Here is a 72,089-nt window from a genome sequence, read left to right on the forward strand (position 1 = left end):
AAGGGGCGGGGGCTGCGCCTAGGGAAATTCTCTAAGTGCAAGCTTCATGGTAGAGAGAGTTAACAGAGGATCTCCTTCCTCAGAAACCTCATCACAACAATGTTTGTGGGGAATCAACACAGATGTGTGAGAGAGGACCAGAGCTTGAGGGGTTTATAATCCATTGAGGAAATAGAGTATGACTTTTAAAAGATAATCTACAGGTCAAGGTAAAACATTATAAGAATCTGATAAATGATATGATAGAAATCTTGCTTCAGGAGACCCAAGGATAGAGGATTCCTGAAGGAAAGGTCTAAGCCACAAGAGGTCCTGTTTGACTTACTTCCACTTAAAGCTAGTGTTTTTTATAGCTGTGGATCATGATGAGGACAATTCTTGTCAAGACCCCTGAGTTCATCAAAACCCCTTCAGAGGCTTGCAAAACAGACAGATTCCAAGTCCCCACCTTCAGAATTTCTCATTTATTAGATCTGCAGTGCAGGAGAAACAACTACTATAACCTTCTTCCTCTTCCTCCTCCTCTCCCTCTTCCTCCTTCTCCTTTACATATTGTATTGACATATAATTAACATATATAATATGTACATGTTTTTGGGATTTAGTTCACGGAGTGTTAAAAATTTCATGCATACAAAACAAGATATAGAATATTTCCATTACTACAGGGAGTTCTCTTGTCCCCCTTTCAAAAAAATTTTATTTCCTCTAACCTCTACTGCCCTTCCCCTCCAATTTCTGATTTCCAGCCACAGTCTCTTCTTGGATTTTATGTAAATTGAGTTATATACTATATACAGTTTTGCATTTCTGGTTTTTGTTCAACATAATATATTTTTTCATATTTATCCATATTGTTGTGTGCTTTAGTAATTCTCTTTTTAGTGCTGTCTAATATCTCACTGTTTGGACAAACCACACATTGTTTTTTTCATTGTAATGGCATTTGGACTGTGATATGATTTGGCTGTGTCCCCAGCCATAGCTCAACTTGAATTGTAATCCTTATATTCCCCATGAGTCGATGGAAGGAAATGTGGGGTTGGAGTCCCCAGATAGAGTCCCTACTGGGATACTGACTAGTGGAGCTGTGAGAAGAGGGCTACCATCCTCCAGACCTCAAATGGGAGATACACTGACAGCTTGCACTGCACACCTGCAAAAGCTTCAGGCACTAAACACCTGTCTGTGAAGAAGCTACCCAAGGCTGTGGGAGCCCACTCCTTGCATCAGCATGTCCCAGATGTGAGACGTAGAGTCAAAGGGAATCATTTTGGAGCTTTAAGGTTTAATAACTGTCCTGCTGGATTTCACACTTCCATGGGGCCTGTAACCCCTTTGTTTCAGCCAATTTCTCCCTTTTGGAATGGGAGCACTTATCCAGTGCCTGTATCCCCATTGTATCTTGGAAGTAAGTAACTTGCTTTTGATTTTACTGGCTCATAGGCAGAAGGGACCTGTCTTGTCTCTGATGAGACTTTGGACTTGGACTTATGCGTTAATGCTGGAATTGTTGCAGGAAGTCAGGGACCCCGAGTGGAGGAACCAGCTGGAGCCGTGGCAAAGGAACATAAACTGTGAAGATTTCATTTTAATATGGACATTTATCAGTTCCCAAATAATACTTTTATAATTTCTTATGCTTGTCTTTACTTTAATCTCTGAACATAAATTATGAATATTTCATTTTAATATGGACGTTTATCAGTTCCCAAATACTACTCTTATAATTTCTTACACCTATGTTACTTTAATGTCTTAATCCTGTTATCTTCTTAAGCTGAGGATGTATGTCACCTCAGGACCACTATGATATTTGTGTTAAATGTACAAATTGATTGTAAAACATGTGTGTTTGCACAATATGAAATCACTACACCTTGAAAAAGAACAGAATAACAGTGATTTTCAGGGAACAATGGAAGACAACCATAAGGTCTGACTGCCTGCGGGGTCAGGCAAAATACAGCCATATTTTTCTTCTTGCAGAGAGCCTATAAATGGACATGCAAGTAGGGAAGATATCACTAAATTCTTTCCCAGCAAGGAATGTTAATAATTAATACCCTGGGGAACGAATGCATTCCTGGGGGGAGGTCTGTAAATGGCCATTCTGGGAGTGTCTGTCTTATGCAGTTGAGATAAGGACTGAAATACACCCTGGTCTGCTGCAGTACCCTCAGGCTTACTAGGATTGGGAAACTCCACCCTCAAATTGGTAACTTTGAGGCCAGACTGGTTCTCTGCTCTTGAACCCTGTTTTCTGTTGTTTAAGATGTTTATCAAGACATACGTGCACCACTGAACATAGACCCTTATCAGTAATTCTGCTTTTGCCCTTTGCCTTGTGATCTTTGCTTTTGCCCTTTGCCTTGTGATCTTTGTTGGACCCTTATCAGGAGTTTGTGATTTTGCCCTTGTCCTGTTTCCTCAGAAGCATGTGATCTTTGTTCTCCTTTTTGCCCTTTGAAGCATGTGATCTTGTGACCTACTACCTGTTCTTGCACCCCCTCCCCTTTTGAAATCCTTAATAGAACTTGCTGGTTTTGTGGCTCAGGTGGGCATCACGGTCCCACCGATATGTGATGTCACCTCTGGAGGCCCAGCTATAAAATTCCTCTTTGTACTCTTTCTCTTTATTTCTCAGCTGACTGACACTTATGGAAAATAGAAAGAACCTATGTTGAAATATTGGGGGTGGGTTCCCCTGATATGGAATGAGTTGAGACTTTGGGGGACTGTTAGGAAGGCATGATTTTGTTTTGAAATATGAGGACATGAGATTTGTGAGAGGCCGGTGTTGGAATGATGTGGTTTGGCAGCACCCCCACCCAAATCTCATCTTAAATTGTAATCCTCATGTGTTGAGGGAGGGACGTCATGGGAAGTGATTGGATGGAGTTTCCCCCATGCTGTTTTCTTTCCTGACGCCATGTAAAGATGGATGTGTTTGCTTCCCCTTCCACCATGATTGTAAGTTTCCTGAGGCCTCCACATCCCTGTGGAACTGTCAGTCAATTAAACCTCTTTCCTTTATAAATTACCCAGTCTCAGGTATGTCTTTGTAGCAGTGTGAAAATGGACTAAAGTAGATTGTTTTCCATTTTTGACTATTGTATATAATTCTGCTATAAATATTCTTATACATTTCTTTTTGTGAACATAAGTTTTTCTTTCTCTTAGGTAAATATCTAGGAGAGAAATTGCTAGCTTGAAACATAGATGTATGTTTAACTTTTTAAGAAACCACCAAACATTTCTCCAAAATGGGTGCATTTTACACTCTCAATAGCAATGCAGGATAATTGCTTTTCCATGTCCTCACAAACTTTGGTGTTGTTAAATTTTTAAAAAAATAATTAAAAATATGGAGCTCCTTTTCATGTATCTATTGATGATTTGTAATGTTTTCTTTAATGATAGGTCTATTCAGATTATTTGAATATTTAAAAAATTTTTTTGCCTTTTTATCATTCACTTGTATGAGTCCTTTGCATTTTTTGAATACACATTTTTGTCAGATATATGTGTTCAGAATATTTTTTCCAGCCTGTAGCTTGTCATTTAAAAAATTATTTGTGTTTTCATTCAAGCAGAAAATTTTAATTTTGATTGTTTAATTTGTTAATATTTTCTTTTATGGTTGGTGCTTGCTTGGTCTGTTTCAATCTTTCCTTCCACAAAATTGCAAAGATATTCTCCTATATTATTTTCTAGAAGCTTTATAGTTCTGGCATTTATGTTTAGGTATCTTATAAATTTGAGTGTGTATGTGTATTTATGTGTGTGTAATGAGGCAGGGAGTTGAGATTCATTTTTGTTTTATACAGATATTTAGTTGTTCTAGTAGCATTTAGACTTGAATTAACCTAACACCTTGGTTTTATGCATTTTTAATAAGAGCTTTATATGATTCTGATGCAGAGCATTCAAGGATTATTTACTATGTACTGCTGTGGAGGAAGGGTGAGTGGGTGTTTATTTTGATTTCCAATCGGAGAAAATTACTAGCAGTTGAGTAATAATATTATCAATAATTACTAGGAAAAACTAAACTTTATTGAGCTTTTGCTGCGTCATCTTAATTATAATAAATACTTTCTATCTAATTTAATATTTATCCAAATCCTATGAATAGATATTATTTTCTGTATATAAGGACACAGAGGCTCAGAGAGCTTAATTCATTGTCCAAAGACTCTCTTTAGCATATATAGAAGCCAAAATCCAAACTTTGGTTTTCTGACACCAGAGACGCTCTCGTAACTACCAGGTTCTCTGCCTTCTTCAGTGGGGTACAGATTTTTTTTTTCACTGCTCACAACTAAATGTAATGATTCTTTAATGCAATTGTTCTCAGACATTTGTCTCAGGTAAACTTTATGCCCTTACAATTATTGAAGACCTCAAAGAGAGTTTCTGTTATTAGGTTGGTGCAAAAGAAGTTGCAGCTTTTACCATTGAACATAATGGCAAAAACTGCAATTACCTTTGTACCAATCTAATATATAGGTAATATCTAGTTTTATTGCATTCAAAATTAAAACAGAACTTTTGAAAAATGTATCAACTTATTTTTTAAAATAACAGTAATGACTCCATTGCATGTTAACATAAATAATATATTTTAATAAAAAATAACTATTTTTCAGAAAAATAGTGAGAATAGGGACATTGTTTTACATTTTTGTAACTCTCTTTATTATCTGGCTTAATATAAGATACCTGTATGCTCATTCTGCTCTTATTCAATCTGTTGGGATATGGTCTTTTTGTTGAAATACAGTATATGAAGAAAATCTGGCCTCACACATATGTATAGTTTTAAAAGAAGGAGTATTTTAATAGCCTTTTCAAATCATTATGGCTATTCTTTGATACTACATCAAACTCAACAACTGGTGGTTTCTTAAATACTACTTAAATATTAGTGTCAACGTGGAATCAGAAACCATAGTTAATACGAATAACTTTGAAAAACTCAGTTTTAGTGAATATTTTACTCATGCATGTCTGTACAACAATATGCATTGCTCCTTTGGAAAATATAGTCTGAGTTATATAGATTGTGGTGGATAAGAAAATGCACTATTTAGATCTTCTCTGCAGGGAATATGATTGACTGACAGCACCTGCGACTGTCCTTCTGGAACCACCATCATGTTTGTACCGAGGTCACACTTCCCATGGCTGCTCCCAGCCAGGGGCTGCACATAAGAGAAGTACTAAGGCAATCCCACCCCACTGAGATGCAGACCTCCTTAAACTGGTGAGTTTGACTCCAGAACTTGGCACTGGTCTAGTTGAAACATTCCAGGGACTGCTGCAGTCTAGAACTCTTCTTACCCCATGCACTTTCCTTCTTCCCTCCTTCTTCGGTGTCAGACCTGCATTGTGGTTCAAAGGCTGTCTCTGCCTTCTCTGGCTCTCTCCCTTTATCCTTCACAGGTATTCCCATCAGCAGCTTTCTTGAATGTCTGCTGTGATCTTAGCACCTACTTTTCAGAGGACTAGAACAAATACACACATCTCCAAAGGTTGACACATTTCATTGTAAAATACCAAAAGCTCACTTTTGTAAATATCACCACTGATCCCATTGGAAAAGGTGTAAGTATTGTGAAGTTGTCAGGCAAAAAGTAGAGGATATACATTTTCCAAAATTCTAATTTTCATTCAAAAACTTAAATTGCATCATTAGCAACATAATTGCCAGTTGTTTTCCTTGAAATGGCAGGCTTACTCCATTCAATGATGTAAAAATCTCTACCAAACTGCCAGTCTGAATAACCATAGCTTACCAGTCAGTGGCTCTTTCAAGTAAAGGTAGCACTCTCAACAAATAGCAGCTAGTTCAGCTCGCAACTCAGAAAATCAGACAAGGAATTTTTCTTGAGAAACTCATTGTACTGCAGAATGCAGCAGAAGTGCCTTTCATCCATCTGGTCCATTTCATCATGCAGAATATTTAAAAGACTTGTAGTCAATGGTTAAGATCTAAAAAACTCATATGTTTTTACTGCTTCATAAAGGACATTTGTAAGTGGAATGAGCGCTATGTTTCCTGCAAGTGCATGGCAGTGAAAAATACAATGACTGCTAATGGTGTTTATTGCCATTGATGTGATTCATGCTCTGACCCCAGTCATTTCACCCACCACTGGTTTTGCTCCATCAGTGGACATGCCAACACAGTGGGAAAGCCAAATGACTCCCTAATATTAATACAAAACTAGTTTTGGCCTCACAGACCCTCTGAAAATTCTTAGGAACACCCAGGGGTTCTCGTGCCATATTTTGAGAACTATTTCATGAAGAAATCAAACACTGATTGAACACTCCATGAGTACAGCACATCTCTGTAGGGCCTGAGGATGACTATCACAAAGTGCATACCCTTGAAGAGCCCTGGCTTTTCTAAAGGAGACACAGGTTATTAAATAGTTGGATTAGAGTTAGTGGACTGTGCTACAGGGGCAGAGAGAAAGGACATCATGGTTCTGTCTGTAAGGCTCAGAGGTGACCACAGCAGGGAGGTGATTCTTGAGGCAAGATTTGAAGACTGAGAAACGGCTTGACCCCAAATACAGGAGGTAGATATTCTTGGAGGAAGGAACAAATAACTATAAAAATATGGCAGTGCGTGGTGTGCTTATACTACTATCTATCTAAAAAACAGTAAAAAATATCATGTAACTATGGCAAAGTTTCCAAAAGGTTTTGGTTATTTTTTTAGAAGTTTGATGTCCACGCTATTACCCAATGTAAGGAGACCAGTGGATGGCACCGCACCTCCGTGTCAGCTGCACCACAGACACAGCCTTTCATTGTGGCCCGTACATTTTTCCTCCTGGTGGCCACATCTTTATCATTTCTGGGAACATCATTTTTGTTTTATTTCCTCTTGTTTTTGTTTCAGTGTTTTCATAGGACCAAAGAATAAGACAAGTCTGAATATTTCCCTGGGTATAACAGAACTGTGGATGATGTCATCATCAATTGAGAATTATATTGCCTTTATATTTATGAAGCTCAAATGCCCGCATTCTTTTGAAACTCAGACCTGGTGTATTTAATATGTGTAAAACCGTGAGTCTTGACATCCAGGCGGTTGTATTTTCAAACATGCTTATGATTTGCTAAGCCATAAAGAAACTGGATACTGCAGGTCAGAAGCCTGCAGTGCAAATAAATGTATTGGTGTGGCATATATTGAATGTTTATTTATGTAAACCCGAGATGGCTAGGGAGAGGCACTCTCTTAGTTCATCCAACAAATCACTATGATTCAGATGTTTCCTAACAACCACCTGGGGGAGGAGTGCAGTCTTCTCATTTAATCTTAATCACTGGCAATCAGAGACATTTCACAACTGGGAAATATCACACAAATTATTAGAAGAGCAATCAGAAAATATAATAAAGGATAGAAAGAAACATAGTCTTTCCTGTGACAGGGATTTACGCACACTCAGAGTGTTTAAAGGTGTTTTCATGTCACCCTCCCAGGCCATCAAGTTTAAATCCAAATTCTTTTTAGCTAAAGGTTGTATGGAACCATAGGCTCTTATAGTCCAAGTTTTTACACAAACAAAATGAATGGATTTTAACTCTGGGCTCAGGCTCACTTTGTACATCTCTTCAATATTTGCTGCCTAGGTGGAAGTTTTAGCTTTGCATATTCTCTTTATAAACCTATAAGCATTTCTAGGCCAAGGAGTTCCCAAGTGTTGTGTCACCCTAGCTTTTTTGTAAGAGCAGATCAGACATGATAACTAGAAGGATTTATTTCCTGAGCTCTTCTCCTTGAATTTCTGGGGCCTAGGATGTTCTCTTTGTTCCTCTCCGTGGTATAAGTATTTTTATACAAATTATATTAAGATCAACAACAACCATAGGCAATACATGGGGAGGAGAAATGAAGGCAGTCTAAGAGTATAGGAAAAAGTGTATGAAAAGGAGAAAAAATGTAGAGAAACACAGTGCTGTAACAAGAGCTCCCCAAATCTCAGTGGTTTAATGCTATGGTCAGAATGTTTGTGTTCCCCAAAATTCAAACATTGAAACCTAATCACCAGTGTGATTTTATTAGGATGTGGGGCATTTGAAAGGTGATTAGGTCAGGTGATAGGATTAGTGCCCTTATAAAAGAGGCCCCAGAGAGGTGCCTTGCCCCTTCCACCATGTGGGGACACAGCTAGAAGGTGTGAACCAGAAAGCAGCCTTTGCCAGACACAAAATCTCCTTGATACTGGCCGTCCCAGTATCCAGAACTGTGAGAAATAAATATCTGTAGCTTATGAGTTGCTTGATATATGGTATTCTGTTACTGTAGTCCACATGGACTAAAACGCTTAATAAATTAAAAGTTTGTTTCCCTCACATGCCATTGTGAGTTGGTGGCAATGATGGTGGTGGTGGTAGTGGTGGTGTCCTGCTCCACGTACTCAGGGACCCACAATCCCTCTACCAAGTGGCTTCACCATATCCCAGGGCTCTGGAATCTACCACTGGATTCTGTGTCTCCAGAAGTCAAGAGAAGGAAGAGTTGAAGAATTGCTTACAAGGTTTGGGGTCCAGGCCTCAATATGGCATAGCTCATTTTGTTCATATTCTATTGGGCAGATCTAGGTTGCATGAACCACAAGTAACCGCAGGAAAGGTTAGGAAATATGGTCTGGTTGTACGCCCTGGGGGAAACAGAACCAGAATTTGGCGAACACATTGCGTTTTCCTGGCCATCTACATCAATTTGTCCTTAGTGATAGTTGTCAGCTTTATGGGTACTTTGAATGTAGACAAAACTCAAATCTGTCCTAGTAGGCATGTATTCATCATTTTGTTTATTCACTCAACAAATATTATTGAACCTCTGCTATGAGCAGGACTTTGGGCAAGGCACTCAGTATATAACACTGAGCAGAGAATAGAACACAGAAATAACACAGTTCCTGCCTTCAGGAGCTTACAGTGTCCTACTAACTGACACATCTATTGTCTTTCTCATCAGCTTTCTTAATTCATCCTTAAGCTGCTGACAGTATGGGAATAAGAAAGGAGAGAAAGGCAAGCAATTATCCTAATTTACTATCCCAGAGGTGGCTCCAGCAATAAGCATGTATATCAATTTATCCACTATAGCAGTCTTAGAGACAAAACCGAGGCATATGTGATTTATATCTTATAGTGCTTTATATTTTTAAAAGTTCTTACCCATACTGGTGAAGAGGAGTTAAAATTAGCTTTGTGACTTTGAGCAAATGACTTGAACACTCAAGGTTAATTCCTGATCTACAAAATGGAAATAATACTAGAATCTACCTCTTAGAGTGATTGCAAGGATCAAATAAAATTAAATGAATAAACTGCAGAGCAGAATGCTTAATTTACAATAATTTTAAAAAGTGATATTAACTAGTGCTGTCATTACTATTTGACTTGAAAAATGAAAAGTAGCAGAATACACCACCCCAAAATATAACCTACCTCGTCATAAGGGTTATTTTGAGCTGAAGGCAATTGAGAAGAAGCAGGTATCAGAAAAGTTCTTTGCCCTTTTCCTATTTGCATAAAAACAGGACATAAATCTGCAAAGTTGTTTGTCCAAACCAGCTCCATCAGAAAGGACAGAGTTTGTTCATTATCAATGATAACTTTAGACCCTGATTGGCCTAGAGACTGCACCAGAGGAATCTACATCACAAAGTTTTCTAACTGGCCTTTATCTACTAACAGTTTCCCATATACCGTAGACCCTTAAACAATGTGGGGGTTAGGGGCACTGCCCCCCTCCTTCCACTCCAGTTGAAAATCCATGTGTAACTTCTTCTTTCTCTCTTTCCTTTCTTTCTTTCTGCCGTCTCTCCCTCCCTCCCTTCTTTCCTTCCTTCCTTCCTTCCTTCTTTCTTTTCTTCTTTCTTTTCTTTTCTTTCTTTCTTTTCTTCCTTTCTTCCTTCCTTTCTTCCCTTCTTCATTTCTTTTTCTGGAGACAGGGTTTCTGTCTGTTGCCCAGGCTGGAGTGCAATGGTGTGAACATGGCTCACTGCAGCTTCAACCTCCTGGGCTCAAGTGATCCTCCCACCTCAGACTTTCCAGTAGCTGGAACTATACGTGCACACCACCACACCTAGCTAATTTCTGTATTTTTTTTTTCAGAGATGGGGTTTTGTCGTGTTTTACAGACTGATCTTAAACTCCTGGGCTCAAATGGTCCACCCACCTTGGCCTCCCAAAGTGCTGGGATTACAGGTGTGAGCCACTGCACCTGGCCTTTGTATAACTTGACTCTCCAAAAACTTAACTACTATTAACCTACTGTTGAAAGCCTTACCAATAACACAGTCAATTAACACATATTCTGTATGTAATATGTATTATATACTGTATTTTTACAATAAGTAAGCTAAAGATATAAAATATTAAGAAAATCATAAGGAAGAGAAAATATATTTACTATTATTAATTGGAAGTAGATGATCATAAAGGTTTTCATTCTCATCATCTTCACATTGAGCAGGTTGAGGAGGAGGAAGAGGTGGGGTTGTTCTTGCTTTCTCACAGGTGGCAGACACAGAAGAAAATCCATGTATAAGTAGACCCACAAAATTCAGACTGTGTTGTTCAAGGGTCGGCTGTGTTCACTTTCCTACATTTCCTGCCCCTAGAGATTCAAGGTCCTTTTCCTTTGTCTTGTCACTTCTCAAAAAATATGTTGTTTTTTTGGTGAAGATGGCATGTAAGCTGGAATTCTAAGCTACCTCTTTGAGAAATATTTTTTATCTGAGTATTCTCCCCCATATATATAAAACTCACATGTTAGTAAACATGTTTGTTTGTTTGTTCTTGTTAATATGTTCTACGTTATAGAGATCTAAGCTAGGAACTCAGAAGGTTACAGGGAAAATTATTTTTTCCTCCCCCACATAAACAATCCTGTAACATAGGTTTCTATTTTACTGTATTAACTATTTAGAATGTTACTATCCAGGCTTTTTTTTTTTTTTTTTGCCAATGAGAAAAACTATAGTTCAGAGAATGAAGTTTCTAGGAAGAAGCTGTGCAGCTTAGAAATGACAGTGTCAGGGTTGGTTAATGTGGTTGTGTCCTTCCATTCATTCCGATTCTTTGCATGGCCTACAAGGTATAGAATACTTTTGAGAACCATTTGTTTTCTTTTATTAAAAATAAACTGGGCTAATGAAATGGAAAGATAAGTAGTACTTCCTCTGGGTAACCAGCCATGACAGTTTTTACAAGCATGACATTTTTCAGTTCAGGCAGCACATAAAGCATCTACATATTGCTGTCTTTCCACAGAGGTTGCTGTAGTTTGTGGATGGTGTGGGAAGAGAAGAGTGGGTGTAAGATTTGGGGTGCCTGAATTCTAATATTTGTTCTACAGGTGGTCAGCTGTATGACTTGAAATATATCACTTTAACTTTCAGCCTTTCAGAACTTTGTTTTTTTTTTAATCTAGAAAATAGATATCTGGAACATTGTGTAATTACTAAGCACTCCATCAATGTCACATAAGCAGAGTAGCTAGTGAATAAGAAAACATAGAAGACAGCTTTTGGAAATTAAAAGTGAAATGTAAGTCATCTTTAGATCTAGTCTTCTGAGCCTGAGTCCTCTGATCCTAAGACACTCTGCTGTTTGAGGAGTTTAAAGCCTTCAGTGTCCCTAGAAAGTAAGTAGAGTCTAAATAGTCTCTGTTGCCATGGTAGAGAAAATTCTGAAGATAAAAATTGTGTCTATATTGAGGGCTAATTATGAACAAAGATTCATATTCTACAGTGTTCTCTGTGCTGCCACAGAAACAGACATGGTGTTAGCAAGTCCTTGAATAAACTTTTATAACCAATTAATTTGTTATTCTCTAACAATGTCTCTGTGGTCATCATAAAGGATTTTACTTGATTTAGTATAAACACCAGGGAATAGCATTTTTAAAAAAATTCCCAAACCTTTATTAATGTGTATGTTCATACATATACATTCTGAGATGGGATCTTGCTCTGTCACCCAGGCTGGAGAGCAGTGGTGCGATCATGGATCACTACAGCCTCAACCTCCTGGGCTCAAGCTTCCAAAGTAGCTTCCAAAGTAGCTAGGACCACAGGGATGCACCACTATGCCTGGCTAATTTTTTAAATTTTTTGTAGAGACAGGATATCTCTATGTTCCCTAGGCTAGTCTTGAATTCCTGGCCTCAAGTGATCTTCCCACTTCGGCCCCCAAAGTTCTGGGATTGTAGGAGTGAGCCACCATGCCCGACCTATTAATGTATATTTTTAAAAGAAAGAATATTACTGATTCTAAGAATATAGTGGAAATTCCATGTTGTCTTATTGAAATGATATAGTTGCATTTTAGTTAGAATGCTACAATTCAATTCGAGTTTATAGTGTCTTTTATTCTGCAAAATCAAGTTGGCAAAAAATTGCTGGTTAGTCTAGAGACATTATGTATAAAAATAGTTGATAACAATGCAACTATAAGATTTGTCTAGAAAATTAAAAAGTCACATGTTTATCTCATTATTAATCTTTCAACCAGTTTATTTTCACCTGTGAAGAAACATAGGCATAGCCAAGTCTATGACTAGCTGATCACAGGGAGGAGGGCAAAGGACTAGGTTGGCCTCATACCTGAACTACACTCTTTCCACCAACTGGATTTGGTATATTCATCTTGATTTTGCTTTGGTTTGAAAAAACTTCTATGAAGGATTTTATTGTCAGAGTATCAACAGAGAGATAGTGAATGTTACTGGGATAAATATAAACTAATATAAGCTACATAACTGACTTCATCTCCGAATCTCAGTTTCCTATTTTGTAAAATATCTAAGACAGAAATCCTTACCTTTAGGAGAGTCATGGGACTTAAATGAGACAGGAGCCATGAAGTTCTTGGGATTTAGTTGGCTTCAATAATCATCAATTCCTTTCCTCCCTAATGATATTAGCTTCCATTAGTTGTACACATTCTGTGTCATAATCTGTGCTTAAACTCTTAACATGAATCATCTCATTAATTGCTCAAAACATGAGGAAGCTGAAGCTTTGGGAAATTAAATTAAGTTCCAGGTCACCAGGTTGGTAAGTGTCAGAGAGAGTTTTCTAATTTAGATGTCCCTGACACTGAAGACCATGTTCTTGACCATCATGTGTATTTACTTTCTGTTGTGTCTTTAACAAATTACCATAGACTTAGTGGCTTCAATGACACAAATGTATTCTCTCATGGTTTTGGAGGTCAGCAACCCAAAATAAGTTTCAGTGAGTTAAAATCAAGGTGTTGGCAGAGATGATTCCTTCTGGAGGCTGCAGGATAGACTCCATTTCTTGCCTTATCCTGTTTTTGGAGGCCGCCTGCATCCTTCTCTCCTGGCCGTCTCCTCCATCCTCAGACAGTGGTGCACTTTGCTTCCATTGTCACATTGCCTTCTTCTGTGATCAAATCTTCTGCCTCCCTCTTCCAGCACACTCGTGACTATATTTGCTATATCCATTCTTAAATTGTTACCACCATTGTTGCTACCTGTATGCTATTACTCTCTGCTATTTACAGACTATATATGACCATATTTCTCTAGGTAACTTCCTAGGAGTAAAATCTTGAACTTACTCTTGTCCAACTCTTTGTAGAAGCTCAGCTGCAAAAGCAGTATTTTTGAAAAAATTTCAGAAAGATATTCAATTCCTACCTTTCTCAAGTTACTTTAAAATCAATTCCCAGATTAAGCAGATTAGTAGAAGGCGTTGCATAAATGGACTTGCTCCTTTGCCCCTCTGTAGAATTGCTTAACTGTATTGTGCTTTGATATTACATAATTGGCCTACATTGAAGGACAGTGTAAGAAACAGCCCAGGTAACGTAGCCTAGGCCAAGTGTTGGTTATCAGAATTTACTTGATAACCAACTCTTTCTTTGTACTTAGGGCATATACTCTTTCTTTGTACTTAGGGCTTGGGGTTAATCAGGGATCGGCATTCATGTTTTTCCCTACTTTGAGGACTCAGCTCTCTACTTTGAAGGTACTGCCTTTCAAGAGCCTCTATTTGCCATGGAATGACAAAATCCTACTTTTCCTCCCCAGAACAGAGCAGCATGTGTTCTTACAGGTGGCCACAGCATATTCATCACATTTGCAATCTTCACATCGGCTCTCTGTTATATTGCCAGGATTGATTCTTGAATTCCTTTTTCTGATTTCTTTAAGGCTCTTGGCATCATCTTGGTCCATTTGGCTCAGTTGGTTTTGCCCCCACCACATCTGCTGGTATGATCACATTCATTCGTTTAGCATCAAATAGGCTCAGTACCTGGAGATCATGCTCAATTTCATTTATAATTTTGTATCATTTGATTCAAGAGGCTGTTGGCATTTTTCTGGAACTTAAATTTTTTCATCAATATTTCTTTTTTTTCCTAAGAGTTTATGTTGTTTCTTTGAGGAGGAAAAAAATGTCTGTGAATCAGAGTGTGGAGATTCAATCTGTAGCTTACTGATTTTTAAGGGTGATTCTGGGAATCTCCTTATCTTCCTATTGCTTCTTACCTGTGTAACTAACTCATGGCTGTTATAAGGACTTGTGCTTGTGTAGTATTTTCTAGATTTCAGGGCTTTGGAAGGGAGGCATGATATTAATAGTGACATAACTATTTGTATAGAGATGGTAAGCTGACCTATCAAAAAAAAAAGCTACAAAGTCTGAAGTAGTTTTGGCTGGAAAAAACATTCGTGAGAGATGCCCAGGGGTTGAGGATTACCCATTTCTGAGAATAGTTAAACATTATGGCCCAACTCCCTTGAGAAGAAGACAAGATGGAAGTGATCCAGGGACAGATTGCATCCAACTAAGTTGTCTGAGTCCCAAGTTATGTTTGAGAGAGGTCATTTTGAATCTATATATTTATAATAGGCTTGATTCCTATCAGTCTAGGAGCAATAGATGCATCTGAAGAAGAGAGAATGTTCTGTGTTGATTCCCAAATCTATCAAGTTCTATGCTCTTACTACATTTATGATAGAAATATATTTCAGCTTGATGTCTTTAAAGCTATGAATAGTAATGGCATGATTATGTGATAAGGGATACTCTTTGAATCCCTTGAGGTATGTTTGTTTGAACAAAGTTCATTCACATTCAGTATCATGATACTGAAATAATGACAGAATAAAGAACATTCATCTAGCTGTGCATTTAGATTTAATGGCAGTTTTAGTGTAGCTAGATTTTCTAGGAGGCATTTCTCATCTTTTGTTCAATTTCTTAATGAGCTGTGAAACACTTGAGCTTTTGTCTCCTTTTGGGGTAAAAAGAGGCAGTGGAAAGATGAGCTAGAAAAAAAGGAAATGTCTGAATAATATGGATCAACAAGATGCTGGTTTACAATTTTTTACTTCAATAAAACTATTAACTACTTTATAAAATTTTTTTTTTATTTTTACTAAAAAAATATAATCTGAAAGTTTCTGTCAATAGTGGCCAACAACTTAGATATATAGTTTTAGAAGATGATCTTAAAAAGAAGCAAATTTGGCTGGGCGAGGTGGCTCACACCTGTAATCCCAGCACTTTGGTAGGCTGAGGCGGGGAGATCAGGAGTTTGAGACCAGCCTGGCCAATATGGTGAAACCCGTCTCTATTAAAAATACAAAAATTATTCGGGCATGGCGGTGCGCACCTGTAATCCCAGCTACTCAGGAGGCCGAGGCAGAAGAATTACTTGAACCCGGGAGGCGGAGGTTGCAGTGAGTCGAGATCACGCCACTACATTCCAGCCTGGGCACCAGAGGGAGACTCTGTCTCAAAAGAAAAACAAAAACAAAAACAAAAAAACAAGTAAACTTGAGGAAAACAAATCATTAAAAATGTTAAAGGGACTGGGGTAAGTTTGTTTGGTGAAGACCAGCTTGAAAGAGCTGCTATTAGAAGAGAAAAAAGTTTTGGAGTATTGAAGAAGGAGGATTTAGGAGGAGGGAGTAGGAGTATGTGCAGTATGATTGATAAAGGGCTTTACATTCAATGTTCAAGAATAACTAAAAGATCTTAAGTTATCCTGAGAGGGAGGGGTTCCTTAAAAGGGTGAAATGTAATTATTGAAGTAATGACTGATTTTTTTCCCCTTATTGAATATGTTCCAACACAGTCTTGATTTCCCAACTGTGCGCTAATAAACTGTGATCCAGCTGTAGGCCATGAAATGGGCAAGGTGGTACTTCTTAATTTCAAGACAATGTTAATCAGGAACAGAACCTTAGGGGTTAGACAGCCCTGCTTCTCCCATTTACCTTAGACGATTTACTTAAGCTCTCTGAAACAGTTTCTTCATCTGTAACATCAATTTAATAATACCTGTCTCACAGTGTGTGTTAAAGGAAGGTTCTCAGGATTAAGTGACAAAAGGTGTGTAAGTTGCCTAACATATAATAAGTACTCAAATTATTGTAGTTCCTACTGTGTTTATTACTGTTGTTTCTAAGCATCTAAGTAAAATCATTGTTCTGTAGAATATCTTAGTGGTATGTGGTGACATGAAATATTGGAGGTATTAAATAAATGTTAAATAATGATTAAAAGTGCAGTGTATGAACAAAAGGTCCATAGGAAAAGTGTGACTCAAAGGCAAACCTTTCAAGAATGCCGACCGGACACAAGCACATTTTTGGCTGCAGCAAGCAGAGCAAATATGCCCCAAGATCACAGCCCATCAATGGGTTCTTGGAGCCAAAGTTCTGGAAACCAACCACCTCCAGCCCAGGTCAGCTAAATCATCCCAGATTTGTGAGGTGCCAGCAGTGAGGGCAGGTGCTTTCCAAGTCAGGAAATGTGAATCAGAAAAAGGATGTGATCCTGGCAGGGAACACCCTCATTCTGATGATCACTGGTAGTGTTTATTTTGAACAAGAATAATCCTGGTACCTGCTCATACATGATAATACACAACCTGATGCTATGAGAGAATAGTTCTGGACAGGTAGGCAGGAGCCCCATCTAGCTTAATTTTGCTCCTGATGTGCTAGAAAAGTATGGCAAGATAAACACACTCATAAACTCTTGGAGCCTCAGTTCCTTCTACTAAGAAAAAGGATTGAACCGGAGGACCTTGAGGTTTCTTCAGCTTATTATTTTTCTCTGTGACAGCACATTTGTGATTCATGCATTTTTATTAGAGATTTATACCTTATTAATGATTTTAAAAAGCATAATTCATTTTGCCCCTTTTTCATTGGTTGACTCAGATGAGCATCAAACGTATGAATAGGAGATTCACCATACAGGTTTCCAAATTAAGTGAATATTGGCTAGTGAGTAAATAGAGTTCAAAAAATGAGTATGCAGGATTCAAATTTATAATTTCATTCACATTTATATAGGGAATATTTTCCAAAAAGGTAGACATATATGGTTAGTGAATATGGTCAGACTGAGTGAAAATATCTACATATGGCTAGCTCAGAAAAGCTGAGGAAAACTACAAAGTTTGAAAACCAGAGGTGACAATGATATATTAATTTGTCCCAGGTTGTTTACTGAGGATATAAAATCTTTTCTCTTTAATAGAGAAAAGTTTTTTATTTTTATTTTCATTAAAAACTGAGTAAATATTTCAGGTGAAAATTTGAGTGTACTGTCAGATGACTTGATCTCAAACAAAATATAGGATGAAAAGCAGGCATTGATATTGTTTAGAGGGGTGTCCCAAGGTTGATCTTAGCTGCATTTTCTCTCCCCCACAGATGGAATTGCTAAACAATATCATGGAATACTTTACATTTCTGCAATGCCTTCCACTAGCTTTGGAGAATGTCTCAAAGGGAAATATGTTCAGTACTTTATATTTCATTTATTTCTTCTTGTAAGAATCACAGGTTTCTGAGAACTTGTGAGAGTTGCCTTCCATATATTCCTCAGCATTGCATGTAATACTTGATGTTTCTCTTATTTTCAAATGGGGGATATGATGCTTACATGCACACTATTTTGGGTCATTAAAGTGGCATAATGGTAGCCAAGGCTCCTTCTAGATTAGTATGAAGCATTCAGGCAGAAAAAGATGCTGTTTTTTGCATATCTCATAGATAATTCACTCTATCTTAAGAAACAGAACACAATGATTGGGCTAATCTCTTGTTTAGATTTTCTTTGGTCATGTATTATCTAGAATTAAGAAAATAAAGACCTATTTTCACCACCCTCTTATCTCCCCAACATCCCCAGACTGTGGAATGTTGGGATTCGTACTGTGAATGCTCTGAAAATCAATTATTGTCAGATTTTGTTTTCAGGGCTGCCAGACAATATTTTGGCTCAACTTCAGTCCATTTGGAACACAGCTGTTAAGCTGTTGACAAAAACTAAGGAAATATGAACATGTTCCACCCTTTCAAAAAAAATTGCATTTGCTGGCAACCAACTCAGATGGATTTGAAATTTTCTTATTGGAGAGCAAGTCAGTATCACTCTCTGGCATCCTCTTCGGCTGATCTGGTCATTCTTGTGTTCCAACACATACGGCACCCTTCACTCACCACTTGGGATTTCAGAATTTACTTTTGATCATGAACTTGAGCTTTAAGTTACTGTGTTAATAACTGTCCAAAACTTTAAGTTTCCCTGGGATTTAGTGTCTCATTGATTTCTCCACATCTCCAGGTTCATTTTTAAAAAAGGCTTTAATGGTGAGTCAGCACTGATTTATTTCTAAAGAATTAGTGGTTATATTATACTGCATTTTTTTTCTTTGCAAGTAATAGAAAAATACTATTCAATTAAATAATAAATAGTATGCTGCCCTTTATCTAAGAAAATTGGGAATTATATATATGTATGTAAGTGTGTATATATATATATATATATATATATATATTTGTTCACATTAAGAATAAAACCAATAGAAAGATAAAGCACAGAAATGTTAAAACTTGATCTATCATGGGAAGGAGATAACAGGGTAGAGGGAACAGGAATAGAAACTAGACTTCTTCGAGTATATATTGTTTCTTGATTTGTCTTTGGAATTATGTAGGTTTTCACCTAATAACAAAACAGAATAAAATACATACAAAAAGAATTTCTAAAAATGTTTTAAAAGGAAAGAAAATAAATTTAACCATGTACCCAATAGAACTTTATGTGATGGTGAAAATGTTCTATATCTCCACCATTTAATAGTAGCCTCTAGCTACATATGGCTAGTGGACACTTACAATGCAGCTGGTATGCTGAGAAACTTAATTTTAAGTTATAGTTAAGTAACTTAAATTATATTTTTACTAGCCATATGTGGCTAATGACTACCATACTAGACAGCACAGAAACAGAATAGTCACATAGGAAGGAACTACTCCAGGTGATTTTAAAATTCAGGAATTTGATTGTATATCCCTCAGACAAAAAGAACTTAAAATGACAAAAATAACTTAAAAATAATATTAAATGATTTTAAGTTATAATGCTTTTGAAAGTAATATTGTTATTGTTATTCTGAGTCTGTTAGGTCTATACTGTGAGATATTTAATAAATCAAATAAGTAATTATGTCCATGTCCTTGAGAACTGAGATTTTTGGCATGATTTTAAGAAGATACAGATTGAAGGTTGATAAGGTTGATTTTTTTTGTTTTTTTGTAGAGACTGTGTTGCCCAGGTTTGTCTCAAACCCCTGGACTCGAGCAATCTTCCCACTTCAGCCTCCCAAAGTTCTGACATTACAGGCCTGAGCCCCTCTACCTGGCCAAAAATTTTTGAGGCTTCTGTATGAATTTGTTATATATGTGTTCTTAAGAAAATAATTTCCAACTCTGTTCAATGAATAGCCCTAGAAACAATGACTAACCCATTAGCAAGTACAACCCTAATGCTCAGATTATGGTTTCTAAATGCCTTTTGTCAGTAAAAGGAACCAGGACTCATTGGAGAAATGGATAATTCAGCATCTGGGGCAGATAATTTATAAGATAAATCTGAAACATCTTGCCATAATTTAAAATAGGGATGCTTTCAAAGACTAGTAGGATTGTGCCAAAAAGAATCAGACACAATTTGGAAAAACTTCTACTGAACAAAGATGGAAAAATGTGTGTGCCATATGAATAACAAGGACAATTGATTAAAAACTTCAAAAACTTTATATCATAGGCTTATACTGATACCTTAAAAGTTTAGATATCTTTTAAGGATGCTAGAGAACAAACTCATTATGATAAGCTAAATCATCAAGCAATTATTCTGTCTTTCCTGTATGAACTGTACCGCAGGGTGAGCAAAGATAATTTCTCTTTGTAACACTGTTCTATCTAATAAATAAAGAAGTAATAATGAAATAAGAATATTACTATCTTCTAGCTCTTGAGATATTATTATTAATAGACCTGGGCAATGATCATTAATGAATAAATACACCTCAAAATGTGACAGAAGTACCCTATGATGAATATGCACTGCTTCTTTGTTGGTTTTCTTTTGTTTTATTTGCTGTAATAACCCTCTAATGAAAATTATATATATATATATATGTATATATACACACATATATATGTACATATACACACACACATTTTTTCATATATTTTTATTTTATGAGAACTTATATACTACATGTATACATATATACATATTTTGTATACATAAAATATGTATACTTATATGCATGTATGTATATAAGTTGTCTCATAAAATAAAAATATATGAACAAGAAAACAAAAACCTACATCTGATCAAGCCTTTAGATTTAACTACCAATTTACAGAAACTAGAAGGAAAAGAAGACCTGATAAAGGATTCCATAGGTGGGTAATTAATGAAATCTGACTGTGGCATTCCATAGGAAGGATCAGCAACTATGCCCTGTGGGCCAGATTTGGTTCCTCACGTATTTTTGTTAATGCTGTTTTATTGCAACACAGCCTTGCTCATTTGTTTACATATTGTTTATGCTGTTTTATGATTGAACAACAAAGTTCAATAGTTGAAACAGAGTTCATATGACTCTCAAAACATAAAATATTTACTATCTGGCCCTATATAGAAAAAGTTTGCTAACCTCTACTTAACATGACAAAATTACCTGATTTTATCAATAATAATAACAACAAAATACTTAAAGAAAAAAAACTGGAGAAATATTTATAGAATGATGACGGGGAAACCTATAGACCTAGTGCCACTTAAAGAGTCTTGCCAGCCAATCACAATATATGGACGTTATTTGGATCTTGATTTAAACAAATATATTTTAAAGCAACTTTTAAGAAAATCAGAAAAATCTAAATATTGCTTGGACATCGAAGACTTTAAGAAATTATAGGTGTTTTTTAAAGCTATGATATTAAAGTTATATTTTTAAGAGCTCTAATCTCTTAGGTGTTTATTCTGAAATGTTTACAGAAGAAATGATATGATCGATGTTCAGGATTTACTTTAAAATAGTCCAGGGTATAGGGAGTGGGTAGAAATAGAGACGAAACAAGAATGACCATATATTGGTATTTTTGAAAGTGGTAATAGATAAATTGGATTAATTATACTGTTTCTCTACTTTCACATATGTTTGAATATTTCCACAGTAAGAAAAAAATTTAAATGTCTTTTTGCATGGAACTTACATTTTAATAGAAGAGAATGAAGTAACGAAGTAACTAAATGTAGAGTTTACAGAGTTGGAGGAGAAAAGGATATGAGGTGTTGACAGGAGATGTTGAAACTTTTGAGAGTGACATGGACTGTGTGGTATCTAAGCCATACACAGTACCTCTAGGTCTGGAGACGAAGCCGGCTTCCTGAAGAGCACATGGGAAAACTGAGCAGCCTGCACTCAAGAGCCTGACTTCCTGGGTCAAAATCCTAACTCTGCCACTTATTAGTTGCACTACTCGGGTTAGTTACTTAGCCTCTCTATGCTTCAGTTTCCTCATCGTGTATAAGCATTTGATAAATATAAAAATATATATATATATATATATATATAAATATGGGGATTGATGCTGAAAGTCTTTTAAAAATTAACAGCTTTCTTACCAGTACAGTGAGTTTTCAATATTGTAAAACAGTGGTTCTCAAATTTTAATGCACATCAGAATCACTTAGCAGACTTGTTATAATACATGTTTCTGGGCCCTAACTGACTCTTCAACCCAGAGTTCTCATTTCAGTAAGTCTAGTGTAGAGCCTGACTTTGTCTACAAAACCTTCCCAAGTGATGATGATAATGCTGGTCTGGGGACCTGTAACTGTTTCATAAATAATGCCCTTATTCTGTTGCTGTCCATTTCAAAGGAAAAATAAATGCACTTGACTGTTTTTTGTTTTTTAAAGAAATCGTTTGCTAATCCAATATTCATACCACAGAGGAAATGACTTTCTTAGGTTTGTCCCAAATTGAGAGAGTTTGCGTTTTCTCTTCTTGCCTTTTATGACTGAATGGAAAGAAAACTGTGCTTATGAGGTAAAAATGACATACCAGCTGCAGATTATTTTTCCCATTCTTTTTTTAATTAAAAGAATTCAACATAGCCAGACAATTTCTCACCTACTCATCTCCATCTAAAACAAGACACCATCTGTTATGTATCCACTTAATCAGAACCATGACAAATTGGAGCACACTCAGGTCTCTGATACCATATACCACTCCCCAGGAGTTTCTGACTAGACCTTTGAAAGGTCCTGATCAGAGGCTGAGAGGACAGCTGGCCATTAGACTGCAGCTGGATTCAATCAGAGAAGATGCCCCCAAGGACTCCCACCAAATAAGCAGGGTCAAACAGCCTGGCCAGGATGAAGTTGGAAAATGAGTTACCTGGTGTCTGGGAGGATTCTGAGTTTGATTTACTTTTCAAGAAGGTTAAGTTGTCTTTCAAAGCCGGTCTTTTTTCTCTTTGTGTCCATCAAATATGAAGCAGGGATGTTGAAAGTTTTCAGCATGTCCCCAATCTGTGCCTGGGCTATCACCGGGGTGCTGCCTTGCAGACAAAATGCCTCCATACATGGAATGGAGGGTCTAATTTCTTTTCCTGCCGGTCTGAGGTGACCTGTAGACTGGAGCCAGATGATCCACACCACTTCAGAACTTCTCTCCAGCAGCTAGAAAGGTCTCTCATCTCTTTGCTGCTAACAATCCATTCGAGTTCAAGAGCCGAGAAAGCAGGTGGTCATTTGAAAGGAGAAGAAAAAAAAAAAATCAGAGAAAAGGAAACAGATAAAAAGCAATGTTGTAAGAAAAAGTGTAGTTGGAATTTGGAGACTGCAGTCAGGGGCAATGGGGTTAGTAACTGAAGTTTTAAGAAATATTTTAGGTGATTTTTTTAATGTAGAGTAGAGGGAATGAAGAATGAATATAAAGATACAGAAAAGAAAAGCTACGCAGATAATAACTGAAGCCTTAAAAGGAATTTTCAGGGTTAATGATCTGCTTCATGTCTCCACATACTTATCCATTAAAAAGTAAAAATTTTGTATATACTTTGAAACAGCTACATGAAAGGGGTTTCCACATTTTTCTTAGTAATCCATAAGTAATGTTGGGAAAAGAGGAATGTATGCTTAGTTTTGTAATGAATACAGTACATAGAACAAAATAAGCCTATAGGAATATATTTCTAGAATTCCAAAGAGAAATTGTTTATTTAAGGAGTAAGTAGGAGATAAAAAGTATTCAAAATGTTCTTAGCTCTTTACTTTTTTTCTTTTATTCATTCATTTGGCAATTATTTATAAGAACCTGCTGTGTGCCAGGCACTTCAAAAAACCAGACATTTAGCAATGAATAGGAGAGAAATACTCTTCCTATCAACTTTTAGTAAGCCAAAGAATACCTAAAAAATTTTGTTGAAGTGTAGATTTCTGGATCCAAACCCAAGATTCTGACCCAACATATTTGTGAAAAGGCCCAGAAATACGTACTTTTAAATATTAACTTTGGTGATTCTGATGCAGGGAAATAGTCCTTGTAGGTGATCTCATGAAGTCTTTTAATGAAAAGAAAGTTTGTACATATGGCACTTCACTCCATTTGCCTTCTCTTCTACAAAAGAGGTCTAGCTGTAAGATGGTGTTATTAATTTATACTTCCCTCAGGAAGCCAGGTTTCTCCCCTTTGAAGAGGATATCGTAGCCAGACGATACTGCGGAAGAATATAAGTCATTTCTTTCTTAGCGTCTGAGGGTCAAATTGCTCCCAGTTCTCCAGAATACATCTTAGGGGCATTTTTGCCTTGTGGGGACCGTTTCCCATCTGAAAAAAGACCATAGGGATGCCAGCACCCCTAGTCATTTTCCGATGAGCATTAGTCCTAGAGCGTCCTCTGTGGTCCTAATGCTTATTCCTTTCCAGAGTGCGTAACCACCCATGGACCTCTGCTTACTGGATTAGTTGCGCTCACCGATGTAGCAGTCCTGCACCCCTTTTCCTGCCTTTCTTGACCACAAAGAAAGGGGTCCGGGCTACTGGATTCTAGTGGTCCTTCACCAGCATGCCCAACATTGCCTTTGCACTCAGGGGTGAGTCCTAGAGCTGGGCTGCGTTCCTGAGCATTTCATAACAACCCAGCTGCCCATCAAGATGCATTCCCATAAACAACAGTTCTTATGCAAATTCATTTAGAGAGGGTGTAGGGTAACCTTTTGAGTCAGGATTGAGATCGTCTTTTTGATTCTGTAAGCACTTTAAGGCTTGGCTGAGTGCAAACAGAACGTTTGAGTAGACCAATTATGAGGCAATTCTCCTAACTCTGCTTCCACAAGAGTCTCCCTGTCAATTACCGAATACCCATTGTGGGTTTTTTTTTCTTCTCAGTCACCTAGGAGGAACATCTATCATCCTGTCCTGAAGGGAGTTCCTCCTAGGTCTGGTCGGACTTTTGTATGGTAATTAAGATTTAAATCCCCTGTTAGGAAATCTGCTGGGTTAAGGGAATTATCAGCGGTTAGTGTTAAATTACCTCTTTCTAACAGAATAGCCCCATACTTTAAGATTTTTGATTTAGTAAGCTACTTTTTTGCTTTTTTGACTTAGAATAATTCTGAACTGGTGAGGTGTGCTCACAATGAGCTTCCTCTAAAAATTACTTTTCTACTTTCTTCTGTTATCAAAGCAGTTGCCGCTACAGATTGAATGCATTTGGGCCATCCGTGGGTCACTGGGTTAAGGATTTTTGATAGGAAGGCTACGGGTTGTCAGTGGTCCCAGCGTTTTCAGACACTCGTTTACACTGACAACAAGGTATTATTGGAGTATTATAGGGTCACAGAGAAGAGCTTCAATTATCAATTATAGGTTTTAAATTTATCCTGGCTTTTAAAGGAATAGGGCACACTGGTTTTTTTGTTTTTTTTTTTTTTACTATTGCTATCTTTCTTTCTCTCTTTGACTCCCTCTTTGTCTCTCTGCCTCTTTCTCCTCTCTGTCTCTCTCTCCTCTCTGTCTCTGTCCTCTCTGTCTCTCTCCTCCTTGTCTCTCTGTCTCTCTCTCTGTCTGCCTCTATCTCTCTTAGCCATTTACAAACTTGGGGCCCTGGCAAGGGTGATGGGGAACGGGTCCCACATAACTGCCCATGTCGAGAGCTATATACCTAAATCGGTAGGGACACCAGGGACAAGTCTCCCTGGGTTTATATCCTAGATGCCTAAGGACGCAGCACAGAGCTTCCTTAGGTCCCTCTGGAGATACAACTTGCTAGAGGAAATGAAAGTCTGAACCATTACTACCTAGGAGGCAGGGATCAGAGGAAGTAGATTCAGAGGTAAGGAGAATTTTGGGGCTACACTTTCAAGAAGGTCGTGGTCAGGACCCAGGTGGTATGGGTCAGAAGGAAAGGTAGGGTGCACGCATGGGCGACTGTTGAATAGAGACTTCTGGCTGCACAATGGTCTCAACTGACTAATGCCGGGAGTTCGGGATGACAGCTTTCTGCCTCTAGGAGGCCCTCGGCTTCCCCAGGAAAATTGAAAGTGGAAGTTGGTTCTAGGCAGACGAATGCTCCCAACCCAGAAGGGTTGTTAGAAAGCCTTTCCCCAGGCAGCCTCACACCTGAGTCTCAAGTCCGGCGGCCACGCTAATCGTTTTTAACTGGCCGACAGGTGCCCAGTATTTTCCTCCAATTCTAAGGAAGGATACGACAGAATAGCAAGCGAGACTGGTCCAATATTACTCACTGCTTTGGAGGTCCCATCTGGGTCGCCAAAATGTTACCAGGGGGTCCTTGCTCCCAGAGCTCCCAAAGATGGTGATGGGCCGCTTCCAAGATGGCGGCAAGCCTCGTGTTCTCTGACCTGGGGTTCTTGGCCTCACAGATTCCAAGGAATGGAATCTTGGGCCATGTAGTGAGTGTTATAGCTCTATTAGAAGCCGTGGGTCACAGAAGAGAACCATGGAACCCAGTGACTAGTGTTCAGCTTGATTAGGACAAACCTGGGCACTTATCTGTGCAGGAACAATGGCAAGTCTTTAGCACGATCGGGAGCAGCAATGGGCACCTCACTGGATCAGGAGCACAGCGGACACCCTGAAGGATCCAAAGGGATGGAAGTCAAGAGGTGTAACTGGAAGTTTTCTGACATATGGATTTCTTGTATTCCATATTTTGCTCTAAAAGCTATTTTTATTTGTCTTGTCATACTAAATCTGAATCAAAAGTAAAACATGGTGCTCCCTTTAGCTAATGACAGTCTGTACCTCTGCCTTTAACAATTAAGGCCCATCTTGAGTTCTTTAGGAAATCTTTGGTCGAAGCATCGTAGATCTTAGATTTTTGGTTCTTGGCCAGAAAAAAACTCTTGAAGCACCACAGCTTCCTCCTTGCATATAAATTTTGATTTACAGTGGTTTCAGGTGTTCTTTGTATCGAAGGAAAGAAATTTATTACAAGCCGTATTTTGTAATATTAGAGCAATGACTCAGATTTATTAGTCTTATCTAAACTATTTTCACAACATCTGGATTAGATGACTGTTTTCTTTTATAGGTGAAGGATTGGAGGAACAGAGACTCCAAGTGCCCGAGTGGGTCGAATATTGCTCTTCATGTTTCACATATTATTGTTTAATCCTTATTGAGCCTCATTATAAATGTCAGGTCCTGTGACTAGCTCAAGGAATGCAGGGGTGAATCCACCACTGATCTTGTTCACAAAGTGGTGGGGAGTCAGTAATATGTTGTTCATTTGTTGCCATGATTTATTTTTTAAACAAGGGAGTCATTGCTTATTCAGCATCCTGATGTACTTGGAACTGTTCTTCAATAGGTAGGGATAGGTTCATATTCTTCCATCTGCATTCAACCAAGCTTCCACGAGACAAATGTGGGCTATGTGGCAGATGATAACACCTCTTGTATTTCTGAAGCCCTTTATATTTACAGTGCTCTTTGCCATGCATAATTATACTTATTTGATGCGTGGCAGTTTTATGAGAATAGTGTGGAATTTACTGGCCAGTAAATGCTAGCACACTCTTTTGTGTGCCCTTGTAAGGATCACTTTCTAACAAACTTGGTGAATGACACCCTGATACTCTCTGATCAAATAGATTTTCAGAACAGTGTACGGAAAAATATTTAAAAGAGAAAAAAGTGTAGATGATTTTCCTGTGCTGCCCTCCTAATACACACTACTTTGTTGTGCCTGAAAGATAATAATGAGAAAAACAAAGCTTTACCTTCCGGTAAAAATGTCTTTGAATGAATCTTTTAGTGATTCCAGATGCTTAAATGCACATTTAGAACAGTAGTTTAAAAAATGTTTTCAGATAGAACTGTTTGCTTCTGATTTATTCCTCAAAATAATTGTCACGCTAAAAAAAATAAATCCTGACAATTACCCGAATAACAAGAGAAATCTGCCTGTGGTTAATTGTCAGTTGAAAGAAATATAATGGTGTAAATAGCACTTTTAAAAGATATTTGTCTTTTCTGTACCTTAAGTTTCAAAATTATGTCTCCTGATTTTTGAAGCACCAATCTTGAGTTGTTTAAATTCAAGGACCTCATCCGTACAGAGCTGGGAATTGCCAAGATATTAATACCTGCATTTTATGACACATTCTAAAGTCAATAGGAAAGAGGTTTCTGAATAAAAGCCTTAAAATTACCTTATGAATTATTAATTACAGGGCATATTACCTTTGAATTATAAAAGCCCAGAAAAATGGAAAGGAGAATTGAAAAACATCAATCTCGGGTTCTTTAAAAATGTAATACCAATCATTTGAGCAGTGTACAAATCTTTTATTAAAGATAAAAAAGAGGTGATACGTTTGTTATTAACTGGAGGATATGTTCAATCCACATGATTAAAAATCTCATTACTAACTCAAGTCAGGAAAGTGATTTATTACTGAAACAGAACGGGAGGCATTCGGTTGTCCACAGCAGCGTTTATCAGAAGTAGAACTATCAGTTTGTATCTATTTTAGCATGTTTAATATTTTTTAAAGGTGGCCTTGCCATCTGTTTGAAGAATTGAAGATATTTTTCTAAAGTTGGCAAACTACCTTACAGCAAAAACATTAGCTGTTTTTCATTTAGCTTAAAGTTTTAAGTTTTACAAATAAAGATTATGTGTGTGCTCTAATGAAGGTAAGGGTTTCCACTGTAAAGAAAAAAAAAAAGAAATAAAGGCTAGAGTTCCTGTCCTCAATATATAAGTTCCTGTCCTCAATGTGTTTTTTAAAAAAGGTTCTATTCATAAACATTTTTTATAAGAAGACATCTCTTTTTATTTATTTATTTTTTTTCAGACAGAGTCTCGCTCTGTCGCCCAGGCTGGAGTGCAGTGGCGTGATCTCGGCTCACTGCAAGCTCCACCTCCCAGGTTCACGCCATTCTCCTGCCTTAGCCTCCCGAGTAGCTGGGACTACAGGTGCCCGCCACCACGCCCAGCTAATTTTTTTTGTATTTTTAGTAGAGATGGGGTTTCACTGTGTTATCCAGGATGGTCTTGATCTCTTGACCTCGTGATCTGCCCGCCTCGGCCTCCCAAAGTACTGGGATTACAGGCATGAGCCACCGCGCCCGGCCAACAACTCTTTTTTTTTGTAAAAGGAGAGACAATGTCATGTATATTTGAAATGGCAGAGAGATTGTTATTAACTTTTAGATACATTGGTTCCTGTGATTGTTGCCATTTTGTTTTTAAGAGTAATTGTTATCTTTACTTTCTGAATGATTTCAGACTCTTAGGTCTTAATTGAATAAGGTACTATATTTAGTAAAAAGTTCCTTATTAGTAACTAATTTTTTGGTATTAATGCTTATTTGTTCTTATCTTTAGTAAAATAATCTCCCAGATGTTAGAGAAATCAGTGAAGGCTGTTGATGTCAGGCTATCCCTCATGGGCCTTAAGGGGAACTTGGAAGCTGAGTATGATTTGGCTGGATGGAAGGTGAACGACATTTAGTATAAAGAAAATGGTGCTCTCTTCTTAACATCCTCAGCTAAGGTTGAGCTTGGTGTGTTGGGAAGGTAGTTAGAAAGTGGCTTGGGGAAAAATGGGGAGGAAACATCCTTGGTTGTTCATCAAAAGCTTAAAGAGAAAATTTTGGATTAGCTAAGACCGAGCCCAGTTATAGAAGATTTAGTACACGAGAATGAAGTTATAGGAAGCCAATCAAAGTTTTTAGAACAAAAGAGTGGTGAGAAGAGAAAATGAGCCATTCAGTTGACTGGGGAGGGAAACATTTAAGCCAGGGAGAGCAGTCAGAATGCCGTTATAATGATTCCATGGGCAGTACATTATGGAACTAAGCAAAAAAGTGATATTGGTCAAAAACATCTTGAGAGAAGAATTTACTGGATAAGAAGGCAAGAATTTACAAGATAAAGTTCTTTGTCATTGCTAAAAGGATATTCCTGATTTCAGGTGGTTATGCCAGTGCCACAGATCTTAGGAAGCACTTAAGAGGTTTTTCTAGAGCCTTTCTCTTCATGTATTTCTTCATGCAGAATCAGACACCAAACTCTTTTAAGAACTCTGTTCTCCCAACAGAGATCATTTGACTCTTCCCATTCAGACTGGAGACAGCTGAAATTGCATCTGTGTGTTAATTTACAAATGGTGTCTTCAGGGATTGCTTATTTTAACTATCACTAGGATCACCATGCTTCTAAGGCTGCTTTGGAATTTGGGATTCTAACTGTAAATATTAAGCAATAACCACCATGTTATAGGTGGCTGATATCACAATGGATGTGAAAGATTGAAAACTTAGAAACATTTTTCTCTCTCATTTTAAAAAATAAAATTTAACTTAAGAATGGTTGCCATGGATATGGTCACATTGTCTAGTTTTTTTGGCACAGTTGTGTGTGTATATTTTCTCTGACTTATATAGTGCATTCTGAAAAAGAAAGTCCTGTAGAGTCTCATGTCCATCTACCTATATTTATATATGTTTGAATGTGTATATGTACTTAAAAAACAACTGTGCTTCAAATGCAAAATGCCTGTAACAAAGCATCACATTTCTTCAAGCTGTTTTCTCCCCTTTGAGTATTTGAGTTTAGACAAATGCCTTTTCCCTGTTCTTTTTTTTTAAGCTGGCACATTCTTGTTCAATGAAAACAAGGGAGCAAAGGATTATTCTAGCCATTGAAATAGAAATGGTGTGTGAATCTGACAGCTGGAGCTTGGGTGTGAGATATTGCAATTTTTGCTGTAGGGAAAGGAGATAAAATGAGGGTTTAAATTTCATAGCATAAGGGGCTACCTAAATAGCAGCTGTTAGATATGAAATCCCTGCCGAAGATTAGAAAATGGTGGGGGTTAGGTCTTCCTAAACCCAAAGAGTTGGAGGTGGGAGTGGAGGAGTCACGTTGCTTTATTTGAAGTGGATTTTTTTTTTTCCTTTTTCTAACTCATGGCAATTGCTTTCTGGGTATAGAACTGCACATTCATAAATTCTCTTCACTTGCCTAGATTAAAAAAATACATACCTGTAGCCTTAGAGTTTTCATTTTGAAGGAGATGAATAATATCCATAGATTACATGAGCGAGTGCATATTTTGAAATTGTTAAGATTGTTAATAACATTTCAGCGGGCTTGGTTTTGCATTTCAAGAGGGAATGTTGTAGTGAGTTTGATTTCCAGATGACAATAAAGTGATTCCTCTCTGGGTAGCACTTAGTTGATCACTTTTTAATGCAATTGTTATTCCCTTGTATTACAGATATTAGAATAATAGTATCCTATCTGTCCTACAAGATAGATACTTTCAGCACACCCATTTCTTCTCTCCCACCATCATACACCTTTCTGATGCTCCACTCACAATGTATTCCGTTCAATTTCTCAAACACAACTTGTTATGTTTCATTTCTGGGACTTCAGAGCCATACGAAAATGTAGAAAATGATTAAGCTCCTGTTCCTACTACCTCTCTGTCTTTCCTGCAAAGGAACCATTGCAAACAGTTGCTTGTGTGATGCGGAGTAATAGGTATTGTGGTGGACTCCCAAACATATCTCCCAAATTATTGGTCTAAATCAGTGGTTCTCAAACCTTTTGGTAAGAGGGACCTCTTTAAAATTATTGAAAACTCTTAAAGAGCTTTTATTTATTTGATTATATCAATCAATATTTACCACAGTGAAAATTAAAACTGAAAATAATTTTATGTTTGTATATTCATTTAAAACTAATAGTAATATTTCCATTACATAGCAACATTAATAACATATATTATGGCCGGTAAATATTCTAAGGCAAAAAATTTTGCCTCAATTTGTAATTCTTCATCTCAACTGGTAATTCTTCAAATTTCCTCCTCTTGTTATAAATTATATGATTCTAATCCTTTTAATTTGTTTGAGGCTTGTTTTATGGCCTGGCATATGGTTTATATTGGAGAATGTTCCATGTACACTTCAAAGAATATGTACTCTGTTGCTGCTGGGTAAAATGTCTCTATTACGCTATAGGTACCTGTTAGGTCTAGCTGGTTTCTAGTGTTGTTGGAGTCTTATTTTCTTGTTGATTTTCTCCCAAAGTTTATATTAATTATTAAAAGTAGGGTAATGAACCTTGTTAAACTGTCTATTTTTCCCTTCAGTATAGTCCACTTTGCTTCATGTATTTTGGAGCTCTGTTTTTAGGTGCATATATTTTAAAATTTTTTCTGCCTTCCTGATGGATTGATCCTTTTATTGTTATAAAATGACCTTCTCTTTCTCTAGTAACTTTTTTTCTTGAAGTCTGTTTCATATGATATTAGTATAACTACTCCAGCTCTCTTTTGAGTACTATTTGCATGGTATACTGTTTTATAACTTTACTTTCGATATATTTTTGTCTTGAATCTAAAGCATATCTGTTGTAGACAGCCTGGAATTATCTTTCCTTAGGTAGCCTATGACCTATTCCCTCAGGTCATTAGGACCTCTTGGCAAATGTCATTTCCTCATCCATGCCATATTTCTGGTGCCTGGGACAGTGACTAATACAACTCAGTGACTCAATATGTATTTGTTGGATAAATAAAATTTAATGTGATCTATCTAGAAAAAAATAAATTTTATGATTTAATGTTAAACAGAGTACAAAAAAAATCTACTACTACAGTTTGAGAAATCACATGCGACTACTTATTAACAACCTACCACTTGTCAAGTTTTAGTGAGTTTTAAGGAAGCACTGACCCGAAAGCAATTTCCAGAATTGCAAAATATAGACTTCCAACAAACTATTATTTTATAAAACAATGAGAACACTAGCACAAGTTGTCAAAATCAACTTTTTTTCAGAACTCTGAAAGTTAACCAAAACCATGCAACAATCTAAGGATGATTCACTCAAGAAAAATGGCTGAATCTTGGTAAGGGCAGAGAACTTTATGATGTTTTAACTTGACTTATTCCAATTTCCCTCTCCCCAGGTCCACAGTAGCATTGAAAACCAAAGGAAAGGCCCTGCGTGGCCTGTTTAGAGCACAGCAAGAAAGCTTGCATTAAGGGAGTGAAGTAAGTGAGAGGAAGATACCAATGAGACTAGAGTTGATGCTAGAAGCTAGTTTGTGTAGAATCTGTGGGTCCTGGTAAATTTAGATTCTATTCTAAGGGTGATGGGAAGCTATTAGAAGCTGTTGAGTAAGCAAGTACCATGATCTGACTCATGTGTTAATGGTGTTAATGGAATTACTTTAATCTGTGCTCCTTTTTGAGTGGTTCACAATCTTCAGCTTTATCATTTCCTCATCTCCCTCCCACCCCGCCCCTCCGAGAAAGGTTCTTTGGTATGTTAAGATGCTAATGATGCTAAGAGCTGCCAGCTATTAATCTAACCTAAGTAGCTAGGAACCCTATACCCATATAGTAGACGAAAGAGTTTTAAGTTAAGACTTTGCTGTGTTTTTGTTTTTCATATTCATTTATGAAATCCTCTTTTAAAAACATTTGTAAAGCAAGCCATAGTAAGACTATCTTACAGCACAGAAATAATTATTTACCAAATACATTTATTTATAGAGGAGAGGAAAGAGAAGGTTAATTTTCTCCCCTTTTGCGTTTCCTTTTATAATAGAAGGAAAGAACCAATCCTGAAACATTTTATTGGCACTCGTGCCAATAAAAGTAAACTTCATGCCATGGCTTTTTTGCTGTAACAGTAACAGCAACGACAATTACCTATTTTTTTTGTTAAAATGCAAATGAGAAAAGTCCTTTCTTTTTTAAAGTCTTCTATGCTAGAGCAAACACACTTGAAGAACTAGAGTAAACACGGCTATGCAGAACTTGGCAAACAAGCTCCCTAATATTAATTCTTAATGAGTTGTATCAAGTATTCCATCTACTTATTCCAATCTGGGATTATTTTATTAGCAGTTTTTTGACTGTTTCTAATCAATTTCTGGAAATATTCAACTTTAATCTATAACTATTATCTATTTTTAGTACAGAGTTTTGGAGTGATGCCATTGCTGTCTCTCGTAAGCCTATCTCTTGTGGTAGCCCTGGATGTCATATTTGAATATAATAATATTAGAGAGCACAGATTAATTTGTTTTACATATTCAGAGATAGGTTTTTGGGGAAAGTGTTATGCAAATTTATGTAAATTGGAATGCATGTTTATGTAAAACAACATGTGATTATGCATCCCTAAATTTACGAGAAAAATTCTGCTAGTCTTCTCTTAAAGTAGGGAAAATACAAATATACTCACAATCCCAGTTTGGACTAGAAATCTTGCTAGAATGGTTTGTCTGGCATGTGGAAAGGCTCTCGTGTGCCATGGCATTGGTTGAGGATTCTGTGTTTCCTTTGCTGAAACATGGTTTTCAGCTTGAATTTCAGAGAATGTTGCCAATTTTATCTCTCCTTCTCTGCTTTCTTTTATTTCTGTGATGAAAGATCTTGATTTCCACTAAGTAATTCAAAATGGATTTGTGAGTTCTTACTCAATTTTATAAATAAACATACATTGGTTGAGGTCACTGCATTTGCCTTTTTGTAATGAACTGTCAAAAAGATAATGGCATGTCCCCAGCTTTCTGACACACTTCCTGTGTTTTTTTTTCTTTTTGAAATGCATAGAAATAAGATTGCTTCATCCTCTATGGCTAGGGCGACCACAGATGTATTTTGTCCAAACAAGTATTCCTTTGAAAGTGACTAGGATTATATCACTTTTAAGGGTTAAACCAGGACAGTTCCAGCAAAATTGACATGTGATTGCCCTAACTATGGTTAATTCTGTCTTTTTTTCCCCTTTGGCAAGTTTATGTGACTGGTCCATTCCATGATTCATTCTAATTTTTTTAAAAATCTCAAAAGCCCCACAATTTTTATCAATCAGATGTTCTCTAGAATTCTCATACAAGAATGTTATCTTCATGTATCATGTTTTAACTGTTAGTTGTCAAATTCCTTTTCCTCAGTCATACTTTTATACTGTTGTTGGACTTAAGATATTAAGAAACAGAAATTTTTTTATTTGGTTTTATGTTTCTGCTTCTTGTGGCAGCAGGGAGAGAGGGAGAGAGAGAGAGAGAGAGAGAAAGAGAGAGAAATTAAGATATGTTTTCCCATCCTGAAGCAACCTCAGGCATCATTTCTTTTCCTCACAAATTCTGTCAGTTGCTTTCTTTTCTCATGTCTGCATATTGCCAATCTGAGAAAAATCTTACCTTCCAGGAAGGGCTTAAGGCTGTGATAAGCAAAAAGCACTGCATGTTGTAATAACTAAATGGTGAGCTATTTTACTTGCTGGAGATGATTCTATTCTCCCAAGTCTGATGGCAGTCGAATGAAACATCTTGAAAAGAGAGGAGATCGTGTGAAATTTATGAGAAGGTTCTTGGAAGGGGGCAGTGTCCTAGCAACCTGGGGGCTTAGGTGACAGAAAATTGAACACATTTCTAGTATCTTTTATTCAATGATCTTAAACTCTTTTCCACTGTTGATCAAGTATTATAGGATTTTTTTTTTTTTTAATAAAGAGATCTCACATAGGAGAGAGAGCAGAGTTGAGGCAGTTCCTATACCTTTGAGAGCACAGGACAGGGCAATGAAAAGAAAGCTAGATTGGCAGTCAGGAGAGTGTGATTCTACAATTTACTGTATTTTTGAGGCTTGTTTTTACTAATATTAAAATTGTGTGTGTGTGTGTGTGTGTGTGTGTGTGTGTAATAATTTTCTACAAATGACCTACTCAAAGTTTGGAGGAGCAAATGAGACATTAATCATTGAAATATATCAATGTAAGTAACACCACTATAAAGCCAGGTGTCTACATAGCAGGAATGAAACAGAAGTTAATTAAATTATTATTAAATGATCAAGCGAGAGTATTAATGTGAACTTCCAATTTCTTTACCCTATTCTAGAAGATAAACTTTAAAAAAATCCCTGATCTTCTAAAACATACTTAAAAAAAGAGAGAGAGAAAGGCAAATTAATTAATCTCAGGACAAACAACTTCCTCTCAGATAGTTAGTCATGATATTCTGTTGCCTCATATCCTTTTTGGAATAAGACAAAGTATGAATATATGAATACATAAAAATTCATGGGTCTTGTGTGTGTGTGTGTGTGTGTAAAAAACCAACAACCCTAACTTTCTATTTCTTTAAATTTCTTTTTTTTTTGAGATGGGGTGTCTCTGTGTTGCCCAGGCTGGTCTCCAACTTTTGGGCTCAAGCGAGCCTCCTACTTCAGCCTCCCAAAGTGCTGGGATTATAGACCTGAGCTACTTCACCCACCCACTTGCATTCTATTTGTTGTGAACTTCAACTTTAATCTGTATTATCACATTTTGGAGAACTTACTAAGATATCCTTATCCTTGTTAAGAGATCAAGGTGAACTTTATTCTAACCCTACTATTTATCCCTTCAATGTAAGTAATACTACTATAAAGCCATGTATCTACATAGCAGGAATAACATAAAAGTTAATTGAATTTTTTATTAAATGATCAAGTGAAAGTATTGATGTGAAATTCCAATTTCTTTTCCCAGGATATTGTATAAAGGAAATGCATGATTAAAGGGCAATAGTTACATGGAAAACACATTACTGCTTCAGTAATGGCTAAGGAAGCACTTTACACACACTGCTTACCCTAACCCTCCCTTTCCTCACCTCCCCCTCCATCTGGTCTGAGGGCAAAGCTTTCTGGTAGATATATAGGAGTATAGCTTGGGTTTGGAATCCAAATGGAGACTCTTTCTTTCCCCAAATTTTGAAACTCTTATATTTGAGAACACAGAGAGAGAGAAGAGAGAAGAGAGAGGAGAGGGACCTGTTATTGGGCCCTCTTAAGTGCATTTACTCACCAGCTGCATGATGGACAGGAGAGAAGAAAACAATTTTCCTGCTCCTGTGACTGCCAACCTGTTTGTGGCTATGAGACAGACAACAGGAAGAGCATGGTTTATTGCCACTAGGCCACAGTAGTCTTACGCACTAGTAAAATATAGCCCAATTAATACTTCTGGTGCCTACCAGTCAGAATATCAGGTCTTCCTTTTTGGAGAAGGAGCTACTGATAGATGTGGGCAGTAAGACAGAAGATCTCTCGACTTCCACAGAGGAAAAGGAGATGTTAGCTCTCTCTGCTTTATTTATCATTTGTCTTGCAATAATTATAGGTCTCAGGAATAATCTTGGTCTGTGATTTCTTGTTCTTCAAGGTAACTAAGTGTCTTTGAAGATTCTAATGTAATATATAAGCAGTGTTAGATGTGGGCTCTTTCCAGTGTGATGAGCTTAAATTCTACATCCTACAAGCAAAATAGTCAATAAAATCCACCCCTCTATTTACAGTCTCAAAAGAAGATATGTCCAGGGAAGAGCAGCTGCTCTGTTTTCTCACTTCCCTTGGCTAATCACTGTCTCCCCACCAATCTCATTTGTATCTTCTTTTAGTACAAGGAACCAACTAAATGGTATATATTGAGTCATTAAATTAGGCATTTAAGCCATTGCTAATTGTCAAACATATTGCAGGATTGTAGCAACACATCAAATCTGAATGATGAGCGTGCTTCTTTATATGCCTCCCTTGACTTTATCTCCTGAGCACATGTGTGCACACAAACACACATATGAAAGCTTCCATGCACACAAACACATGTTCACATGGCAAAAAAATGCTTTCTGTACAGGGCTGTTTTTCTTTTATGTAGAATGAATTGCATATGCCAGAGATACAGTCCTATCTCTGGCATTGTCTAAGCTCATAAAAATTCGCTATCTGCTTCCCAATAAACACAGCCAAGAAGAAAGTTAGTAACTTACACTAAACTAGAGAGCTAATAGAGATTGATGTTGGATAACTATCCCAGGTTGTTCTGTATATTTTTATTGTTGATGTGTTACCTAATTTAACATATCAAAAGTCTGAAACCAAGTAGAGTTATAATCTTGATTGAGCCATTGCTAAAGCTAACATTTGAGTACTTACTAGTTTTCAGTTCCTTGCTAAACATTTTGAAAGCCCTACTTCATTGAATTCTCACTCTAGCCCTCAGATGAAGCTCCTAGTACATCCCCATTTTATATCTAAAAAGAGTAAAGAAGTTAAAGTCTTATTTGTGCGTGACAGTGGTACCTGTAAATCCAAAGCCTAGACTCTTAGCAATTTATTATTCTGTTTCTTTTTCATCATTTTTTGTCTTCTTATATTGCTTTTGCTTTGTACACTCATCACAGCAGATACAAACCTGGTTATTCCAATGCATGGTTATCTATTTATGAGTTAGACAGGTGATTGGATCTAAAAAGTGACATTCATTTGTTTTATATGCCTGTGAATATGCATGTGTGTACAAATATATATATACACATACACACATACATTTATGTTCTTAATATACTTACACAATTTCTTAAGATTTGTTTTTAAGAGACAATGCAGAGTACTGAATGAAACAAACATTGCATTGTTAGATTCCAAGAAAGAACATAATGTTTAACAGTTGCTAGGCACAATGGGGCAGTCTTATTCCCTCCCAGTTTATTAAAGTAATGCCATTTATTGTTTAACTCTGCCAACTATTTCAGATGGCTTTGAATACTGACTCGGTAAATGCTTTACTGAAACAGTCATTAAGTTCTCCCACTCCTGGGGCAACCAAATTTTTATCTCTCAAGATGAAATAAAAGTGATCTGAATGTTGCCCAAATCAGCATCTGAGAGGGAGGAGAAAGGTCACTCATGAATGGAATCATGTTCTGACTACTTTGCAAAAAAGGAAGCAAGTCAAATTGTAAGTCATGCACTGCTGATTTAACGTGTGGGAACAAGAAAGACAGGAAGACGCTTAGAATGCTGGAGAAAGTTATGCGCCTGCCAGTGTCATAAAATTCTCTTTGTAATCCAAGAAAAAAATGTTATACTGTTGGAAATGATCCGAATTTGGCTGCAATCGTTTCCTATTCATATATCTTAGACGGTTATCTGTGGCTCTTTTGTGATGTGAATGATTTTGTAGCACCAATTTTCCATTAGGAATTATAGATTAATCACCACCTGAACCAGTGCAATTAGCCTAACTCTTCAGTCTGGGACTCTTCAGCTTTCCAGGGAGAGAAGCTAGAATGTGAGGGTGATCTGGCCTGGAAGGAAGAAGCAAGGATGTTGCCAAGGCAGTTGTCCTTGGAGCTTCCCCCTCCTATTTCCTTAGCCACAAAAGCAATACCCTGTCACTTACCCCTTGATACTTGAGACATCACCTTTCTCTGCTTCGTTCCTCTTTTGCTGTCCAGTGTTAAGCTAATTTTTAAATTGATTTCACAAATGCATGATGATAAAGGTAGATCCAAATCCCCACAGAGGTGAGAGCTTCTTAATGTCCTTAGAGAAGGCCTTGGTATCAGACAATTGTTCTCATAAAATAACGCTTGAAATAGATAAAGTACCTGTCAGGAGAGTATACATTTGGGTCCTCCTAAGGAATTGATGTGTGATACCCATAACCATGATGAGCACTCACTCTAATTCCACGGCCTCATCCCTTGCTTTGTGCCTGTTAGTTCTGTGACTCTGAATAACCCAAGACTTTAGGCTCTTGATTTGTTCAAACTGTGACTTCTCTTGGCAGCTAAGTGTCTCACTGTAGCCACGACCCCTCACCCACTTACTCTAGAAACTAGTGCTGTTAACCTGTTCTTAGCCTTCAACAGTTTGACCCCTATTCTGTCCCTCTTTTGGGTTTCTTAGTTATCTTTTAGTGCAGAAAGCTTCTGCCTGTGCTAGCTATGATACAGCATAATTATACTTCTAGAATCCATAGAGAATAGTTTGTACCTTAATTTTTTTGATACATTAAAATGGAAGGCTTTAAAAATGAGGAATAACTGAGTGATTATTTTAAAATTAGGTAATACTGAAAGGACTTTGTTTCTTTTTTAAATTTTGTCATGCAGCAAGTGTTAAGCAGAAAGAAATGTGCTTTTGTTCATTCTGTTTATTCAGACATACCTTTATTGATCATCTACTATATTTATGTTTCAGGCACTATGTTTAAATGTTATTTTTAATGTTTGTTTTAAATAAGAAATAATTTCATGACTTTCAATGTGATAAAACAAGAATTGGAGAGAAAAGAAATAGTGTCTAAATTATGGGAACTTTCAAGAAAAGATGGTGAACAAGAAACAAATTAGAAGACTAGTTCAATATATTTTGGCACAACTACATTTTGGAATGTAATGTATTCTCATTACACTCAAAGAGCAGAATTCCACAGGGATTAAGAGAAAGCAGCTTTGTCCCTTTCCTCTGGGTAAGATATTAGGTTGGTACAAAAGTAATTGCGGTTTTTTACCGTTACTTTTAATGCCATTACTTTTAATGGCAAAAACCGCGGCTACTTTTGCATCAACCTAACAGGTTTCTCCCATTCCTTGGATGAAGTCCAGGGGAGGTCCATGATTTTTCTGGTCATATTTTGATAATAAAAAGGCCCATAATTACTTTTAGCTGCCATCTAATTTTAATAATTAAAATGACCATTTCCACAGTGAAAACTCTGAACTACATGTAGAATTGAAGATATTTATTTTCCTCTGCTGAGTCTAGAGGCTTCTGGTGGGAACCAGGGGTGGTCAGCCTTCTCCTTCCCTGGCATTCTCTTTTTCTTCTCCACCCACCTCCTTAGCCAAGACTTCTTAAACTCTCTTAATAAGGCTGGAAAAGGAGAAGTGAGAGGCAGGGAAGTTGTTACTTCATAGACATTTTCATAACTTGGCATTGGCACACTTTGGTATCTAGATAGGTGGGTATCTAGAATAATCGCTTCCTGGAAACTGTTGGTGTTCTCTGGATGTTCACTACGGGGTTGTTTAGGTGGTACAGGTCTCTAACATGGCACAGCACTGTCCCCCTAGCTCCTGCCCCTGATGGTACATCCCACAGCTGCTTATTGCTGAGATGTCTTCAAGGCATCTCCATCCCAGTTTCCTCTAGTAGGATCCACCTGGGCCTCAGGGGAGTTCATGTGCTCTTGCCATACGAAACAGAGGAGTAGTTCCCACTGTCATCCTCATTTTCTCCTGTCACAGACTTGCATTTAGTCTTCTCAATTCTTGGTGAATTTCAAGCACCAGTCCCTGTGTGCTCTCACATCTCAGAAAATACATATCAATTACCACCAGGTCCTTTTAAAGCCTTCTCACTTCTTGAGATAGAAGGGAAATACTTTGGGCTGGACACAGTGGCTTGTGCCTGTAATCCCAGCACTTTTGGAGATGGAGGCAGGAGGATCACCTGAGGTCAGGAGTTCGAGACCAGCCTGGCCAACATAGTGAAATGCTGTCTCTACCAAAAATACAAAAAAATTAGCCGGGCATGGTGGCAGGTGCCTGTAATCCTAGCTATTCGGGAGGCTAAGGTGGAAGAATCGCTTGAACCTGGGAGGCAGAGGCTGCAGTGAGCCTAGATTATGCTGCTGGCTGTACTTCAGCCTGGGCAATGGAGCGAGACTCCTTCTCAAAAAAAAAAAAAAAAAAAAAAAAAAGAAAAAAGAAGGGAAATACTTCTTTTCCTTTTCCCTAACAGGGTAGTAATCTGAACTCAGCAACTGTTTTCAGTGAAATATTCTCTTCTGGTCCTTTTTTTTTTTTTTAATTCCTTGTATAAAGTGCAATTTTTTTACACCCTTGTATAAAGTGCATACTTATCTCTGAGTGTAGAGTTTACAGGTAATTTTTATTTTTACTCCCTGGCTTTTTTATATTTTCAAAGTTTTCTGGAATGAAATGTCTATTTTTAAATATTCTCAAAATAAAGATTAACATGGGTGCTGCAGATTTTAAGCACTCACCTGCAAAGGCAGAAAATAGTAGTTTCTTACTACATGACATGTAATAACATTACCTGTTTATCCAACACAATTATATGAGTTTTACAGTGCTGTTGTTTTGAAAGTTGTAACATGATCTCAACTTGGCATTTTATTTGATCAATGACATTGTAGAGAAGTGCTAATATTAGTAGTGAGAAACAGAATGGAATTTCTCCTTCATCCATTTTATGACAGAGTGAAAGGCCTTCTAGTAGACATTTTTGCAAGAAACTGCTGTCACCAAAGGTTAAAGCATTTGGCCTCCCTAATTCTACTTTCCTTTGGTGGAGGGAGGGAGGAACCTCATGAGTTCTGAGGATCATGTTTATGAGGTATAATATTGTGAATACTGGAATTAAAAAGTATGTAAATAGCCAGGGCAACATAGCAAGACCCCATCACTACGAAAAATTTTAAAAACTAGCTGGACATGGTGGTACACTGTGCGTGTAGTCCTCGCTACTCAGGAGGCTGAAGTGAGGATTGCGTGAGCTTGGGAGGATCACTTGTGCTCAGAAGGTTGAGGCTTCAGTTGAGTCATGATTGCACCACTGCACTCCAGACTGGGCAACAGGGCAAGACCTTGTCTCAAAAAAAAAAAAAAATTATGTTTAAAACATCAAGAAGGAATTCAAATGATAATTAAAATAACTGTGGTGTACAATTGTCTGTGGTGTACAATTTCAGAGTGGGGATGGGGTGTGCAAAGATGAGTAACTGATTGCCCAATTGCCCTCAGTCTTTTTCCCTTTTAGGGGCCTGAGTTATCTTAAGAGTATTATAGCTGACAGCTAGGATGAAAACAGGGCATCATTTCCAAATGATTTCACAATCACCCATGTGACCAGAATTCTTTATAAAGAAAAAAAAAAGAGCTTATGTTGGCAAATTCAAATAGAACACAAGGAGAAATTTGAAAATAAATTAATCACCTTATAGAGGGTACCTTAAAGAACAATAGGAAGAAGTATCCAGTGATTTTCCTGTGAACTTGTGTACACAGATCTAAGATTATCCAAACAAAAATAATTTAATTTCAGTTAACAATGCAAACTTAAATGTAATATGTGGTTTATGTTAGTAAGTTACTAAGCTATGCAAAGTTTATCATGGTTGATAGTGGAATTTGAACATACCAAGTATAATACCACTAAATTCTTCACTCTTAACCCTTTTTGCTTATGTAGTCAACCAACTGTAATCAAACTATGGACCCGGGGCCAGCAGCATCATTACCTGGGAACTCGTTAGAATTGTAAATTATGGGGACCCACCCCAGATCTACTGAATTAAAATCTCTAGGAATAGGACCCAGCAATCTGTGTTTTAATAAGCTTTCCAGGTGATTCTGATGTACACTAAACTTGAGAACCATTGAACTAGAAGAAACAATTTAAAGTTCCTACAATAATTCAGTCTGATCTGGTTAAAAGGCTATGCCTGATGATTAGTGAATTGTGCTTTAATTGTGTTTTGGTGAATTAACTCAGGAAGTAAATATTCTTGCCATGGAGATAAAAGAATTTTATGACAGATAAAAACAAATATGCATCAGAACAGGGATTAGTAGATTCTTACATTATTTAATCCAGAGTTCTAAGAAAATGCCTGAACTACAACTCTCTCCAGTATCCATCTATCATAATGGACACTGACATCCACTTCAAAGAGAAACTTTTGTGAGGGATTTCTTTGATGGAGATAGGTATATTTTAATTACATTACTCCATTTTTGAATTTTTTTTTTTTTTTTTACAGACGGAGTCTCGCTCTGTCACCCAGGCTGGAGTGCAGTGGCGTGATCTCGGCTCACTGCAAGCTCTGCCTGCCGGGTTCACGCCATTCTCCTGCCTCAGCCTCCCGAGTAGCTGGGACCACAGGTGCCCACCACCACACCTGGCTCATTCCTTGTATTTTTAGTAGAGACGGGGTTTCACCATGTCAGCCAGGATGGTCTTGATCTCCTGACCTCATGATCCGCCCGCCTCGGCCTCTCAAAGTGCTGGGATTACAGGCGTGAACCACCGCACCCGGCCCAAGAATATGTTTTAGCAAATGAGTTGATACACCGAGCTGGTGATCGCAATGTGAGAACAGGACATCGCTATAGGTTACTATTAAGAGGAGCAGAAGGAAAAGTCTAGAACTTGTCTGCTGCAGGTCCTCTTTCTATTCCTAGAAAGAGACATCAATCTGGCCCATGGGTGGCTTAGTTCTGAGGCATAGGGAGACACAAAGAGAAAGATTATTCCATAATACATGATCCTTAGCTTATAATGTGTCTCACAACATAAGTTCAAAGCATAGCATTAAACATCAGGAAAGGGGAAAAAGGGGAACTGAAATGACATCAAATAGAAAATGTAAAAGAAAACAAAGTTCATTATGTAAAGTGTGAAATATTCTAGTTGTTCTGTAGCAATACAGAAATCACGGAGAAATCCCACCAGGACAGGCCATATTTCTCTACCATAATTTCTCTTCCATAATTTTTTTTTTACCCTGCCCCATGACTTCTGGTGTTCTGATGTTCAAGATTGTGTCAATGTGAAATGTGTACCTCCTGATGGAGGCATGTAGCACATTACCTACAGCTGAGATGTAGGTTGAGCTGCTTGAAAGGATGGAGGTGCTTGAGGTCCCTGGGCAGGAATGAGGTTATCTCTGGGTCTTTGGCCCCTTCTAGGAGATACATGTTTCAAGACTGCTCTGTTGAGCTCTTTCCACCTTCCTATGGCCCTTGGTGGGGCTATTTGGCAGGGTAGAATAGTTCAAAATGGTTTGATTCGTTCAAATTGGAATGGGTTTCTTAATGGCTTTCCCAATTCTCCAGTGATACTGTATTTGTTCATTCTCACACTGCTAATAAAGACATACCTGAAACTGGGTAATTTATAAAGGAAGGAGGTTTAACTGACTCACAGTACCAAATGGCTGGAGAGGCCTCAGGAAACTTACAATCATGGCAGAACGGGAAGCAAACACTTCCTTCTTCACGTGGCAGCAGGAGAGAGAAAACTAAGTACTCAGCCAAGGGGGAAGCCCCTTATAAAACCATCAGATCTCATGAGAACTAACTCACTATCATGAGAATAGGATGGGGGAACCACCCCCATGATTCAATTATCTCCACCTGGTCCCTCCCATGACACATGGGGATTATGGGAACTACAGTTCAAGATGAGATTTGAGTGGGGACACAGCCAAACCATATCAGATACCAATGGTGAAGAAGCACACATAGGACAAGAAATACTGAGAATTTTGAAGGATTCTCAATGGTTAGGGTTGTGCTTGGGAAAAATAGTTCTTGTCCACAGGGCTGTGCCACCATTTGTCAGACCTTCTCCAGTTGATTTGTTCAATTGTAGAAGTTCTTGGCCTGCAGAGGACACCATATTGTTGGCACTGAAAAAGGAAGCAACAAGAATGCTGTATACAAGATGATTTGGAGCATGCAGGAACACTATAAAGTTTATTTGCAAGCAGTAGATTCAGGGAAAGATGTCAGAAGCAGCATGGGAGGGTTTAATGAGGACTGATACCTCTTAGTCCATAGGAAAATGGCAGAAGCTTGGCAAGAAAATAATAATTTTTTAAAATGTAGAGTGAGCCAAATTCAGGAGTTTGTCCCTATATAACTTGGTGAATTTTGCCACCTGTACAAGTAGTGGATTTTCCTCAATGTGTTCTGAAATTGCTGCTTGGCACAGTTATTCTGCGGAGCCAAGGGGAAAAAAAAAACAACAGAAAACAAAAAACAAAACTCTTCTCTTATTATTATTTTTGCTTTCCCACATAGAATCAACTTGTGGATTGCATAAACCACAGGATATAATTCCACTATTGCAGCCAGAAACTTTCCCATCTGACCAAAGACAATCGCAAATATGCTAAACTTGCTTTAATGAAAAGCCATTCTTTACATAGCTTACATCTACGTGAGATGACAAGTCACTCAACAGATAAAGGATTCTTTGTCTGAATCAAACAATAAGCCAGCTTTTCCACCAAAAAAAAAAAAAAAAAGCCATTCTATTCTGAACTGAATGCACTTTCAACTAATGCTGTATTCAGGACCAAAACCAAAGGAGGCGCATCTGCTAGGAAGGCCAAAAGCCCATTGTGTGGCACATCAATCCAGTCTGTTACGGAAATGGTCACTCTAAAACTGTTTACAATTTAAAACTGCATGCTGAGAATTATGTTAACCTCTATTGACTGACTTCTGTTAAATGTGCTATTAAGAATCCAATTTATCCTGGCTTTCTCTAAAATGTGCTCAGGCCGGTCAGATCGGTACATTATGATGGTCAATTGTCACAGGGTAAAAGTCAGTACCTCATTAGCTCAAACACACCAAGCATTTGTTTCCGGTTTTAACAGGGGCTCCCTTGCCCCGGGATTATGGGAGCACTGATGGAATATAGCCTTATGTGATGATGATTTGAGGTCCAGGGATAAATGCTGATTGAACAAGGCTGAAAGGCCATAAAGGGTGAACTATGACATCACTCTGCAAATCTGGCTGTGCATCTTCTGCTTAGAGTGAATATTTACAGATGTTATAACCTGAGTGTCAAGTCAAAATGAGATGATGAATTAGGTCAATTACTACATGGTAGACATGCCAGTCATGCTAATGCTTAGTAAATATAGTACACTTTTAATTATGATTACCAACACTCACATTTATTTTCTTTTGTCATTTAAATTATCAAGATTGTTAATACATTTATCCATTCACCGGTAAACTCAAATTAATTTTCTTTCTTTATAATGTTTCTTTAACGTATTATTGAAAAATAACCTAAAAGCACCTTTGTCTGATGTTTTCATGTCCTTTCTCTAACCTTGTCTTTTAAATGATTACAGCAATAAAATGAAATTGCACCTCTTAATATTGTTCATCAGGCCAGTTCACTTGCAAAAAAGTGACACACACACACACACACACAAATTCTTTCAGTGTATAGGTCTACATCAGCCAAAATAGGTTATGGTAACTTACCACTTTCTGTGAATTCAAATTTTCAGTCGAACTACTGAATTCAACTTGAAGTGAAAATCAGATCCATCTTCCTCATGAGTAGCTAAAACCACTGCCAAAACTCTTGTCCCAATTTTCTTGCTTTTTATCCAAACCAAAATCGGAAAAATGTTGATCATAACCTTGGGCTAACCTTCCTGTACTTGAGTACTCAGAGGAAATTGTAATTTACTTTGCATTTTCTAAAATACCCTATTTTGCAAATATTTTGACTTTTTGACTTCTTTATTAGGTATCATACTAATTTGAGAGCTAACAAGGATCTTACAAAAAGTACTAATTTTAAAATACACAACTTTGGTTGGAATTTCAACTCTTACTCTTATTAGCTTTGTCACATTAGCTGTGTCTCTAGCTTACTTTTGGAAAAATAATAGTGTTGTTCCAATGTGAAAATACTTTGTACCTAATAAAGAACGATACAATTAATGGTTACCGCGCACTCAATATTTGGCAAAGCCTGGAGCAAGGCCAGCAAATAAACCTAATGGGAAGGCGTATAGCCGTGCAAATATGGAGGCTGAACTCTGTCATGGCAATGCACACTAGGTGGCTTAGCCTTCTGCAAGAACACTAATTGGCAAAGTCCTAACTAAGCAAAAAGGAGAAAGAAAATCTCTGGAAAAAAAAAAAGTACTTTATGAATTTCTTTTTTTTTTTTTTCTTTGAGGCAGAGCCTTGCTCTGTTGACCAGGCTGGAGTGTAGTGGCGTGATCTCGGCTCACTGCAACCTCTGCCTCCTGGGTTCAAGTGATTCCCCTGTCACAGCCTCCTGAATAGCTGGGATTATAGGCACACATCACCATGTCTGGTTTTTTTTTGTATTTTTAGTAGAAACGGGATTTCACCATGCTGGCCAGGCTGGTCTTGAACTCCTGACCTCAGGTGATCTGCCTGCTTTGACCTCCTAAAGTGCTGGGATTACAGGCGTGAGCCACTGTACCTGGGCTATATATTTAATTTTTACACAGATTATAAAATAATTCCAGGCTGGGTGCGGTGGCTCACACCTGTAATCCCAGCACTTTGGGAGGCCAAGGGGGGCAGATCATGAGGTCAGGAGTTTGAGACCAGCCTGGCCAGCTTGGTGAAACCCCATCTGCACTAAAAATACAAAAAAATTATCCGGGCATGGTGGCACACGCCTGTAATCCCAGCTACTCAGAAAGCTGAGGCAGGAGAATTGCTTGAACCCAGAAGGCAGAGGTTGCAGTGAGCCAAGATCACGCCACTGCACTCCAGCCTGGGTGACAGAGCGAGACTCCATCTCAAATAATAATAATAATTCCTGGTTTTGGTGTTAAAGCATAGCAGGGTAAAATCTGATTAGGTTAGGAAAACAAACATACCAGGTTTCAATTTATTGTCTGTCCCAAATCTACGCTTCTTTGCCTGCTATGTGATAATGTAAGTAAACTTTATAAATATTTCTCTTTTGCCAGCTAGAATGATAGTCTTGCCTATTGAAAAGGCTGGGGGGACACTGGAGGAGAAAGGGGTGTTTTTCTTCTTGGTTCTATTGTTCCTTCAGATCAGCTTCCTGCAGCATGCAACTTTATCCGTCATTTGGCTCCTACAGAGTGTAGTTTCTCTAGTGCTAGGGTCCTGCCCACCAGTTTCTCTGGGTTCTCCAGCATATATGCCATGCAAAGCACTGCTTCTACAGATCTTGTTTCCTGCAACAGGAACCAGTGGCCAGCAGCTTTCCCCAGTACCTCTTTCAGTGCCTTCATGATCGAGTATCGCTGGTGAGGTACTTCCCTTTGAATGACCTCTCTTGGCATTTCTTATGTGACTTTCACAGAAAGTTCTGAGGGGCAGTACCTTCCTGAGGATAGATTCCCCTGCAGAGGAAAATCTGCAGAGGGCGGATTTTCAGCAGGTTGCACCAGCAGGGCTCCTCAGCCATTTATCCACCTTCAAGAGAGTCCTAGCTGTGCCCTTTCCAAGGAGGTCTCAGTCTTCGTCTGGTTGGGCAGAAGTGTCATGGTTGACTCTTCCTTGGGCACTCTATCTCAGCTGTAGTGTAGTGACCATCTCCTCTTCCTACTATTCCTCTAATGCTTATACTTCTCTTTAACTCTTCCTAGCCAATTTTTTATTACTCTAATCTTCTGTTGATAATTCTTGATATTAAATTTTCCCTATTCAAAATACCGTGTGATTTCTAGATACTAATTGGACATGGACTGATATGATCAAATTTCTACTTTTCCTTATCTTTTATTGAAACCGTTGCTGAGCATCAGTAGGCCTCTTGAAATCTTAAGAGGATAGTGAAATATGAGTAAGAATTCCATCACATTTTAAGTATTTGTTTACTTATTGATAATTATTAAAAGAATTGAGAATTAATTTGGGTACCCTTTCAGAAAAGTCATCCAAATCTTAAAAAGTAATGTAACCATTAAGGTTGTTATTTTCCGAAGCTTTTATATTGCTGTACAGACCCTCTTTGAATATGGTTAATGCCATTAAATAAGTGAATCTGTTATTATTTTATGGGTGAAAGTTTATATACAACCTTAAATCACTATTAAAATTGAAGAACGGACCGGGCGCAGTGGCTCACACCTGTAATTCCAGCACTTTAGGAGGCCGAGGCGGGTGGATCACAAGGTCAGGAGATCAAAACCATCCTGGCTAACACGGTGAAACCCCGTCTCTACTGAAAATACAAAAAATTAGCTGCACGTGGTCGTGGGCGCCTATAGTCCCAGCTACTCGGGAGCCTGTATCTAAAAACCACCGGTATCTAAAAAACTATTGAAAAGAAGTCTTCATTTATGCACATATTAGCATTGTCAGTTAAAACTTACAAATCACAATAAATAAAACAATATGCTTAACATATAAAAAAAAAAAGTCCTGAAAAGAGGACCTGGATTAATCATTAAAAAGCATATTTACTATTGTATTTTAATCAATAGCAACTGTAATGTATGCATCAATTTCTTATGATTTTAGATAGCATGAATCAGTTCCCAAAATTTGACCAACTCTAGGTATATTCACCAAATTTTGTTTCTGGCCTTGAAACTTACACCCAAGTCCAATGCAGGAGAATAGCGTGAACCCAGGAGGCAGATTGCAGCTTGCAGTGGGCCGAGATCGCACCACTGCACTCCAGCCTGTGCGGCAGAGTGAGACTCCATCTCAAAAAAATAAAATAAAATAAAAAATAAAATAAAAATTTAAAAATGGTTATATGGATTCAAAAATTTGTGTTTTGTCTTATGTGAGCTCCAAAGTATGAGGTGTGTTTAGTAAATAAAATGCGTCATAAAATGCCTCTGACTAAATATATAAAATATTTCTACTCCTATTTTTCAAAAGTCCACGTTTAATCCACATTTTTAACAAAGCAATTTTAGTTTATCATTGCGTAGCTCTATAAATATTATGGTTATATTCAATCACTTTTTTTAACTTTTTTTTTTTTTTTTGGAGATAGGGTTTTGCTATGTCGCCCAGGCTGGCCTTGAACTCCTGGGCTAAAGTGATCCTTCTGCCTCAACCTCCCAAGTAGCTGTGATTGTAGGCATGAGACTGTTTGCACCAGATGAATTTAATCACTTTTAAGATTTGTCTTCTAATTCATCTTTGCTATTTGTGTATTTACTATTTACTTTTTGGTTAGGGGCAATCTCTTTGACTTAATTATACTTCAGTTTGTCTCTTTTTGAAATATGAGTAACAGTTTGCCAGATTGAAAGCATATGGTGATCTTACAAAGAATATTTGAGAGTGAATATAAAAAATCTTTAAATGACAATGAAAAGAAGTAAATATTGATCTGAGATGATGTAAATAGTAACACAATCCTTGTTGGAGTTCAGTAACCTCCAACTTAATAATTGATGAATACAATGAAGTTACTGAACTAGTGAAAGTTTTGACAATTTGACTTTTTTCAATATAGGTTTAGTATTTGCATTTATTTTAATTCTTTCATCATTAAAGATGAGCAAATATAATATACATAGAGTGTACTAGACATTTGTTAAAACATTATTTTTTCTCACCCACTATCTTCCATAGCATTTTATTCTGTAAACAACTAACTTGATCTTTTGCAATAAATAAGATATTTTAAAATAAATCTTTGGTCTTTTAAAATAGCTCTCATGTGTTATTATCTTGTGATATAAAATATAAAAAGGAAATGGTAGAACTACATTTTCTGCTTAAACCGCTAAATAGAATTTCTGTTACAGCACAAATGAAAATACCAGCTAAAGCAATATAAAACTTAGATCTCTGGCTATCTTATCTCTACTATCTTCCTATAAAAGATTTTTCATTAACATAAAAGTGAGAGACAAATGTGAATATCCCTACAGTTTTTGAGGGGGAAAAGCCGTTGGCCATTAACATAGTAAGACAATGAGGCTTTCCTCTCACTGCTACATTCTTCCTAATGTCACTCACTGTACGATAAGACTTTTATCTACTTTTTCTAATAAAGTTTTTGGGTGACGTATCACACAGAAACACTTTGTCCAAGCTGTCGGGAAGTTTGGGCTTTATTACTTTTCTGCCCCATTTTCTCTCTCTCTCATTCTCTCTCTCTCTGTTTTTTAAGATTCCAATGACCTTTATGTCAAGCCCTTGAAGTTGTCCCATAGATTCTTGGGTTCTGTTCATTAAAATAATTTTTTTGTTGTTGTTCTTCAGGTCAGTTATCTACTAATGTGCATTCAAGTTAACTCTTCATTATTTCCAGTATATACTTAAGTCTGTTTACTGCATTTCAAAATTTCAGATATTATAGTTTTCATCTCTAAATTTTTCATTTATATTTTTTATATTTTATAGTTCTTCGATGAGATATCTTATGTTTTTACTCATTACAAGCATGTTTTTCTTTACCACATTGTGCACTTATTATAGTTTCTTTAAAGTCTTTTTGGAATAATTTCAACACATGGGTCATCTTAGAGTTAACTGAGGTGTTCTGTTCTTTAGGGAGCCTTTCTTAAGCTTCCTGGTTAGGTTCTTCTCTGGACTCTAAGAGTTCAGGGTATACCTCTTTCTCATTACCTATTAGATTAAATTGAAGTAATCTGTTTATTTTGCTGTGTTCTCAACTAGATTGAAATGCAAACTTCTCAAAGGAAAGAACCGTGTCTTTTTTAAAAATCTGTATTGCTTCCTGTACCCAGCATACTAATTGGAAAATATATTCAATAGATGTTCGATTACTTAACTAAACTCAGAGAGACAGCCTTGTTCATCTTTCAGGTAAGATTATGCTTACTGGAAAGCAAGATTTGGACTTGGGTGTAAGTTTCACAGGCCAGAAACAAAATTTGGTGAATATACCTAGAGTTGGTCAAATTTCGAGAACTGATTCATGCTATCTAAAATAATAAGAAATTGGTGCATACATTACAGTTGCTATTGATTAAAATACAATAGTAAATATGCTTTTTAATGATTCATCCAGGTCCTCTTTTCAGGACTTTTTTTTTATATGTTAAGCATATTGTTTTATTTATTGTGATTTATAAGTTTTAATTGACAATGCTAATATGTACATAAACAAAGCCTCCTTTTTTCAATAGTTCTTTAGATACAGGTGTTTTTTGGCTACATAGATAAGTTCTTTAGTGGTGATTTCTAAAATTTTAGTGTACCCATCACCCGAGCGTTATACACTGTACACAGTATGTAGTCTTTCATCCTGCAGCCCCCTCCCAATCTTTCCCCAACTGAATCCTCAAAGTCCACTATTTCATTCTTTTGCATTTGTGTTAGGACATACTATTTCTGGTGCTGTGGGTTTGGGGAAGGAAATAAACTTAGTAATCAAAATATTGTTTAGTACAGTAAAATAAAAGTGGCTATATTAAAGGATAATTCATTTAAGTTGCAAAGGCTTATAAACCATTTCTGTTCCTTGATAAGGTATGATCAGAACACAAGTGTTCTCTCTACATGCTCTCCTTTGAAGAGTGCTGGATAAGTGCAGATATCCTTCTGATAAGGTTTGGATTTGTGTCCCTGCTCAAATCTTGTGTTGAATTATAATCTCCATTGTTGGAGGAGGGATGTAATGGGAGGTGATTGAACCATGGGGGCAGATTTTCCTCCTTGCTGTTCTTGTGATCGTGAGTGAGCTCTCACAAGATCTGGTTGTTAGAAAGATCTGGTTGCAGATTTTCCCCTGGCTGTTCTTGTGATAGTGAGTTAGCTCTCACAAGATCTGGTTGTTAGAAAGTGGGTAGCACACAGTAACCAAAACAGCATGGTACTGGTACCAAAACAGACACAGACCAGTGGAACAGAACAGAGGCCTCAGAAATAACACCACACGTTTACAACCATCTGATCTTTGAAAAACCTGACAAAAACAAGCGATGGGGAAAGGATCTCCTATTCAATAAATGGTGCTGGAAAAACTGGCTAGCCATATGCAGAAAACTGAAACTGGACTCCTTCATTACACTTTATACAAAAATTAACTAAAGATGGACTAAAGACTTAAAAGTAAAACCAAATCATAGAAACTCTAGAAGAAAACCTAAGCAATACCATTCAGGCCATTGGCATGGGCAAGGACTTCGTGACGAAAATGCCAAAAGCAATAGCAACAAAAACCAGAATTGACAAATGGGATCTAATGAGACTAAAGAGCTTCTGCACAACAGAAAAAAATTATCATCAGAGTGAACAGGCAACCTACAGAATGGGAGGATATTTTTGCAATCTACCCATCTGACAAAGGTCTAACATCCAGAATCTCCAAAGAACTTAAACAAATTTACAAGAAAAAACAAACAAACCCATCAAAAAGTGGGCAAAGGACATGGACAGACAATTCTCAAAAGAAGACATTTACACGGCCAACAGACATATGAAAATAAGCTCAACATCACTCACTGATCATTAGAGAAATGCAAATCAAAATCACAATGAGATACCATCTCATGCCAGTCAGAATAGTGATTATTAGAAAGTTAAGAAACAATAGATGCTGGCGAGGCTGTGGAGTGATAGGAATGCTCTTACACTGTTGTTGGGAATGTAAATTAGTTCAACCATTGTAGAAGACAGTATGATGTTTCCTCCAAGATCTAGAACCAGAAATACCATCTGACCTGGCAATTCCATTACTGGGTATATACTCAGAAGAATATAAGTCATTCTACAGTAAAGACACATGCACACATATGTTTATTACAGCACTATTTACAATAGCAAAGACATGGAGCCAACCCAAATGCCCATCAATGATAGACTGGATTAAAAAAAAATGTGGTACATATACACCATGGAATTCTATTCAGCCATAAAAGGGAATGGGATTATGTCCTTTGTAGGGACATGGATGACACTGGAAGCCGTCATCCTCAGCAAACTAACACAGGAACAGAAAACGAAACACCTAATGTTATCACTCATAATTGGGAGTTGAACAATGAGAACACATGGACACAGGGAGGGGAACAGCACACACCAGGGCCTATTGGGTGGTAGTGGGTGAGGGAAGGGAACTTAGAGGACGGATCAATAGGTGCAGCAAACTACCATGGCACACATAACAAACCTAAATGTTCTGCACATGTATCCCAGAACTAAAGCAAAATAATAATAGTAATAAAAGAAAGTGTGTAGCACTTCCCCCTTCGCCCTCTTCCTCCTGTTCTGGTGATGTAAAATGTGCCTGCTTCCCCGTCGTCTTCCACTGTTGCGGGAAGTCAGGGACCTCGAATAGAGGGACCAGCTGAAACTGCGGCAGAAGAACATAAATTGTGAAAATTTCATGGGCATTTATTAGTTCCCCAAATTAATACTTTTATAATTTCTTACGCCTCTCTTTACTGCAATCTCTGAACATAAATTGTGAAGATTTCATGGACATTTATCACTTCCCCAATCAATACTCTTATAATTTCCTATGCCTGTCTTTAATCTCTTAATCCCGTCATCCTCGTGAGCTGGGGATGTATGTCACCTCAGGACCCTGTGATGATTGCGTTATCTGTACAAATTGTTTGTAAAACATGTGTGTTTGAACAATATGAAATCTAGGCACCCTGAAAAAGAACAGGATAACAGCAGTTTTCAGGGAACAAGAGAGATAACCTAAGGTCTGACTGCCTGCAGAGCTGGGCAGAACAGAGTCATATTTTTCTTCTTGCAGAAAGCAAATAGGAGAAATACCACTGAATTCTTTTCCCAGCAAGGAATAACCCTGGGAAAGGAATGCATTCCCAGGGGTAGGCCTATGGACAGCCACTCTGGGAGTGTCTGTCTTATGAGGTTAAAGATAAGGGATGAAATACGCCCTGGTCTCCTGCAGTACCCTCAGGCTTACCAGGATTGGTAAATGTCAGCATGGTGAATTCTAGTCAGACCAGTTGTCTGCTCTCAAACCCTGTTTCCTGTGAAGATGTTTATCAAGACAATGTGTGCCCAGCGGGACATGGAACCTCATCGATAATTCTAATTTTGCCCTGGCCTTGTGATCTTGCTCTGCCCTTCTGCCCTTGTGATCTTTTATTGCCGTTTGAAGCATGTGATCTTTGTGACTTACTCCCTGTTCGTACTCCCCTACCCTTTTGAAATCCCTAAAAAAACTTGCTGGTTTTGCAGCTCAAGGGGCATCATGGAACCTACGAATATGTGATGTCACCCCCGGAGTCCCAGCTGTAAAATTTCTCTCTTTGTCCTCTTTCTATTTCTCAGACCAGCTGACACTTAGGGAAAATAGAAAACCTACGTTGAAATATTGGGGGCTGGTTCCCCCAACATTCCGCCATGATTGAAAGTTTCCTGAGACCTCCTGAGTCATGCTTCCTGTACATTCTGTGGAATTATGAGTCAATTAAACCTCTTTTCTTTATAAATGACCCGGTCTTAGGTTGTTCTTTGTAGCAATTTGAGAATAGACTAATATACCTTCTTTTAAATTCACTCATTTTATTTTCCTCTAAAATGTTTGGCAACCATTTTTTTTAACTTAGATTATTTTTTCTCTCAGATAGTTTACAGGTTCAAAAAAAATCTGCATTGCATTTGTGATGTCTCTCTATGTTTATACCCTAGTCATTTTGTTATACAGGGTTCCCTTTCCCTAAGTTAATTTGAAGACAGTTACCCTCATTTATATTTAATTAACTGTAAATAGTTTAAACCTAAAGCTGACACTATCTCATAGTTCTGGGAACATCTTTTTCTTTACCCTTAAATAACTACATATAGGTTCTTAGCTAAGTGATAACCAACTTAATGGTATGTATTCATCCATCCATTCGTCCATCCATCTGTCCATGTCCGAAATACATCATTTACTGAGAGCCAGGCAATTTTCAAGGCAAATGGAGAGGTACGGCCCCTACTATCATAGCGCTTACAGTCTACTAGAGAAAGCTGTTATTAAATAAATAGTAAAGCAGAAGTCTCATGGTGTTATTACAGAAAAGGTCAGAGAGCTTTGAAAACATGCAGTAGACAAAGGGAGCTTTGAAAACATAGAGTGGACAGATTTCTGACTTCTAAACCAGAAATCATGGAAGGTATCTCTGAGAAAGTGGTGTTAAGTTGAAAGCTGGAGGATAAGTTGTGGTTAGCTGAAAAAGGGATTGGTGGGAGGAGATAGAGGCATATTTTAGGAACTAAAAGGAGTTCAATTTTGTTGGAGCAGAATACAAGAAAGAGAGGGTGAGAGATGAAATCAGAGAACACCAAATAGAGGTCTCTCTTTGGAAGATTTCTAAATATTTTTTAGAACTTTATCCTCATTGCGTTTACATAGTAGTTATTAATTTTTAATGCAGATAATTTTAAAAGCAAATAAAGGGATATGATCCAACTATCCAAATAACTTCTGTTGATATTAAAGCAAATGAAGAAAGCTGCATGTGAAAAATAAAAATTTTCACATAATGCAGAAAAGAATAAAGTAAAAATGAAAGCTTCTATCTGTCAGCGTAATCAAACTCCCTATATTTAACTGTCATTTAAAGTTTTGTTGAGTTCCTTCCAAGGTGGGATATAGGAATATTTATCAATCTAATTAATTATCTACCTATCTATCAATCTTTATTTCTGTGTGTTATTCTGCTCTATTTCTATACATCATAGTATATTTTGAACATTATTTGTATGAACACACAGCATTATCTAATTTTTTAACAGCTATGTATTACTCAATTATGTGGATATGCCAGTAATTAAGTTATTTTTTCTTGGTTTCAAACCTAGTCTTCTAAAACTCCTTATGATGCGGTAGCTGGAACTCTGTAAACTACGTCTTCCTTCCCATGTGCTGCCTACCACTTTTCCTCTTTATTAATCTCTGCCAGTAAAGGGTAGTAGAAGAATGAGAGGCTAGAGGATGGAGAATGTCCTTTCTGTTTTCTGTCTATTTCCTTCTGTCTTTATTCCTATTTAATGTCTGTCCTGTCGCTCATCCCAGTATCACTTTTTTCTCCCGAAAGTATCGGTTAATTCCGCAGCAGCAGCTGATTGAGATACCCGGAATGCACTCCTTTGCATCCTCTCAGAGACATGAGTACTGACCATGGAAGCCACTCCTCAGAAGGCTGTGCGGGGCCACATTATGACTTTCACAGGCCTTTGGCACTTACGCTTTCGTGGGCTCCATCTTTCACAAAAAACATTAAAATCCATGTTTTACAACTCCATTAATACAAAACAAGTATGTGTTACATCTCAAAATAATTTCTTTGACTTAAAAGTTCATTTTTCTTCTGATTTTAAAACAACACACAACATTCTCATGGGCTCCTAAAAGTATTTTGGGCTTTGCCACTGTGCCTACCTTGCCTTATGGATAAGTTGGACCTAGGTCTCAGACTCAGACCCATTGGCTTTTCATCCTAGCTCAGAAGGACCAGTATCAGCCAAGAAGTGCCTCCTTCCCAAAGCTCTGAGACCCAGCTCCATGGGTGCCCTTCCTCTAATTTGTTTTAATAATCCCAGTTTTTGTTGGCAGGTTTGATTTCTTCTGTGTCCTCTGTCCTGGGCTTGCAGATCACCACGTTCTTGCAGTGTCCTACATGGTCATCCTGCTGTTTGTGTTGTCGGTGTCCAGTCATATTGGATTGGGGTCCACTCTAATGACCCCATTTTAACTTAATCACCTCTTTAAAGATTCTGTCTCCAAGCAGAGTTATATTCTGTGATACCGGGGGGTTAGAGCCTCAACATGTGAATTGTGGGTGAATATGGGGAGATACAATTCCACAATTCAGTCCATCAAAAGAAGTAGATTTGCCAATACTTATTTAACCAGAATCATATGAGTGGGCGTTATTTTCAGCTTGAGCTATTACAAACATGTACTGAGAGACATCTTGAATATATGTCTCAATTCATATATTCAAATGCAGGTATTTATAGCACTAATTTCTTAGGAGGAGACTGCAGAGTACCTTCATTTTAGTTAATACTTTTCCTTACTATTGTGTTTTTGCACTCCTGAAATCATCATATTCTCCGTCAAAATATATGAGCATGGTGGCATTATCATCTAACTATTATATTTTGCTGATATGAAGAGTGAAATATATCCCTGTTTCACTTTGTATTTCTTTAATTATGAGTCAGGATAAGCATTTCATTTATATGTTTATTGTCTATGTTTCTTTTTGGCTATATATTTTGCTAGCTTTCTGTTGAATGGTTGCTGTTTCTAATTGGTTTTTATGTGGTAGCTATGACCTCTGCTTTCTTTAAGTGTCCTCGTATTTTCACATTAACTAGTTAACTTGTCATTATCTTCAGGTCTTGCTTTCGAAATGACTTCCAACATTCTAGAGTCTTTTCCACCAAAAGACAGGATTAGGAGTATCTCCTAGATATTGGGCTTATTTTGTTCACATCTAACACTTACCATATCTCATCATACAGAATTAACATTGCTTTCCACCTTCTTATCTTCCCTACTAGATTATAATCTTGAGAGCAAGGTCCTTGGTTTATTTCTTGAAGAAGCCCAGGAAATTAGGAGTGCCTGACTTTATAAGATTCTCTCTCTCTCTCTCTCTCTCTCCACATATGTGTGTGTGTGTGTATATGTGTGTGTGTGTGTGTGTGTGTGTATAATATAGAGAGAATAACGTATATAGTTATTCAAAGTAAATACTAGTTACTGGATTTCAACCACAGCATCAACACAATGTTTTTGTATTAATGGAGTTATAAAACATAGCTTTTAATATGTAATGGGACTATCACTCATTCCACAAGTATTCCTAGCTAAAACAAATGTACGATTTCTTCTATCTTGTAGGATGCCCCTGATATTCATTTTAATATTTTTTATTTAAAGTAATTAAATAATTAAAATAATATATAGGCTGGCTAATGGATAAAAAGAGTAAAGGTTTATATTGAGCCATATCTCTCAGGGTTTTGAGTTTGAAAACCATTGATTCAAAAGTATTTGAAGATGTAGTCAGTCAGCATCCTTCATTTGTGTATCTCCAAGTCCTGAATTTAGCCAACAAAGTAAATATACTGGTTGTGAACAGCATGTGGTACTTTCCATAAGAGCAGAGATAGGTTTATTTTCAGTTTTAAGAAATGTTTCAATTATATATAGGTGGAGGCCGTCTATGTTGCTCAGGGGTAGTTCATAATAGAGACTTGTTTGTCTTTTTTTAGCACAGGCAATCTGTGTAGCAGTTCAGGACTTGGGCTTGGGAGCGCTCAAGCTTGAATCTTAGCTCCACCACTTCTAGTTTTGTCACTTTCTCTGTGCCACTTAAATGGTCTGATCTCTAGTCTCACCATCTGTAAAATAAAGATGATGATAATATTACCTACCACAAAGAATTGTTGGGAGGATTATAAGAGATAAGGTCTATTAAACATTTAGCACAATGCAATTAGGACACTAAGCTGCCATCGTATTTAATATCGTCTTCTTTCCTAGGTGGTTGGAGCTTCTTTCGAGTGTGGTGAGTTGGGAAGATTTCCACTGACCTCTGACTTTTCAAGGATGAGGAGGTGATATATTAGTTATTAGATTGCGAAGGAAATTAAGCTCACATTGACTACAATAGGCAGTCATTGTGCGAAAAAGAGACCAGTCTATCAGCCTGCGATGAAACAGCATTTAAACTGCATATGTATATGTGTTTCTGCACTTTTATATCTGCATGTATTCTTACACATATACATGCTACACTCAGCCTATAAACCTTCTCATTAGGAAACCATGGCAATGGGACTATCACTAGCTCCATAAATATTCCTAACTATTTCAAAGCAAATGTGTGATTTCTTCTGCCTTGTAGGGTGTCCCTGATACTCGTTTTAATATTTTTTTAATTATAAAAAAGATTTGTGAAGTGTGATATACATGGAACTGTGCCTTGGGCCTCCATGGGGTTGATTCTGGCCAAGGATAAAAATGAAAGTAGAATTCTTAATTGGTTTCCGTGATGCCTAATTATTCTGGGGCCTGTCTGAAATGGAATGCATTTTGTTTTGTGGTGAGTTTTGTGGCTGAAAAAAGAGGCAGCTGCCTGAATGGTGAGATTTCAGAAGGTCCCCAAAGTACCCTGGTTTTCATTATCTCCTCATCATACCTGAAATTAGAGGAACATTTTAACTGAAAAAAATCTTTGCATTTTTCACAAGTGACTTCAGGAAATTCAAACACTGTGGAAAGAAAAAGCCGTTCTTATTTGTTACCTTTTTGAGGGACTTGTTTCCTGATTATTTTCTAATATCAAGGCTAATAAAGATGAACCTGTCAAACAAATAGGTAAAGACCAGGGACTTTTCAGACGCCTGTGTTTGATACTATTGCGGAAAAACTGAAGAAACTTGTTTTAAAATATATATACACACACACTTTTTTTGACCCCTAAACATATATGCTTGTATGTGAATTTATATATACATGTATATTTGTATGTGTGTATATTCACACATATGTATTTGTGTGTACATATGTACATAGGTATATATTTGAGTGTCTGATAAAAGATTAATTTAACCTAATGCTTTGATTTTGAACCAACTAATTATACTGCTCCTGCCTTGAAAGAAAAGCATCTCTCACAGTGTGTATCAATGCATACTTTTTCAAGTCTAAAATGTATTTTATTTCATTTATGTCTGTTAACGTAGTTATCTCTGGGTCGTATAATTATTATTTTAATTTTTTATTATACTTTATAAATTTTTTTAAAAAAAACTGTGTTCATTTAAGTAGAAGTAAGAAAAGAAAATGTCCATTAGGTTTCTACCCACTCAAGGAATTGACTTGTAGCTACCTAATCCCCTTGATCAATCATGAAGCAACCTGTGCCTTAGAGAAATCGGAATGGAACACTATATAGTTATTCAAAGTCAATACCAGTGACTGGATTTCAACCGCAGCATCAATACAATCAGGAGAATTGATGAAATGCAGAGTTGATGTTACTTCTGATGGATTTTAGCTTAGCAAAATAAACCCTAAAAAGAATCAAATCATTTTCTAAACTTCAATTTTGAGGAGAGGAAAATCAAAAGCTTTTACCAAACTTTATACAGAAATGAGTCAGAAAGCTTCAATTCAGTTCAGTAAACACTTATTCAGTGTCTACTGTGTGCCTACCAGATACCACAACATGCTCAAGATATGTACAAGAAATCAACGATTCTGGAGAAAGTGTTTTAAATAAACAAGGAAAATGTCTGGAAGGATGTAAGACAAAATTACCAGAGGCTTCTTCTGCATAGTAAGATCATATGGATGATGATTCTTCTCATTTTGCTTCTTTGCCTATGCTTAAGATTATACTCCTCTCTCTCTCTCTCTCTCTCTCTCTCTAACTGTGTGCTTATGTGTGTGTGTGTGTGTGTGTGCACATCTGTCTACCTCCTATGACTTTACTATCTGCATTTGATATGGATGCTCCTTTGTGATTTTTATTTCTGCTTCCTCAATCCACAATTCTGCCCTACTGGGTAATAACATATTAGTGGAAAGAGAGTATTTTATACAGCAGGTTTTTAACTTGCCTTTCTGTACTTACCTGGATGCCATGCTATTGTCAATCTAAATGCCACCTACTTCAAGAATTCCCACCTCCTCTCTGACACTTTCTCTGACCATAAATTTTAAACATTTGTCTCTTTCAGTGATGAACATTGGTGATAAGATACCTTGTACTGCTATTTATCTTAATACCTTACCCTACATAGTATGCATATTTTAAATTTCAAAACAATTTCACATAAATTATCTCTTTTTTATTCTGTGAGATAGTCAGGGAGGATATAATCTCTATTTTTGTTATGTGGGAAGACAAAGGATTACGTACTTTGCCTAAATTTCTAAAGAGCCAACACCAATAGCATAGACTTTCTGACTCTTTATATTATTTTATTTTCAGCATATGAGGCTACACTTGGTTTATTTTTATTTGGAAACCACTTTTTCTCTCTGACTACACTGTAAATAAACTCTGTGAGCTCAGGGACCCACTAGCACTTAAGACTATAGTATATAAAATAGGTCCCCTATAAAATTGTTCACTGTTTAATATTTTGACAATGTCTTTGAGGCAAATTAACTTATAAATCAAAGCAAATTTTCCAAGTTCATCTTTAAAAGATAAACCTCACAATACTAATTCTGCAGCTGTATCCTTCTTCAAGCTTTTATTTTAATATTTCATTTTAAGGTGTATGTGCTTGTTTATTTTAACATGTAAGCAGGAAATTTAGAAAAAAAACAAAACAAAACAATTCCACATTTAGAAAGAGAAGACTTGACACTTTCTTTCAAGTGAAAGGGAAAGTTAAGAGAGGAATGACTTACTGAGGAGAGATGAGTGTAACTGACAAAAGCTCTCGCTGGAGTAGGAGAAAAGAACATCACAGGGGGAAGAGAGAAGCATGATGAAATGTTGTAATGTAGGGGTTCTTTCCAGATTGTATATATTGCTGACAAGAGGGGGGATACGAGGCTCTCACAGGTATAAGGCAAGATTCAACAAGGTTTGCAGTATACTGATGAGCTGAGATTTCCAACCACCAGTGGTGTCCAAAGTAGATAAAGTCCTAGCAAGAGTGGCAAAATTTTATGGTAAGCATTGATACTTCTGGATGAGTTGGTTGGATTAAGAAGCAAGGTACATCACTCAAAAGCTAAAGGTAGGAAATGAATACCTAAGGGAGAGTACAATTTTTCTATTATAGCAAAAGTAAAATCTAGCTAGGCAAACAATGATACCAATGAACTGGGTACTGACACATACTCTATAGTTCTTTCAATCTTTGTATATATCATACAAACTTAAAATAATGTTTATGTTATAGTGAGTAATGAAATCAATATAGTATATGTTTTGTACAAAAATAATGATGGGTAGAAGCATGTGCTCATCTCTCTCCTTTCTTGGATAATTTCTATGGAAGATACTTTCATTCATTCAACACTTATTTTATCAATCGCCATATAAGGTAGGCCCAATACTAGGCACTGGGGTTATAATGGTGATGTAAGCAGACCTGAGCTCTGGCTTCACAAAGTTTTCAGTCTGGTTGGGGGATGGAGATTCACAAATAAATGTAAAATTAAAAACTGTGGTAGAAGCTTTAAAGGAAAATCTTGGGTTGCTATGGAAACATATGGCAGAAAGAGGAGACAAAGTCTGGATGATACAGAATTCTCACTTGAGGAAGGGACATTTGACCTGAGGTTAGAAAGAATTAACTGCATCATTGTGGGTTGGAGAAATAGTGTACAAAAATGAGTATACAAGGCAGAGAGACCACAGGGACTTTAGCATTCAGGCTAGGAATATCATGGCTGTGGAAGAGCCAGTGTAGAACTGTACATACTCTAATATCTACATGGGGACCTGCCCAAACAACAGGCCTAGTGTCTAGGGAGATCTTGTCAACCCAGAGAACATCCTCTGCAGAGTCAGTGTTGTATGATGACACACAAGTTTTTCTAATAAAAATTTTAAGAAAAGGCATAATAATATAACAGTAATTATTTAAAAAAGATGAATATGGTAATTTAGTAAATACCTATTTTGATGGTCATGCACTTGCAGGCTATTGTTTATTTGACTCACTGCTATCATCTGAATTGTGTCCCCTTCTCCACCCTCCACCACCAAATTCTGCGGGAGGAATTAGGTTTAGATGAGGTCATAAGGATGGGGCCCTCATGGTGGATTAGTGCCTTTATAATAAAAGGCACCAGGGAACTTGCTGTCTCTGTCTCTCTGCAATGTGAGGACACAGCAAGAAGGTGGCTGTCTGCAAACTAGAAAGACAGCCCGCACCAGAATCCATGATCTCAGATTTCCAGATTGTGAGAAATAAATACCTAAGTAATTTTGTTGTGAAAGTCTGAGCTGACTAATACACTCACAAATTGTTGTTTAATTTTTGTTTTAATTGTCAACATTTAAAAATGGGCAATGGCAGGGTGTGGTGGCTCATGCGTGTAATCTCAGCACTTTAGGAGGCCGAGGCAGGCAGATCACTTGAGGTCAGGAGCTTGAGACCAGCCTGGCCAACATGGTGAAAGCTCATCTCTACTAAAAATACAAAATATATATATATATATATTAGCCAGGCACTGTGGTGCATGCCTGTAATCCCAGCTACTTGGGAGGCTAAGGCACAAGAATTGCTTGAACCTAGGAGGCAGAGGTTATAGTGATCAGAGATACTGCCATTGTACTCCAGCCTGAGCCACAGAGCCAGATCTGGTCCAGTGTACCCACTTTCCCACAGGGTATCGATCTGGCTGGAGCCGGGTAGTGTTTGCTCCCTTTAAACAAAATTCATGTCCCAGTTCACAATCCCCATTTCACTTTTTAAAATCTTATCGATTATCTGGCTTTTAGCTTTTACTGGTGTGGTTCCTTTGAGCATTCAGATTTGTGACCCTTTCACTAAATTATTCAGATCTAGAAAAATAGTGATGGAAATTTAAACTAGAAAACAACATATACTATATTTAGAAGATAATTTTTTTTTTTTTTCTTTTTTGAGATGGAGTCTCACTCTGTTGCCCAGGCTGGAGTGCAGTAGCACGATCTCAGCTCACTGCAACCTCCGCCTCCTGAGTTCAAGCAATTCTCCTGCCTCAGCCCCGCAAGTAGCTGTGATTACAGGCACCCTCCACCATGCCCAGCTAATTCTGTACTTTTAGTAGAGATGGAGTTTTACCATGTTGGCCAGGCTGGTCTTGAACTCCTCACCTCAGGTGATCCACCCACCTCAGCCTCCTAAAGTGCTGGGATTACAGGCGTGAACTGCTGTGCCAGACAGTAAATGATTTTTAAATCTCATATCAAAGCTGTAATAAAAGGTAGGAAGCAGAAAGCTTCAGAAATCCTTGAATGTGGCAGGTAAATAAGTTATAACATCAGTTGTTAGTTTGACACTTCCTTTACCAGCTACCTCTTTACTTTCTCTTATTCTAGTAATTATCCCCACCCCTACATCACTGCACATAAAATAGACTCTTTGATAAAGAAAATGATGACATGACAGAGTTGGTTAAAAAAATAATTGTAATTAAAAGAGAAGAGAAAAATAATATTTTCATATATCAAAATTACTGTGATTTTCAAAAATCATTAAACTTTTGGTTGAATTATCCCAAGAGTCCTTTCCTAGTCTCACAGACTTCTTAGTCTCATTTATCTTATTCACAAAATAAGAAAGAAGAATTTGCTATTTGTTCAATGAAAACACATACATATCTTAGGGGACAGAAAGAAATCTTAGAAATTAGTCTTAGATTATAGTCCAGAAAGGATCTTGAGAAACTCAGCCAAATAGATGGAAAGAAAGAGTAATATAGCACTCTAGGTTATTTTCTCTACTTGTTTTTTTACTGAGAATTTATGTATGTGGGTTTAGTATCTCCCCCAGCCCCCGCCCCATCTTGGTTTTCCTTGATTTTCTGCCCACCATTTTTTTGTTTTGTTTTGTTTTGTTTCTGCTGGGAGTCGGGGCAGAGTCTCGCTCTGTTGCTCAGGCTGGAGTGCAGTAGCACAGTCTTGGCTCACTGCAGCCTCAACCTCCTGGGCTCAAACAATACTCCCACTTCAGCTTTCCAAGTAGCTAAGACTATAGGAGGCACATGCCACCAGGCCTAGTTAATTTGATTTTTTTGTAGAGATGAAGAGATGAGGTCTCACTATGTTGCAGAGGCTGGTCTTGAACTCCTCGACTTAGGTGATCCTCCTGCCTTGGCCTCGCAAAGTGCTGGGATTACAGGCACCATTCACCATGCCCAGCCCTTCCCACTGATTTTTATTTTTTTGCTGTACTCTTTTCATTTCAGCAAATGACCCAATATTGTTCAGGTTTCCCAAGATGGAGATTTGTGTGAAGACATTTTATCGGGCTGTGCTTTTGAGTACAGCACCTGTAAAGGAATGAACAGTCAGAAAGCAGGAGTAGGCAGAGGGAAAAGTACAATGTAGTTGCAACAGGAGTCTCTGCTTATTTTATAGTTTTTATAATCATTGTTTGCCAGAACCTCTCAAAATATTTTACTAACCAGCCTATTCCCTCACACCAGTATTCCATAAGTTCACACACTGTGAAGGTTTTAATAATTGCACTGCTACAGTATGACAGAAGCTAGCAGTGTTCCTTATACCATCAGGGGTAGGGTTCCCATGATATTGGGCCCTTTCTACCAATGCATTCTGTATCACTTTGATAACAGGATATTCCTATAGGATCTATCACAGAATAAAGTCAGCGGAGGTTGTCCCTGTATGTAGTATGTCCACTCAAGCATACTACTTCCCTAAGTCTTTGAGTTCCTTCTTCCACCATCTTATGTGGCAGTTCTAGCATTTCACTCCATGTGAATGATTACTTTTTGTAACTTTCACAGCTTCTAATCCAGGGTGTTGGTTGTGCCTTTTGTTTGCTTGTTTATAACAAACAGCTTTATTGGGATATAATTCATATACCACACAATTTACCCATTAAAGGTGTTCAATTTAATGGTTTTTGGAATACTCACAGAATTGTTCAACCATCACCAAAACTAATTTTAGAGCATTTTCATCACCTTAGAAAGAAACCCAGTACTTTTTAGATATCACTCCCCATTCTCCCTTTCTAAGCAACCACTAATCTGCTTTTTGTCCTGTAGATTTACCTGCTGTATTTTTTCAGATGCTTTATATATATTGAGTCATATAACATGCGGCCTTTTATGAATGACTTCTTTTACTTAGTATAATGTTTGCAAGGTTCATATATGTCATAGCACATAGTATACAACGTTCCTTTTTTATTGCTGTTTATATTTCATTGTATGTATATACCTCATTTTGTTTATCTACTTATCTGTTGGACTTTTTTATTTTCAGTTTTTACTATTATGAATATTGCTTCTCTGAACATTCATATACAGGCTTTTATACGGACATATGTTTTCAATTAGTCTGCATATCCACCTAGGAGTAGAATTTCTGGATCCTATAGCAACTCTATATTTAACCTTTTGAGAAATTGCCAGACTGTTTTCCAAAGTAGTTGTACTGTTTTACACTCCAACCAGCAGTGTATGAGGCTTTCAATTTCTCCATATCCTCTTTAAAACTTGTTATTTATTTGTTTTTATTATGGTCATCCTAGTGGGATGTGAGGTGGTTTCACATAGTGGTTCTTATTTGCATTTCACTCATGACTAATGATGTTGAGAATGTCTTCATGTGCCTATTGACACACAAAGTGAGACTGGAGAAATGTCTATTTTAATTTAGTTTTAAACTGAGCTTTTTTTTTTTTTTTTTTTTTTTTTTTTTTGACGTGGAGTCTCGCTCTGTCACCCAGGCTGGAGTGCAGTGGCTCAATCTCGGCTCACTGCAAGCTCCGCCATTCTCCTGCCTCAGCCTCCCGACGAGCTGGGACTACAGGCGCCCGCCACCACGCCTGGCTAATTTTTTGTATTTTTATTTTATTTTATTTTATTTTTATTTTTATTTTTATTTATTTATTTTTTTTGAGACGGAGTCTCGCTCTCTCACCCTCTCACCCAGGCTGGAGTGCAGTGGCGCGATCTCGGCTCACTGCAAGCTCCGCCTCCCGAGTTCACGCCATTCTCCTGCCTCAGCCTCTCCGAGTAGCTGGGACTACAGGCGCCCACCACCACGCCCGGCTAATTTTTTGTATTTTTAGTAGAGACAGGGTTTCACCATGGTCTCGATCTCCTGACCTCATGATCCGCCCGCCTCGGCCTCCCAAAGTGCTGGGATTACAAGCGTGAGCCACCGCGCCTGGTAGAGACAGGGTTTCACTGTGCTAGCCAGGATGGTCTTGATCTCCTGACCTCGTGATCCGCCCGCCTCGGCCTCCCAGAGTGCTGGGATTACAGAGTGAGCCACTGTGCCCGGCCGAGCTATTTGTTTTTTAAGTTTTAAGATCTTTACATATTCCTGATATAAGTTCCTTATGAGATATGTGATTTGCACATTTTTTCACTCATTCTGTAGGTTGTCTTTTAAATTTTTGGTGATGTCATTTGAAGTATAATAGTTACTAATTTTAATGAAGTCAAATTTATCTAATTTTTTACTTTGTTTTTTTGTGCTGTTTGTAATATCCAAGAAAACATGGGCTATGGCTTTATTAGTGTGTCAACTTAGCTGTGCTAAAGTCCCCAGTTTTTTGTTTTTTTTTTTGCAGTTTTTTAATCAATACTAATTTAGGTGTTACTGTGAAGGGATTTTGCTGATATAATTAAAGTTCTTAATCAGTTGATTTTATATAAGAGGCACTATCCATCTGGGAGACCCTAAGTGCAGCGGCGAGGCTTCTCTGAAAGACAGAAATAATTGTGGATTACAACTTTGGTCTGTGTTTGTGAATTGTCATTTCGCTCTTGATCTTTCCTTATTGAATGCCTTCTCCATGAATTAGAACACACTTAGCCAGCTCCAGTAAGTGTGTAAGCCAATTTCTTTGTAAAAAAGTTATGTGTGTATACATGTACATATATATGTGTATACATGTGTATGCATGATATACACACAGGCACAATTTCCTATTGGTTCTGCTTCTTTGGGTGAGCTCTGAGTTCAGTGATATAGTGTTAAATCTAGTGTTGTCAAAGGTTGGTGTTTCCCTATCAATAAATGTATCTCAATAAATACATTAACATGATTTTTAAAAATAAATGATCCCTTTTCCAGCTTTATATTCTACCCTCCTCCTCTTGACCCATAGTCTCAGAATCCAAGTCCATGCTTACCTCTCCACCTCTGTTGGAAAATGCTGGATGTATCCTGAAGCTCCTTTAGTGTATATTACCTTGTGTCTCTCAACAGACCAAACAGTCTTGCAGCTGGATTATGTCATATTTTTATAATTATTGCTCTAGAGCCCATTTAGGAAGGTAGGGAGAAATGTTCTCCTGCAAGGCAGATGCCTCTATATGGTTATTAAACAATAGTGGAGCACACCTACACCTTTAACCAGGAGGACAGGCCACTTCTTCAGAGAAGTCAGTTCAGGGAAACCTAGTGACTCAACTTTTTTTGTTGTTCATCCACTCAAATAGCCCCCTTCTACCTCTGAGGATCTCCCTTCTTCTCAATCAGAACCTCGATCATAGTTATCAGATGTTCTGGGTTGGGAATTTGATCTCTGAGCTCTGCTAATCTTCTACCTTAGTTCTGAGTTTAATAAACACCTTGTGTGCACTGCAGCTATGGTAGGTGAATATATCTTTACATTCTGCCAAAAACATCCACTGCTTCTTTTGTTTTATTTTTTCAAGTTGGTGATCATTCAACCTCAGAGTGTCATTAACTTGTTCAGTTCGTTGATAGTTTACAGAAAGCCATGCAAAGCCATAATCCTGAACCTCTCAATCACATGACCTAATGCACTAACCAGTGCTTCCTTTTCTATCAGTATTTCATTACATTTCATTAATTGTGACAATTGTAACAGTGGACCCATTATAGCATGCTACAATACTATCAATGTCTATCAGGGAAGGGGTCCTCATGGCTGGCCTGCCAGCAGGTGATGATCTAGTTCCAATATCACATTTTTAGATTGTAGAGCCTGCTTGTAGAGCCTCAACTAACACAAATCCTCTTAGGTTGGATACCCTGGACACAGATTCTGAAGGAGCGATCTGTGTAAAGGAAATTATTGGGAGGGTTTTCTGGAACCACACCATCTGAGGGAGTGGGAAGCAAGACTGGACAGAGAAAGAAGCAGAGCTGCATTCCACAACAAAGGCCTCAGATGCACCTATGGAGATCTCTGAGCTGGGGTGGCACTTTAGAATTGTTCTGAATTTTACCCCACATTTTAATGGGCCAAGCCTTTTTAGCCCATTATCTACCAGTCTTTCTCTAGAGGCTGTCTCTGGGAAGGATGTTCAACTTTGGGCAAGGCAGCAACTTTCAGCTGAGAGCAGTTTCCAGGGAGGGATTGGCTATGAGCAGTCAGCAGCCAACACTCCCAGAGGCTGGGGAATGAGTGCCTTTTTCCTGAACGTGGGAAGGAAGGATTTGGGCAGCACACCACAGCATCTGCTACATTACACCACCATCCCACAACTGCTCCGGCTCAAAACCTGGATCCTTCTTCTTCTCACATCCCACATCCAAGCCATCAGAGTCCGCTTGATGAGACCTCCAAAATATCGCCTGAATTTGTTCACCTCTCACCATTTCTACTGCAAAAATTCATATCCAAACAACTGTTTTCCTTTAGCTGGATGACAGTCTCCCAATGATTTTCCCTGCGTTTGCCTATTACCATTCATCCATTTTCTTCACAACAGAATAATCTTCTGAAACTATGAAGTGTATTTCATATTTTAGAACCTTCTAATTGTTTTTCATGGCAGGTAGCATAACATTGATGTTCATTATCATGGTCTACTCTCATCATAACAGTTGCCCTTTTTGAGTCCAGAACCTGCTAAGTACATTACATTCATTATCTCATATAATCCTCACAGTAGCCCTTTCAAGATGCTATTGATGTCACTATTTTACAGATAAAGAAACTGTGTCTTAGTGAGGTTAAGTATCCAGCATGACTACAGCTGCAAAGCAGTGGAGCCTGGCTTTGAGCTTAGTCCTGTCTGATCCCAAAGCCTTACACAATTCTACCATCCCTGTTGTTAATATGTGTACATATATTCAAATTCCAAACTCTTGCGTTCGTTTTAGACAAACATTGTTTTGGCTTCTCAGACAACCTCTCACCTATGAAGTCATCACCACTGTTAGCAACCCATATTTTTTTCTAAGAACATAAAGTATTTAATAAATATAATTTAATTTTGTATTTTGTCTTCATGAATATTTGGAAAATGATGGAGTCAATAAATAATTTCAGATGGGGAAAATAAGCCATAAGGTGGTCAAGAGAACTGTCAAGGTAACCAAGTTAGCTGATTCTGGAAAGAGGAATAGAAATATATCACCAGCCTCTGAGCAACGCCTTTTCCAACCATGGCCTCCTGTCAGCCTGTGGGAGTCTCTTCATGAGAATACTACCTCTATTTCTTTCTTTCTTTTTTCTTGAGACGGAATCTTGCTGTTGTCACCCAGACTGGAGTGCAGTGGCACTATCTTGGCTCACTGCAACCTCTGCCTCCCAGGTTCCAGCAATTCTGCTGCCTCAGCCTCCCAAGTAGCTGAGATTACTGGTGCCCACGACCACGCCTGGCTAATTTTTGTACTTTTAGTAGAGACAGGGTTTCACCATGTTGGCCATGCTGGTCTTGAACTCCTGACCTCAGGTGATCCACCGCTTCAGCCTCCCAAAGTGCTGGGATTACAGGCATCAGCCTTCGCACCTGGCCACTACCTCTATTTCTTAAGCCGCGCACCACTACCACTCGATATCAGTGTTTCCAGACAAGAATGGAGACTCGCACTCTAGGAGAAGCAGTCTGTGGTAATCACTGACTAATTAGAAGGATGGCCAGCAGGCTGGAGGGCTTGTGAGTTCTTAACCCTCATGCAGCTTGAAGGGCTGGCAGTCTTCATGCACTTGAGAGCATTAAAACCTGATGCCTCCTTGTGAAGGTTTCTTGTGGGAGTGAGAATTCATCTACATCTTTTGAAGCTTCAGGTCTAAACCTGGGTCATTGCAGTTACTCTAAGAATTGAGAAGGAGGAATTGATATCTTTTAGTGTTTTTTTTTTTTTTTTTTTTTTTTGGTTTGTTCAGCAAAATTGTCTCAACGTTGCATGCAAATAATTAAAAATAAAACAAAAAGTCAGAAGAGCTGCTAGT

The 72,089-nt window shown here is 37.6% G+C and overlaps 1 long non-coding RNA gene across 2 annotated transcripts; it reads right to left on the minus strand.

Annotated features, from left to right (window-relative positions):
• Nucleotides 1-15,330: 15,330 nt before the first annotated feature.
• Nucleotides 15,331-26,266, minus strand: LOC131382409 (uncharacterized). Of its 2 annotated transcripts, none has more exons than XR_009211871.1 (5): nucleotides 26,166-26,266; nucleotides 23,916-24,246; nucleotides 22,813-23,120; nucleotides 15,697-15,814; nucleotides 15,331-15,349 (listed from the first exon to the last, which is right to left on the minus strand). It is a non-coding gene; the product is annotated as an uncharacterized LOC131382409 (long non-coding RNA). The 2 variants fall into 2 exon arrangements; XR_009211870.1 differs by having other exon boundaries at nucleotides 23,916-24,136; nucleotides 26,166-26,251.
• Between the last annotated feature and the right edge of the window lie 45,823 nt (nucleotides 26,267-72,089).

The sequence above is a fragment of the Hylobates moloch genome, unplaced genomic scaffold (genome assembly GCF_009828535.3).
Source record: "Hylobates moloch isolate HMO894 unplaced genomic scaffold, HMol_V3 SCAFFOLD_24, whole genome shotgun sequence".
NCBI lineage: Eukaryota > Metazoa > Chordata > Mammalia > Primates > Hylobatidae > Hylobates > Hylobates moloch.